The sequence below is a fragment of the Primulina huaijiensis genome, chromosome 6, assembly GCF_012295235.1.
Source record: "Primulina huaijiensis isolate GDHJ02 chromosome 6, ASM1229523v2, whole genome shotgun sequence".
Taxonomy (NCBI): Eukaryota; Viridiplantae; Streptophyta; class Magnoliopsida; order Lamiales; family Gesneriaceae; genus Primulina; species Primulina huaijiensis.
In genome coordinates this window covers 15,996,263-16,068,351 of record NC_133311.1, presented here as the reverse complement: position 1 = coordinate 16,068,351, position 72,089 = coordinate 15,996,263, and the positions used below count along the sequence as shown (strand labels likewise).

Genomic DNA, 72,089 nt, shown 5'->3' with positions numbered 1-72,089 from the left:
GAAATTGGTAATTATGATGGATTGATGAGCAACAGTAGAATTACAAAAGATAAAGCCCCAAGAGAAGGGTAGAAAGAGAGACAGAGAAAGAAAAGGGAGCAAATGTGGAATTGTGTTACTTGTGTGTGACCTGAGGAGATGGCATCTAGAACAAGTCGATCATGTATATAACTCAGAATCGAGAACATCCTTCCGACGGCTCAACCTTACATATCCATCCTCATAATCCTTGCTACTACTGCAAGTTATGCCAGTTAAAGCATTCTTAACTAGTATAGATTTCACCAATGACATCACCTGAATGCCTAAATCAGGCCATGACACGCACAAAGTCCCTGGGATCTTCTTCAACTGACATCGACCCAACAGAGCAGCAGCCAAACCATCCACCACACTTCCTGATGGGTAGTAATCTAAACCTTTTATTAGAGATGAATCTCCCGCCTCAGAATTTTTTCTTTCCAATGATGTTTCCAACTTGAAGGCACATGCCTCATCGAATGAAAGCTTACCTCGGAAGTTAGGGCTTTTAATAGAATCTAAAATCAAAACTCTCTGAGGTATGATTTTTTCACCCATGATCAACTTTGCTACTGTGTGAGATCTCTCTGAAGAAACAGCAAACTGAACCAAGACGATCATAATCAACTTATCATCATCATTGAGGGAATATATGTTGCATGATTTGTCTTTAAGTGAGGGTTCAAGAGAGTTTCCAGCGCAAGGGATCTCAGGGAGAACAAGTGCCCCAATAAGAGTTTTGGAGGACAGGTGGTGTAAAAAGTGAATGGATGGGGAAGATTTGGCGATTATTAGGAGTGAAGGAGAATAGCTACACTTGGAATCGGTAGATGAGAACACCAGAAACGGAGATGGCAATGGAGGTGGCGGTGGTGTGAAGTTGTTGAGATCTTCCAACAAAAATCTCGATGGTGGTGGGATATCTGTTATCACATCATCCATCTCTTCTATCGAATCCTGCAACCAAGATATCATTTAATTTGACATAAGCAAGTTTTATGGTGTGAGCTTTGAGAAACAGTCATATGCCAAAATTAGCTCAGGTGCAAAGGAACCATCAAGTTTTCAGAATCAGAGCCACAGTATAAAATCAAATCATTCAAGGTACAACTAAAAATAAGTGAATAATAAGTTGTAGCACGAGTAAATTGAAGTGCTTTACCTACGTAATCTAGTTTTCAATCAAAATATTCATGAAAAAACTAAAATAATCCAAGCAAAGTCATCTTATTGGTCGCTAAAGGTGCAACATTATCAAAAGTACGGTATTAAGGAGTAACATCACAAAAGCATTTTTCAAGCAGTTCGAAATTCTGGAATATTTGAATCCATGTATACAGTTTGCATAATATTTGACATACGCCAAATTCATAAAGTAAATGTTAACTGATACAAAAATTGTGTAAGTTTACGATTCCACTCAGCATCTGTTTTTGATATAATTATTAGATGCTGAAAACTTAAGTTATTATAACCAAACAACTTCAATACAAACTTCGACTCAGATAAGATTTTTCCTTAATTATGTAAAACCATGCAGCCTAAAGGAGCAACTACTTTTTATGACACTGTCTGTACATGAGAATGGGAATATAAAATAGATATGTTTACAGGAAAGCTTTCTCAAGATTGTAATATTGGCAAAATTGCATCAGTAGGTAATAACTAAGAGTTTATGGAACATTCGGAGGAAAACAAACACATGGAAAACAAATAAGAATGAAAAACAATCGAATTTAGCATATTCAAACAAAATAACCAACATCTCTTCATAATTTTACACTTGAGAAACAGTCAGAACATGTTGATTGAATTAGTAAAAAGCTGAAGCTAATTATCACAGCTTCAAACAAAGTTAGGTTTAGAATTTGGTCAGCAAAATAGCAATACCAATACACCTACAATTGGTATTTGCAAACAAGAAACCGCAAACAAAAGCATATTAGTTCTCCTTAATGCAAAATCACGTTTTTGAGCTGAGACATCATAAATTACTCAAAAATTGTTCTAAATAAAACAATTTGGCCTCATATACTGAAACAGGTAAACATATGCAACGTTCCAATAATTTCAAAGCATGCCACTAACTGTCAACACTACTGAGAGCAAGAATTAGAAGAAAAAAAGAATAAAAGAGCTGAGACTGCATCTCTTAGACATAACAAAAAATATGTTGAGTTAAATAGAGATCAAAAGAAAAAGGAAAACGAGCGCGACTAGCTACCAAAGAAAGAGCGAAGAAGTTATCCGAATGTCAATTAACTGGCGGCCCCGCGGCGGTTCTGTCTGGTTGAGCGGTCGGATCTACAACGGAGAGGGCTGGCGGCGCCGAGGAGAGAAAACAGGACCCCAATATGAAACAAAAATCATGTACCTTTGCTACAAAAGCTTTTGTGGCAAGTTACTCGAACATTTATGCTAAACAAAACCACTTGAACATTTTAATTTTAATAATAAAAAATATAATTTTTTTGATAATCGTTTTCTTTCCATACAGTCCAATTTTAGTGAACAAAATATTTTAGAACATTCTTTAGTACAGTTTTTCAAAAAAGTATAGATTTTTATTTTTATTTATTCCAAACATTATCCATATATTATATCACAAAACTCTTGTTCGACGGATCTTCTATTTAGGTCACTCATAAAAAAAAAAATTATTACCTTTTATGCCAAAAATATTACTTTTTATTGTAAATATAAGCATAGCTAACCTGTCTCATAAATAAATATCTGTAAAATCATCTTATAAGAGACATACTCATATTATATTCCTACTGTTTTATTCGAAAGTTAACTATTATAATATAAAAAAACACATAAACTCATATGAAGACGTCTCACTGTTCAATTTTGTGAGATGAATCTGCGATTTGATTCGATCCGTAAAAAGTATTAATTTTTATGTCGAAAATGTAACTTTTCATTATAAATATAGATCGGATTGACCTATATCACATACATAGATNATTTACTTTCTTAAGTTGAAATCGAATTCAATTTTAAAATTTAATATATATGCAATTATATAATAGTGTTTTTATAATCGAACCGGTCAGTCCTTTAAAAACTGTTAAATCGGCCTGACTAGTTCAGACCAGAAAATTATGTACACACACACATATTGACAAATTATTTAAATAATTAATATATAAAACTTTTAAAATCAAATAAAAATTTTATTTTTTTAAAAAAAATAATTTTTAAAATTTTCATATCGAAAAGGCAAAAATTTTATATCGTACCAAATATTGTGTAAAATAAATTCAGTTGGAAACTTATTCTTCAATTAAAACTTCAGAATTTCTCCTGTAAAAAAAAAAAAGAATAAAACATAATCAGTAAATATAATAAAAATAATAATTTTATTTAAATTTATAATTTACTCATCCAGTTTTTTTAAATTCAAAATGTCAATGTCAAGGCCCATACTATAATAATATGTTGGCCCAAACTAGGAAAAACAGCCTACCACCAATATGGAAGAACCTCAAGGAGGATTAAGGATTAAAGCATTTTGATGAAACTAAAGTTATTTAATATTTTTCTTGATGATTGACACATAATATTTTGTTCTATTTATATCTGGAAATATTATTTTAGTGTATTTATTTATAATAAACATTTTTTAAAATTTAAAATTATATATAAGTTGTTGGATGTAATAATTGTCCATACTGAGTAAAACAATCGAAACGTGTCGTTTGTGATGCTGTATAGTTTAAAAGATTTGATTTGCACCGTTATCAGCAACTATAAATTTTGATAAAACGACAAGCGCTCAGCCCTAAAATTGGTATCAAATACAATGTCACAGGTTCGATTCTCATTGATTGCAAAAATTGTAATTATTAAGAGAAAGATTGTTGGATGCAATAATTGCACTTGATGAATAGAGTAATCGAAACGTGGCGTGTGTATTGTTGTGTGGTTTAAAAAATTTGATTTACATTGTTACTACATACGATTTGATAATTTTTCAAGAAAAACATAGTGGAGGCTGGAGTATCATTTTTACCATAGGAAATCTGATATGAGTTGAAAATTGCCTCTCGGGAGGTGCATTTATTGGAAATCAATTCTCACAGAGTTAGGTGTAACATTACTAGTTCCTCAATGTGAGTTAAATATACTGTGAACATTCTTTCTCTTTTCTTTTTCTTTTTCCCTTTTTCCTAAAATAAAAATAGTAACAAATAATTATAAAAAATAAAATACTAAGTCAGAATACATTTTTTATTACTATCTCAGAGATATCTCAGTTTGATTTATATATTTTTTTTCTAAGTAATTACTAGGACAAAGTAAAATATTTTAATTTATATTTCATATATTCAAAATATAGATAAGAATATTACATGAATACATAATCAACTAATCAATTTTATGTACAACATATTTTAAATATGATTACGAAACTGAACATTCTGGATGTTGGCCAACTTTCTGAGCCCGAGAAGGCAGTTCTAATTGACACATTTAACACACCATCTACTCCTTGATAACAAATTGTACACCACTTACTTTATTTTTTAAAATGTTTTCATATCATCATATGTTTCTATAATAATTAGTATGATAAGAAAGTAATCGAAACGTGACATTTGTGTTGATGTATTGTATAAAAAATTTGAGTTATACCGTTATCATCAATTATAATGTTTGATAAAGCGACAATCACTCGATCCTACAATCTACTAAGAGACATATTTTAGATACAATTAGTACAAAACAAGAAGAAATGAAAGGAAAAAAGAAGAAGAAAGAACACATATAGAAAGACCTTTACCTAGAAGTTGCTACCCAAGCTTGTATTACTAAAGCTAACAAATACAATGCCTAGATAACTCCAGCAGTTGATGTGTACTCTGCTGAAAAATGCATGGATGCACTATACGAGTTGGAAGATGATATTGATGATGAAAACTTATTCGTAAAGGCAATTAAGTCATTCCTTGACCCAACATGGCAATCCCTTTTGTGAAGATGGCTCAAAGACATAAATTAGCTTGGATTAGCAGTTTTTCGATTTTATCGTAGCTCATTAAGTTACGATCTTGTTTGTGTTGTCAGATTTGTAGACTTATAATGTTGTTCTTTGTTGGTTTTTTAATTAAAATTTTGATATATATGATATATTGCTTCTGATTTGTTGAATTTTTATTTATATCTGGATATTAGTGATGATACATGGTTGTATGAATTTCATGTTTGTCAATGTTAATTATTTTGAACTAAATTTGCAGGTAAAATATATTGTGGATTGTTCACACTTAGGTTATATTCTTCCTAGTCTGATGATGAGATTGAGGAATTGAGGCGATATCAACTAGTGCAAGTTCGTAAAAGAAAAATGTTTAGTATTCATAGAACACCATGTAAGACATAAGCTTTAACAAAAATAGTGACTAAACATTGTGCTCGAATTTCGGATCGCAATGGATGCTTTTAGAAGACTTTGAAACGTACTTAGATAAAGACATCATATATCATAGTATTATCAACTCAAATGTGGAATGCATTGAGATCAAATTGATAAAAGTTTATTGATATAAATCATGTCTTTTTTTGCTTTCAACATTAATAATGAGATTTGTATGCTTTAAATTTTGTACATTTTAAAGCACTTGTAAATTATTATTTTTTGCTTTCAACATTTTAAATGATAATTGGTATGTTTTAAATTTTATTCATTTAATTATGCAATAAATGAGAAAAAAATAAAAATAAAATCAAATACAAACATATAGAAAGGAAACTTTTCAATCACAAACAAGAAAAAAAATGAAAAAAAGAAACTTAAAATTGTTCTTCTAAAATAGTTATACAAACACATTTTAAATTATTTTTAACTTTAAAAATATTTTTTTAAATAGTTTCTAAACATTTTTTTAAACTATAAAAACGTTTTAATAAAATAGTTATCCAAACACAAATTTATATCAAAACATCTTTTTAAAAAAATTATAAATTTTTTTAAAATAACACTTTTAAAATGTTTTTAAAATAATTATCCAAACGAGCCCTTGTCACTCGCCAGTTTTAGTAAAATAATTGTTGGCCAACTCAGAGGGGATATTAATTAATATAATTAATACATAGGCATTGGGAGTAGACTTTCACATTGCACAGTAATGACTATTGACACTGATCTTGAAACTCGCAGTTTATCATAAAACCAGACAGCTATCCATTTCCATCCTTTTATCATTATACCTAGTTTGGGTCAATGTAAATACAGAACACTGNGGTGATAAATATTTATTGTTATAAAATCTACATACATACTCTCGATCCAAGTTGTTTTTCTCAGAACAATTCAAAATTTGACATCTACTAGCTAGCTGTATCTGTTCCCAGCATTCGCAGAACATTCAAAGAACTCGTCTAGATGAAATAATCATGAATGGATTTTGAATTCTTTATCATGTTTGTTCCAATCATTTGCGGAACGTTCGAAGAACTCGCCCAGTGCTCATGACAAGGAGCTTAACCTCCGATTAAAGAAACGATGGATTTCGAATTCTTTGTAAGAGATGTTTTATTTTCAATATACAAAAGCTTAAAACATTCTTTTTTGACGAAGAAAAGCACCACATGAGCTCATACTTATCAATCTAATCCCCAACAAGTTAAGGACCATGGCATACGTGCACACGCAATGCATTTAACTGTAACAAGTAAGAAAGGGACTTTATTGTCTTCAAGTTTTTGAACCAAAAAACTCGCACATTTAATTCAGAAGCCTTTGGGTTTTTGGCCGATGTGTCAGAAATCTTGCACAGTTGCACGTGAAGCTGTTTTTATATATAAAATAAGAGTCAGCAAAAGCATTTAAGTGTCAACATCCTCCAAGCAAGGCCTAGCTGCCATAATCAATATCGACCATTAAAACAAAGATCCGACTCCGAGCTAATCCAAGAAATTTAGTTAGCTGACCATTATTCTATATTTCTAGAAAAATTTTGATGTGAAATTTGAATTTTCGGAACAATCCCATGTAGACTTCATAACTAGTTGTGGTCTACATGTAAGCATTCCATCTAATAGGTCATGGAAGGTATGGGCGAAGAAAGAGACGTCCGTTCGCTCGTTATAAATTAGATTAAGGTGCATACTATTTTAGCTTTCGAAATCAAATTAATCGTATCATAGTCTCATATCGGTGTCATGAGTGATTTTGGGCAGATACATAATGAAGAGTCTACACTATTTTGAGGTATGTCCTAATGATTTTGATTTAGGTGTTAGTTTACTCCTAACTGCAACCCAAGAAGCTGTAAAATAAAATATCTATCTAGAGGAATGTTGTCCCCATGGTGTGCAAGAAGTTCCAAAAATTGTCTCAAAGTGGAGCCTAACTCAAAGTTAAAGTCGATATCTAAACTTGAAAAGAGGAAAGACAAATCATCAGACAAGGAAAATTTAAAGGGGCCTCTCGTGTCTAATTCCAAACACATAAAAAGACAGTAGATGGAAATTTTAGTAGGGAACTCTGGCAAAATAAAAACAAGGCAAATGTGCAATCAAACCAACAGCTATCCCTTTTGGAGGCAACATTTTCTATCAACAAAAAAAAGAATCCATTTGGCAAATAGACTACCATCCAAGAATGTGATAATAGATGCAAAAAGGGGCAAAACGACATCGATAACATAATTGTGAAAAAAATTAGTAACAGTTTCGTTTCGTCGTCTTCGTATCGTGTTCGATCAACTGTTAGTCAAATGTGGAGATTTTGTTTATGATTAAACAGAGAACTTAGTGAGTTGCATTATATCAATCAATGTAAATGGTCCACAAAGTGACCAAATTTCTTCAAGATTTTACATCCCAGTAAAAGGATAAATCCTGTCTTTATGAGGGCAGTGACATGAGACACATAGAGAAGATTGCACATAAGGTATTTTGTTACAATAATGGCCATATATGTAACTTACTCACCTAGATCATTTAATTTAACCACATGCAAGAAGCCAAAAACACAGTTGGATTCACTGCAAAATTCACATGAAAGGCTGCCCTCGGCTGATGACAAGACAGAGAATTAAAGGTCTTCATATTAAGAGTGTACTGGAGAGAGTCATTTCAAGCTATTTGAAATCATTGGTCTTATACATTCTTAACCATTTGTAGAGTGGGCCTTATCTGTATCCCCATTAGAGAAGCAGCTTTATATTTATGAAGAAGACAGGAGAGTAAGTAAAGAATGGGTTTTTTCTGAACTTTAATTATCTTCGAATCATGTTGGCCTCCCGTAGGTCCCTTTTAGTCTTTCGAACGACCCAACGATCGATCAAAGCAAAAATAATAACATAAAGAATAGGGAGATTTTCATGTGCTAGGCGACTAAAGTATCTTCAACTTAAAAGGGCTCAAAAAAATCTGATTACAAGCGAGTTTTAGTTCCCCTATAAAGTGCAGTGCCTTCTGTAATAAAGGCCAGAGAAGTTATTGGGCAAAGACAGCTAAGCAGTACTTTCTGTGAAGACTTCTATGCATGTAATTAGAGCCAAGTAGGTATAGTGCATTTGCTTGCATCTATTCAAGAAGATTGCAGATTGCCCAATAACAAATTAAATCGGTACTCTCCAAAAGGGTTCAGCCTTTCTTGGATAAAAGAGTTGTAAATTGCTATTTTTGTACCACTTTCAACAATGGATTCTTCAAAAATCCATGAAGAAACTGAAGAATGTAGCAGCAATGAATCGGGGTGGACGATGTATATCGCATCACCAGACCGAGAACTCGATTACGATGATTATGAAGATGAAGAGGAGTATAGCAACGGTGGACAAACATACACAAAAGATCCCAAAAAAGACGCTCATGAGGATGTCGATAGCGATGACTCGATGGCTTCTGATGCATCCTCTGGCCCAAGTTATCAAGGCCATTTATGCGAAAATGTCGACAGAATTCACGGTTCGGGCCATGCAGGGAGCGAAAGAGGAAACAAACAAGTTGACAAGAAGCATCAACAGCAGGAGAGGAAGAAACAGGTTGAGCAGAAAAAGGAAGCAAAAGATAAGGATGGAAACAAGAAAAGAAGTGCTGCAAAATCAAAGGACAAGTAGCATCCTTTTTTACCTCAGTGAGGAATATGCACAAGCTGGTATATGCATCCACTTTGTAGTTTTCGATTCCCTGTTTTGTGAAATATATCGAGTATCAAAACAGCTTGTGCTAACTGTGGTGGCTTTTGAGTTCTGTAAAATCTTCACTTGTAAAGATGCAAAAAACTCACTTTTGCGGCACTATGCTGAATTTATTCAATTTTTACACATTAAGGTTAGTTGTCTGTCATGCTTACGCATATCTGATTAATAGATTTAGCATATACTTTCTTTTTTAACACAATTAACAAGAGTCGTAGATAGTAAACAAAAACATATATTCGTTAACAAAATTGGTAACTTGGAATTTATACAGTCCGTCCTTGTTTACTATGCTTAAATTCATACTATTCATCACTCATCAGTACAGTGAAATTTAGCAACTACAGTGGAGCAACCTCTGTATCCATTTCTTTATGCTCCAGGCCCTTTGTGTTCGACGTAATTTGTAACAATAAACCAACAAGATGCTGCCTGAATACATATAAAATGGATACACATGTTCCTGTGGGGACATCATGAATCTGAATTAGTGGGATTCATTGTTTGGTGAAAATGACATTATGCTTTGTTATACCATATGACAACGATAACTAAAAAAGGCAATAATGAAACATACCCTTGTAAAGATATTTCACTACAGTACCCATATTTTAACTCCAAATGTAGACTTGCCTTCTGGTGGCATGTGTTTAATGAAATTAGCCGAAACAAAGATCAACAAAAAATTTCCTTTCGGATTAATAAAGAAACTAACCTTAGTTAGAAAACAAGTTCTTTCTGAAAACCAGCAATAGAAATTAGAAACACGTGGATTGCTACAAGCCTACAAGAAGTTAGGGATGAAGGCAAAGACAAACCGATTTGGTTGGATCAAACAAAAACCAACCCCAACCCTTTGAGTGGAGAAATTGCCGCCCAAAAATTCCACTAAAGTTTGGGCTCAAAAGTAAGGATAATGCCTTGCCTGACACATTAATTTGAAAACTGGCCTCTGCTGTAAGGATCAACTTTGAGTATCTTCAGTTATTCATATTTATTCCAGGAATGAGGGAGACTGTTTCCACAACAACCCAAAAGAAAACATACGGATGGATGAAGGCATGCCTCACAACATATACACATACATTGATACATAAACACAGAAAGAGAAATGCTAAACCATCCAAGTTCAAATATTCGAAAATACCCATATTCATGGTTCAAGAAATCATAGACAGTGGGGGTCGTAATAAAACTTATGCTGATAGACGACCATTCCTTCAGATAAAGACTCCGTAAAGAGATGAATTTAGTTTCACTCACAACAGAGGACTTGGCTTAACATTATGACTATCAATGGATTAATGGGCTAAACAAAGAGTCTTAAGCAACAAAGTGATCCCTTTCCCCCTGCACCAAATGAGCTGGCCATCTCTAACTCCTGTATGCTTCAGCATAAGCAAGACTTGAAGGCCAAAAAAGTAATACGGATAGCAGAATTGCTAGCAAGGCAAACGGACTCTTCGCCTACCAAACCGCCTGTCAACGTATCTCCTTTGCTAACTCTGGTGAACCTGCTTTGGCAAGAATGATAACAACACAAAGTTTTGGATAGAACGGACGAAGGACTCGGGATCATGAATTAAAACTATGCACTGGAAGGTGATTTCTTTCCTGTTTAGTCCCTTAAATTAATAGTATCATCAACTTTTGAAGTGGTTCCTTTACATTAGAGACAGAAATGGGGAATCCTTTCTGTACTTGTTTTTAGAGTGAACACGAACATACAGTCGGTCCATAACGCATCAGTTTCTCTGTCTCGGGATTTTCTTTCAACAGCTTGGGTGGCCAATGAATCTGGCTGGCTTCATGTCTGGGGGTTGATTTCATACTAGCATAAGAGTAAATTATGTAAAATCAGTAGTTTAAAATTGATTTGAACATATGACGTTCATAACCCACGTACACAAATTAAAATCGAGCATTTATATTNGTAAAGATATTTCACTACAGTACCCATATTTTAACTCCAAATGTAGACTTGCCTTCTGGTGGCATGTGTTTAATGAAATTAGCCGAAACAAAGATCAACAAAAAATTTCCTTTCGGATTAATAAAGAAACTAACCTTAGTTAGAAAACAAGTTCTTTCTGAAAACCAGCAATAGAAATTAGAAACACGTGGATTGCTACAAGCCTACAAGAAGTTAGGGATGAAGGCAAAGACAAACCGATTTGGTTGGATCAAACAAAAACCAACCCCAACCCTTTGAGTGGAGAAATTGCCGCCCAAAAATTCCACTAAAGTTTGGGCTCAAAAGTAAGGATAATGCCTTGCCTGACACATTAATTTGAAAACTGGCCTCTGCTGTAAGGATCAACTTTGAGTATCTTCAGTTATTCATATTTATTCCAGGAATGAGGGAGACTGTTTCCACAACAACCCAAAAGAAAACATACGGATGGATGAAGGCATGCCTCACAACATATACACATACATTGATACATAAACACAGAAAGAGAAATGCTAAACCATCCAAGTTCAAATATTCGAAAATACCCATATTCATGGTTCAAGAAATCATAGACAGTGGGGGTCGTAATAAAACTTATGCTGATAGACGACCATTCCTTCAGATAAAGACTCCGTAAAGAGATGAATTTAGTTTCACTCACAACAGAGGACTTGGCTTAACATTATGACTATCAATGGATTAATGGGCTAAACAAAGAGTCTTAAGCAACAAAGTGATCCCTTTCCCCCTGCACCAAATGAGCTGGCCATCTCTAACTCCTGTATGCTTCAGCATAAGCAAGACTTGAAGGCCAAAAAAGTAATACGGATAGCAGAATTGCTAGCAAGGCAAACGGACTCTTCGCCTACCAAACCGCCTGTCAACGTATCTCCTTTGCTAACTCTGGTGAACCTGCTTTGGCAAGAATGATAACAACACAAAGTTTTGGATAGAACGGACGAAGGACTCGGGATCATGAATTAAAACTATGCACTGGAAGGTGATTTCTTTCCTGTTTAGTCCCTTAAATTAATAGTATCATCAACTTTTGAAGTGGTTCCTTTACATTAGAGACAGAAATGGGGAATCCTTTCTGTACTTGTTTTTAGAGTGAACACGAACATACAGTCGGTCCATAACGCATCAGTTTCTCTGTCTCGGGATTTTCTTTCAACAGCTTGGGTGGCCAATGAATCTGGCTGGCTTCATGTCTGGGGGTTGATTTCATACTAGCATAAGAGTAAATTATGTAAAATCAGTAGTTTAAAATTGATTTGAACATATGACGTTCATAACCCACGTACACAAATTAAAATCGAGCATTTATATTAGAGAGATTTTCTTAAATAGACTTCGCACAATTACTATAATCAATTTTAGTTTTCAGTTAAATTAATTTACCAAAATAATCTTTTTATCATATCAAATTACATAGATATCCCTTATCATTTAAACTTTATTCATAATCAATTTCTTCATTTCAAATTCTTTATTTGATTTTCGCAATTTCTCGAATAATCTTATGAATTCCATGCATTTGGAAATAGAATGGTGATAATTTGAGATAACTCTTTTGTCGAGTTGCATTTTATGTATTTTATTTTTTTGAAGATTTGTTGTGCATACTCAAAAACTGTTAGCATGTAATAAAGTAGAGACTTAATTGAGACAATCAGATTTTTTGTTTATATTTGTGTAAACTCACATTGATGTATTATTGTGTTTCCTAACCATGGTGATTGGTGATTTTGTTTATATTATTTTGCATGAGCAACAATCATAATTGAAATATTATAACCTTGGTAATTTCGTATGCACTAATTCAAACTAACAATTCATAATTTTATTAAAATATGTTTATTGATATAAGTAAGTAGTATTAAAAATTAATATATTATGAATTAAATAAAACAGAATAAATGTTAAATCAACTCTTAAAGAGAAATAATAGATAATTAAACAAATGAATCACGAAAATGGAACATGTTCATAGAAAAAGGGTATTTTAGGATTTTTTTTAATTAAATAAGACAATGCAAAATGTGTAATAAAGAAGGCCATTTTTGAAATTATGACTTTGAAATGGACTAGAATTATCAATTTCCCTTTATTTTATCCTTTATTTATATAATGTGAGAATACTGTTCTTTATTAAAAAAAAAAAAAAACCCAATTATCAGAAATTGTAATTTTTTTATAAAGAACTATCTGATTAATTTTGGGGAGGACCACTTTTCTACTTTGATTATATATCACAGAGGGCAAAAAGTTAATTATTATTATTATTTAATAATATAATATCTGAAGTAAAATAAATTTAATTTCAAATTATTTTTTGTAATATCATAATTTGAACTTTCGAAAATGAAAATAATAATGGAATGTACTAAGTCGTAATTGACTTGATACGTACTTGAGCCTTTGGGGCCATTTCGCTGCTTCATTAATTTGGTTACTCATATTCTGGGCTTGGGGTGATCTTATTACAAGAGATGATATTTAAATGAATTTAAAAGTCAAGAATTTTCTGTGTCTTGTGAGAAAGTTTCATATATTTATATCTATAAGATGGTTCGATCCAATTTATGCGGTGACATAAAAAATAATATTTTTTATTAGTCGTGTCGAGTAGAAGATAGAAGAGTAGTTCGCAGACTATTGAGTTAGTCCGAAAGTTCACTCTGAACACCCGATAATAGCGGTTGGAGGTTCTTACACCATAAAAGAAAAACACCTATGACGAAAACGTAAAAAAATGAAAATAATATATTCGAACTTAACCGAGTGCACAAAGATGTAGTTACATCATATATATTCAAACTCGAAATCTTGTAATTGTGGATTTTTCTCATTTGCATGATCTTGGTACTTCAGTTTGCATAGTTACGCACACTTGTGAGGGTTTATTGTATTTATTATTTATAATCAGGACACTTGTAAATTTGTCACTATGTTGGTGTGGTCTTTAGTCTTTACCATATTTGGTGAATGAACAGTGGATTGTGGTCAACTGAGTAAAAATTACATGGTGGATATGTCATATGTGTGCTTTTTTTTTTGAGTCTGTCTCTTGTGAGACGGTCTCACGAATTTTTATCTGTGAGACGGGTCAATCCTACCGATATTCACAATAAAAAGTAATACTCTTAGCATAAAAATTAATAATTTTTCATGGATGTCCCAAATAAGAGATTCGTCTCACAAAATACGACCCATGAGACCGTCTCACATAAGTTTTTGTTTTTTTGTTTTTTGTTTTTACAAGAAGATAAATTATGCATTAGATAAGTCAAACGTAGCTTCATAATGGGTACAAAATATCAACCCAATACAAAAGTGAAGGCCGAGACAATGCAAAATGTGCTACGTTATGAGAAACTTTATTGGCATTTCTACTCACATGATTAATACTTCTAAATCTGTCAGAAATAAGGAGATCCAAAATGTTTGAAACTAGGACTCTAAACGAATTGAGCCGATTCATGAATTTTTCGAGCTTGTTCGATAAATATTTGATTCGTATTTAAATTTATTGAAATAGAGCCGAACTCGAACATGTTTGAACATTTTTCGAGCCGAACTCAACCTAAAAGTATTTTGCTCGATAGTTTGTGAACCACTCGTGAGTTTTTTTTTATCAATATAATATAATTATATATATATATATTTCGAGTTTTAGGATTTTTCGAGCTTTCGAACCTTCATTGTCGAACATTACTATCCGAACAATAGTTCGAATAGTTTGTGAATAGGTTCGAAAATTTCGAGTCGAACTTGAATTCGAACTTCCTTTAGTGCCGAATTTGAGCCAAGTTTTTTTAAAAAAACTCAGAGTTTCGAATCGAGCTCGAACTCAAATATAATTAATTCGAACCGAACTTGAACATTAAACTTTTACTAATATTCTACACAGACAAATACTCCTTGATGATTGATGCATTTGGGATGATATGTCACCTCATAGACATCATTAACAGAATCTGATCGAAAAAATCCACACACCACGAAAATCACCTTCTGTTTCCACCAGTGTTGCCTACCCATAACTGAGGCAGCACAAATAGTGTCATGGTGATGAAGTTTATAAAAAATTAATTAACAGAGTAACTTATTATTTGACCATTATATCAAATCGAATCTTATTCTATTTAAAGATAAAGTGTATATATGATTGAATTATTCTATTTCACTCTCTGATTTTGTAAAAATAAATCGAAATTCATTTCAATACTGTTAGCTGCAAGCTATGTCACAAGATCGAGCAACAGTTTTACATGCATTCGGGCTAGAATTCGACTCTAACGCATTCACGTTCAATTTTATTCAGATAGATTAGATGATTTTTGGTGGAATTCAACTCATATAATAGTTCCAAATCAAGTTACACTAGGGATGAAACAACGACGAAACCGGCTTGAGAGATATTGCATACTTTTAACATGCATGTTTCAGTTTAGTTGGAGTTGAAATCCGCACAAGTACAAGTCCAAAAAGAGTGTAATATTTGATATTTGATAGAAAACCCATGGATCACATATATTTTCTTTTGTACAAAAACTTGGTTCATCAAGATTAGTGATTAGATTAACCAAAATTCTTCACAATGATTGCTTCACTGAAAAGACGAAAACAGTAGCAGGACTAATGATAGTGGGGTGCCTTTTCAAGCGTTTCTCTTCTTATGGTAACTTCTCGAATCATGATCCGATCCACTATCGACACCATCTCCACCACCATTTGTCCCATTGCCTTTTGCATGCTGCTCCAAGCAGTACACGGATGATGGGGGCGATGTTTCCAGCACTTGGAGCCTGATTTATCCAGAGCTACTCAATGTGTATCATGTTTCAATTCCTGGTGTTTTTTCCACTGTTCGACCTCGGAGTTGCCGGCGTTTCTCGAGTGAATATTCGATATCGTCACCATATGCACAGCTCGGGTGACTAATGACATTGGATTCTTGCAGAGCGACATGAATGATTGTTGAAAAAAAGTTTAATCTGCAAGAAGAGAAAAGAGACACTTGAGCATATTCAGCAATATTAACCACCACCGAAAACTGAATGCATGTGTCATAAAAGCTAGTTTTCAAGTCATAAAAAGTACTATTATAGCATATTTTGTTTTGATTGATTGATATATAATAGAACTTATTTGTATACTACTAATATGTTTGATTAATTGCATAGTTATTGCCTTGTTATTAAACCAGCAATCAACGACGAATCCGAAGACAAGACCTCAAAGTCGCTATCTTAATCTAACACAACCAAACTGCGGCTTAGCCGCAATCGGAACAAAGGTAAAACAAACTAAGCAAAACTGTCCGACATTAACAAGTTTGTAGCGAACAGCACGCATCATGTGATTTTTCAGTCCGTTATCGAGGGCAGACTAAATAGGTCAGAAATTTTTTCGCAAAAGACCAGAAAACTTTCCTAGTTATCAGAAATCCATTTATTTCAATTCTTTAGATTTGAAATCTTCCCAAAAATCCAAATCTTTATATCAAAACGCAACCTTATAGTAATTAAATAGATGGACTGACACTGACAGTATTGTCCAAAAATTATTGGAACTGGAGTGAGAGCATAAATAGAAGAGAAACATTATTAATAAAATTGCCAAAACCCTCTATTTCCGAATCTTGATTAATTTAAAGAATGATCCTCTAGAGTTTCGGATAGAAATTGATTGAAGATCAGTTGAACACTTGTATATAAATATAACTATATAAGATGATCATATTTGCTTTGTACACAAATGCTAAAAAAGTGTACATATATATATGCATGATCAGTACATGGTTATCCTAATTAAGCTTAGTTTTAGAATAGTATGTTGATGTCTTGGACATAATGCCAAAGAAGAGCGGAAAATTTTCTATCTAATCTAATTATTACCCACACAAATGAGATTTGAACATAAAACTAAAAATGGATATTAGGACATTATGTTTGCCACTAGGTCAAAGGATCCTTGGTAAAAAATGGTTGTATTAGCAATTAGTGCCAGTGGTCTAATCAAGCTGTAAACTTTTAGACAAATAATTAAAATGAGTTTTTGTAAATACCCATGATAAGGTATTGATTGTTAGTCTGCAGGCTCGGNTCATTTTTGAATATTTGTAATTTGTTTTCTGTACTTCCTAGTTTCATTATTTCATTATCATTTATTTTCTCTATCCTACTTATTTTGTCTGAACAACTTAAATATATTTTATCTATAATTTTGTCTGGGACAATCATCACCCTCTTTACATATATTATATTGTTCGAATCTTTTGAATTATCATCAATCAATTACTTGCCACACTGCTTAGTTCTGAAAAAACGAGCTCCGTTTCAGAGATCCTGGTTTTGTATCCAAAAGTGGGGAAAAAGATCTCACACCAATATGGGTCATTATGTTTTTCAACACTTAAGAGTTGGATAATATGCGGCGAGATGAACTAGTTAACTTAGTTTTTTACGTTGATTTCCACTTAAAAAGCTAATACAGTACCCGATACAAATTAAAGAAGGTAAAAATGGCTTAATTAGTACTCCACCCGCGCTCACTCCCCTCTCTCAGTTAATTACTAAAAAAGTTTATTGTCCCAGAATTAATTATTTAGGCGGTGACGGAGTGGTTCGTGAATTCTGCCATGACATGAGCTGTGTTGCATCATGCATGAAACAACTTCCTGATCAAGATCTCTAAATACGTTGTAAGAATTGCTAACCAAAAGTTCTGTCACCATTTCACGAAGATCGGATGCTTCTGTTTTGAGCCTCGCGTTTTCGTGAAGAATTTTTTCGTGGCTCTCGGAAAGGATATTCAGTTTATCGATGAGATTGTGATGCTCGGTCCTCAGATGAATAATATGAGACCGGAGCTCGTCGAGGTGCCTCTGCTTACGCATCCTTGATCGCCGAGCCGATTCCCTGTTCGATATCATCCTCCTCTTCTTCCTCTCGTCGATGATGTTGCTTAGCTGATACTGGTCTTCCGCTTCATCAGAAGTCGAGTTAGTGCTCATGCACAAACTAGAGTTCCGGGTGACGAATTCTTCGACGGGAAGGGAAGTTTGATTATTCGGGAAGTTGAATTTGTTGAGATCAAGAAACGATCTTGAACTGGTTTGATCCAAGTTTAAGTGGGAGGGGATCGAAGGGTTCTCATGAGGAAAATAGTTCATTCCTTGGATTTTAATTTGATTGAATGTTGGTATATTTTACAAGAAGTGTTGTACTGATGTAGGCTTGTTTTTTTGTGTGGATGATTTTGTGGTGGTAGGGGACAATGCATGAAGAAGGCAAGGGATTTATAGGAGAAGTTTTAGACATTCGAGTGAGCTCATTGGATGTAAGATTTGTTTTTCGACCAATAAAATAACGAGTAATTACAATCTATGGATAGATATAATTGTTTATTTTTATGTAGACATAGTTAGAAATTCAACTAAAGTTTCATATTAGAAGATTAAGAGGAAAATCATGAGTCAATAAGATGGAATAATATCTTCATTGGTATGACGTTTTTTAAGTAAAGTCCAAAAACAAAGCTACGAGGGCTTATGCCCAAAGTGAACAATATCATATCATTATAGAGAGATGCGTGTTTCATGATAAAACAAGTGGTATCAGAGCCATGGTCGAGCTTGAGTCATGTGAGGAGAATCATCGGATATTTAAACAAAAAAGACGAGAGTTCTCAATTAAATCCGTGATGAGCTCTCAAAATAAGTGAGTCACAACATAGTGAAAAAGAGTAACCCGATTGGAGGACATACATATTTGAGGGGACTTTCATTACACATTTTCAACATACATTTATATTTTATATATTATACATATGAAATTAGAATTTTCACCACATATGTCACAAGAAAATTTTAAAATTTTGCATTCGAGTCTTGTATATCATATATATTTATGTGAACACTTTGGTGTACTTAATAAGATAATCATTGCAATGATTCAACTTAATTATATTTAACCTACACACCAACACCATATACTTAAATTAGCTATATTCAACCAATTTTTTTTTTTTACTTCTTATAAAAAATCATTCAAATATTTCAATGATCATCTCATATCAAGTACCAGACCGAACAAATATTTAGTAGGAAAAATTTAAGAAGGCTTACATAAGCAGCAAAGAGACATCAGTTTTGAAAAACAGATAAAATGGGTGATGTATGTCATTGCATGTAATGATTGGGGCCATTTTCTTATGCAATAATTATTTGGTTCATTAATGGTTCTTCTGTAGATGTAACGTCATTACCATGGATGGAACAAACTTAGGTGAGGTTAATGTCATGCAACAGCGGAATCAATGCATCTAAAAATTCATAAATTTAATCTGGCATTTATCATCTATATGTATATCTCATATTTTATCCAACAAATTTATATTTGTTCAAATATCTTCTTAATTATTTTTAAATATAAAAATATTTTTATGGAATAGTTGTCCAAACACCTTGTTAATTGTTTTTAAATGTAAAAACGTCTTTATGGAATAGTTGTCCAACCACATATTTATTATTAAAACCAATTTTAAACCTTTTTATAATTTTTTTGTAAGAAACACTTTCATAAAAATTTCCTAGTGATCGTGGGATTTAAATGGATTAAATTTGAGAATAAAAAAAAGAGTTTAATTAATTTGAAATAATAAACATTCAATTTGAGAATACAAAAAAAGAGTTTGCGATCGTGGGATGTAATTATTTAGCCATAGAATTTGTGAAAGAGAGAAAATTGTTTAGAAGTCAATATCAACGAGCCCTCTTTTTAAAAGCATGAAATTCTCGAAATTATATTAAAACTCTCAATATTGACAATGAGGTACTTGTGATTGATGACGAAATCTATTTTTTATTCTGAGATAAATCTTTTTTTAAAGAAAATGAAAACAACATATCTATTTTAATAAATATTTGATGACTCGAAGGGCACTTGGATTTGGGATAGATGGCCCCCATATTAATTTTTATGCTTTATGATGCTCACATCTGCTACCTAAATTTCCATGACGATTGTAAACTTTAATACACCATCTGATTCGGGAGACGAGATGATAAATAATGTGTTATATATAAATGATAAATCAATATATTTGGATGACATGATGACTTATAACTCTAATATTTTGTTGAAATCGAGTCAAACGTTGAATGAAATAAATATATATAATCAACTAATATATCATCATTCGATTCAAATAAAATCTAATACTTTAGTGTTAAGTTCTTGCCAGCATAACAATAATATCTTATTGTTAGATTTTAATTGTTCAAATTTGATCTAAGTATGTTGAGTCCACGTTAAAAAAATATATGAATAGACATAGCCAAATTAAAATTAAGCTATTGGATATTGTAGCATGAGGATATTATAATATATATATATATATTATATAAATTCGAAATTTGTTTATATATATGTGGCTGTAACATGTGGATACACTATGAGGGTAATATGGTATTTTCCAGAATATAAATGGCCTTAACATAAAGTGTGTATGTATTCCTTGATGCTTCCACTTCTTTGTGTTTTTGCCAACTAAATTATGAAGTGTCTCTTTATGGACGTTAATGACAAGTGGGAAATTATAATGTTGAATCATTAACTTTTAAGATAAAATCTTAAAATGTTGATTATTTTTTAAGATAATTAAGCTCGAACTTATCCATCTCTACTAGTCAGGTTAAATTTAAACAGAGGCAGAGTTAGACTTTTTATTTGTGAGACGAATTTTCTCTCCAAAATATTGTCTTATGATTATAAAAAATTTAAAATACAAGTATAATGTTTAATATTTACTCATTATATAATAGAAATAATAATATTCACTATATTTGTCATATATTAAGATATGATGTAACTCTTTTACCTCTAAACTAGCCAACTAGATCAAGAGGTACTACGCCAGCAGTTTGAAGTACGAGAACTTTCCAGGAGGTCACCAATACCAATACTATTCTTATTCATGCACGCTTAACCAAACACAATGTCATTATGTCGAGAGTTAGTACAAATGATCGTTGAAAATTTTTCCAACCGTTGGAGCTTTTCAAGTGTAAATATGCAATTTTATAAGACAAAAAAACAACCAAAAGCAAATATCCAATTAACAAGACTCAAGCTTTCAATATGCAAGACTTACGATCACACTTATTCTTTCAACATTTAGCACACACGTATCAGTTTATAACAGATTTTCTAAAGATTATATTGTGTTATCCTACTAACTCTAGTCATCAAAGCTACCGTTGGTTTTTATATTGGTTTTTAATGAACCGAGAGTTTTTGACCATTCAGAGTTTGTGTTGAGATATAACTAAGAGTTTCGATTTGTCCGGTGATAAGTATCAATCGAAAAGAATTGTTGCAAAGCGTTGTAAAACCAAATTCTTTTAGTATATATTCCTTCGTAAATTGAAGAAGAAGTCACGTAAGGTTATTTATGTCTGAACATCTATAAATCTTGTCGCATTTACTTACGCACTTTATTGTGTTTGTTTCTTATTTCTAATTGTCTAGTTAAATGTTACTTGTATTGAATATATAATCTATCATTATGTCTAACATAATCGTTTTCCGCACTCAAAATCATTTCAGTGATCCTCCAGTTAAACTTATTCGTTTGAGAAAAGGTTTAAATGTTAAAACTAACTCAAGTTTTAAATAAATTTTTTAAAGAATTCCATTCGCCAACTTTAAACTCTTTTCCGATCCTAACATTATTTGTAACAATGAGTGACGTATAATAATAAACATGGAAAATATGAATAACAAAATAAAAATATGGAACCTAAATCACAAATGGAAAATTGTTTATTTACTCTATATATTTATATACACAATGACGACTTAAATAAGTATTGATTAATTAACTTGCATGGTCAATAAAAAAAGGTTGCTCAAAAACACAATAAATTTAATAAAAATGATGATGATGATGATGATGATGATGATGATGATCACTTACTACATTATTCTTAGAATTGGTCATATCAAATTCCTGTAATCTGTAGAAATAAGCAAATAAATAAAATGAAAATGAAATCACGTATAGAACAAATTTGGAATTCATGACTTGGGAAATGGAAAAAATATGGAATTTAGAATTTGGGGAGAAAAGAATGAAAAATTGGGTATATATGAGGTTAAATGAAGATTTATTTTTACCTGATAGAGATTTATTTTTATGTCCTACAGTCATACTTTTCATATAAAATCCGCTGTCATATATATAGAAAAAAATTGGAGGAAAAAGATGAGGGGCAGCTTAAAAATTAGAGGGGAGCCCCTGAATTTTATTACTCTCCTGTTCTAATTATATAGATTTCTTTTCCTTTTTCGGTTGAAAACTGTACGTAGTTGTGTAAACTCGATCAGTGCATTTTCATCCCTTTCCTTTTTCCTGAATTCTCTTGTTTGGAGAGAACTTTCCAAGAAATTTGACATAAAGTTTATTCTTTATTTAATTACATCAAGATTTATGTATCTGGTATATATATATCATGGTAGAAAAAATCACCACAAAGCATTTGCAATGATGCCCCTCTTCCCCTTTTAGTTTCTTGAAAATTCCCCTCTATAAACCTAGAAGAATATATTTTAGCGATAATATCTGTATATATATTTATTTAACAGGACTTATGATGCTCTTTTGACAATTATATGTAAATTTTTTTCCATTTCTTTTTTTGAAATTATGGTATACAATTGTTGGGTAGCTTCAATGATATTTAGGGTAATACTCAAGGTATATATATTGGTCCACGTGAAAATACACATGCGATATATTTTAGGTCATCCGATCTTCACTTGAGATGCACCATGTTAGTTGTCCCGCATCGGTTAGAGAAAATCCTTGAGGGTTGTATATATAGATTTGGACAATCTTCACCGCTTGAGCTAGCATTTGTGGTTGAGTTAAGTCCAAGTTTCAAATTTAACATAGTATCAGAGTACATGTTTCACCGTTATGTATTGGATTGTCCATAGTTGGGCCACTCGTTCTGTCCATGTTTGGGTTATTTGTAAACTTCACGCTCCAGATGTTCATTCCTTGGCGTGGAGGTGTGTTAGTTGTCTCACATCGGTTAGATAAAATCACTGAGAGTTGTATATATGGACTTGAACAATCTTCCTCTTTTGAGCTAGTTTTTGGGGTTGAATTAGGTCCAATTCTCAAATTTAACACACCCCAACCATGTACTCGCACACGAACAAGATTTTATTCATTAACAATTCCGACTTTAATTTGTGAATGACATTGTTTTATAAAAATGATTAAAATGCTATATTTTTATTTCAGTTTTATTTGTTTGATTAAAATATGATTTCTTAGTTCATAGAACTACTTGTGACGAAATGGATAGAATATCCTTAACAAAGTTAAAGCTCTCCTTTTCTTTACACCTTGGAATCGGAATTTAGAATAGAGAAACATATTCTATCAGTGTTGAACTGTGCCTAATTTCAATTTGTAGTGGAGCAATACTAAAAGAAAAATATCTTGGAACAAACTCTCCAAGTCTATAAAAAAATTATATGAATTATACAAGAAGTCAAGTTTAAATTAAATGCTAAATGGTTTCAATTAAATTTGAAAATTTTTAGAACTAACGAAATAATTAAGATAAAATTTAAAATTTTTGTGGATGTGTCGAACGAAAAAGTATGGCCACATCCGAGCAGTGGCAACTTGGAACCGTGAATAATTTAATTTCTTTATATAAAAAAATCGTAAAAAGTTTCGATATTCGGGTAGTGATGACCATATTTAACCTTTTATGTGTGTTTTTGTTTGGGTTATTCTCCACTTATCCATATTTCTTAGCATATATAAATTTAAATCTTCAAAAGTTAAGATGGGAATTACATTCGGACATCCAATCGTTGCAGAAAGAGGAATTTACGAGGAACGATCTCAAAGGTGTCCAAATTGTTAGAGTAGGTGAACGTTTGACTAATTATCAAGAGTCGGATTTTTCATGTCAACACCTTCTCAAACGAGCTTGCTACACAGAGCTTGTCCAATACGGTTTACTTAACTATCATGGTTTGCATCCTGTTGCATTAAATTTTTATTACTTTTCGGGAAAAAAATGCTTGATCGTGTAATATAAAACAGAAAAAAATTATTATATATTCCCTTTTCGTTATTTCAACAACCAAAAATTGTTTTTAAAAATTTCTTCGAAGATGCATTTATGTGTTTTCTCATTCAAAACATCTTTCACTCCCAAATATATTTACATAAAATAAACCAAAGAAACTATTTCTCCAAGAAAAATAGAAATAAGACCCAAAAAGAATAAAAAAATTCACACACTCACACAAATTGACTTCCACGTCCAATGTTATCTCCATTTCTTTTAAGAAAATTGACACTAATATTTTTTTTTTAAATACAATTACTCTAACAAATTATGTAAGTATTTTTAAAACATTATCGTAGAATGAGTGCTAGAAGCAACACGATGAGCTTCAATATCCTTATATCATTTCGTATTTGACTCAAATTTTATAATAATTAGAGTCTAAAAATAATTATAATTAAATTATAACTAAAAAATAACATTTAAAAAAATTTAGCAACATAATCATACTTTAACAAAATTACCGGGAAATTTAAGGTGTGATCTTTTCTGAAGCGGATTGGTCTGGACCATATACGTTCTAGGAGGCTCAAATACATAAATGAAACAATATATATTATTTCAATAATTAAAAATTTTAAATGGCTATTAAATGTATATATAAATAAATATGGAAATACAACAAATAAATAATATTGTCCAAACTAGGAAGATTAGGGGTGGGCATAAAACTCGAAAAGCCGAAAAAACCTACCGAAACGAATAATTCGGTTTAACTGGTTCGAAAAACTTCTCACCTTCTCTTCCCACTATATCATTATCTTAAATTTTAATTACCACTATCCCAATACCCTTACATGAGTGTGAAATTATAAATTAATTCAAATTAACAAAAATATATTTTATGTACATATAACGCATGTGTTCAGTGCATTAAGAGAACATACATTGGATATGTGATTTTGTTTTCTATTTATAAATTTTTTTTAGGGATTGTGGGCTTGGGTCCAATTTAGCGAGCTAATAATAAATTGGATTATAACCCATAAAAGGGATTAATTATATTTTGCTCTTACAAGTTACATGATAAATCTTGTGTTAAAGTGTATAGTCTTGGATGAAAAGGACAGACAAGTCGAGATTTGTCATGAACTTAATTCATAAAATGAGATTTAGGAGTGTTTACAAAATATTATGTTCTTTGAAGAAGTGATTAAATTTACATATTGTGAAGATGTGAGAAAAATTCAAAAGTGAACAGTGGCGGAAATTTTTTTAAGATAGTATTTGGTAAATAAATTATTCTAATATCATCTTTATAAAAAAAATATAACATCATTGAAGTTTTTGCAAAGATGTAGAGTTTGATGGTGTATTGTGATCTCTAAATAAATGTAAAAAATAATTTTGGATTAGACAAAAAAATCGAGGGTAAGAATGTTTAGAAAAATTTTCATTTATTACCAAAATATAGTTCACTTTTGAAAATAGAATCAACATGGGATCATATTTTGAATTTGAATTAAATTGAGCAAAATTTTGGTTTAAGAAACAAAAAAAAAAACTAATTTTTAAGAGTGTGAAAATATATTTAAGGTATTTTAAGTTTTGGTGATTTTCCCTAAGCCAACTTAAATATCGGAAGAAATAAAATTAAGCAAGCAAACAATTTTAGTAGTTCATTATCAGCATACCTCTCGCATGTTTCAGAAGAACTGATTAAGGTCTACCGAATTCGAAAAGACAAACTGCATTGAGTATTTAGAAGTCTTCTACCGTCTACTGAATTGTATTATCGACCACTTAACTATATCATATTTGTTTCTTTAAAAAATGAAGACATTTTATTAGCAAATCCGATAATCAGAGAATTTTAAGAGAATTCAAACAAAAACATTCTTTGTACTCATTGAATGTCGGTGTTATAGACATTTATTTATTGTCGCTTGCTATTTTTGGAATACGATGAATAGCATGTGACATTTAATACTATTTTTGTTATAGTCTATGTACGACTAAATTATAGTCGTTTGAATCTGAACGTTGGAAATAATCTATAAAAGAACATTTCAAGATTTAACAAGTACTCTAGACTCTTGATAAATTTGCAATTTATTATTCTTTCAGATATTCAAAGTTTTGCTGAAAAGAAGTCATTAAGAGATACATAAGATCTTTTCAGAGATCAATTGTACTCAACTTACTCTCAAAATTGTTTCAAGTTTACATCGTATATTGATGTGATTTTTTTAACTGACAGAAATAGTCTTTATGCTCAGAAATCTTGTAAATTTGGTTTGAAATTGTTACTAAGAGTTTTACCCAACAGTATTTAAAAATTAATATTTAAACGTGTAACGTTTAGTGGAGTGACACACACACACATATATAATTTTAATATCTTGTACACTTATTCTGAACATGTATGAAGTAACGTCCACCTGTTAAATACGATAAATATATCAAAATTATATATACAATAAGAAGGAATGCAACACACGGCTTCATCATTTTCATCCAAAATTCATTATTTTGAGACCCATCGAATTATGTAATGAAAAAAATATATAAATTCTCACAAATAAATTGAAAAATGGTTGTAAACTTTTTACTTTTTTTTAAAACAATTTTGGAAATTTGTCAATAAAGAAATTAGGTAGGTGGTTGGAGCACAATGTTTCCATCTGATTGCACTACTCGTCAATTATATTCATGCCTAAGCAAATATATATAGTGGAAGCTGATGAAATTAAAGATTGGATCCAAATGATCAATTAGTAGGGAAAAATAATAATGAATTAGTGTTTCCACCTCAAAAAATAAGAGATCTGTGAAGGGAAAAATTAACACTCGCTTTTATTTAGAAGTTGTAAACAGTAATACAAATTTTTTAATTTTTTATATATTATTTTTAAATGTTTAATTATTGATTATAGTCTTCTTTCTTAAAACTTGATGTGTTGCCACAAGTATTTTAATTTGGCACGAGGATCATCTTAAATCCTAATGAATCAATTATTCGATTCTGTGATCTTCTTTGATATTGGATTTGGAGCAAAAAAAATTGTGTTCATGGGCGGAGTTGGGGCAGCATACAATAATACATGCACAGTATTCAGATGAAAATATTTCGAATTTTTTTCTTATTTTCTGAATTTGTTTTGACAATTTAATGTGAATGGACAGACTCGTCCGAGAAAATGTTGGTATAGAGAATCAAACACATGATCATTGATCAAACATCTACCTACTCTACAAACTCGAACACTAAGGAATCTCACCACCAATAAATATATATCGGGGTGTCAATATATACATAAATATACTAGGGAAAAATATTTTTATATGACAATAATGTTTAAAAAAAAATTCAAGGGTCGCGAAGATCCATCGTTACTAGCGAAATCAAATTTTAACTTAATAAAAATTTAATATCTTTTTAGTATCACTTTAAACTTTATTTTAGAATTTTAGTTTAAATTCCAATAAATTATTATTTTTACCAATTTTGTAGATCTTTTTCAATACGAAATAAATGAGTGCAAATAAAATTAAAAAGTTAAGTTTTGATTTCATGAAAGATGTTCACGCTTAACATCAATAGCATGGAANTATGAGTAAGAGGGGTGAATTTTTGGAAAAACACTTAGCAAGTAGGGACTACGTTTTACTGACACGTCTCTAACCGTTAATTGTATAATGGACGTGACCATATAATGATTATTATATCACATTGTGTGAGGATCATATCATATTTCAAAATTCTTATCCATGTCAAGTCGAATCATAACAGTGCTTGAAACATAATTTTTAAAACAAAACATAAAATGAAGAAAGCACGCTGGACTGAAAATTTAAAATAGAACGTAGAACGAAGATTTATGCGTACATAGTTTTTAAAACATAAGCCCAAAAACATTTATTGATAAAAAACGCGAAGAAAACTTGCTAGAACTTGGACATAATGTAGCTCAAACTTGGACAAAACTTGTGCTCGATCTTGGACAACACATCTGCTAGAGAGTTTGTTCTTTGTTTTTTGTGTGTTTTTCCGAAAGAATTTAAGGATTGCAGCTTGGAAACTACACAAATAAAAATTCTCAGTGTATTGCTATTAGATCAGCTCGATGGACATTTGTGTAGGCTTTTGAAGTTGGCTTTGAATGCACTTGAATACTCTTGATCATCAACAGAATCTTGTTAAGCACTACAACAATAAATGCTTATATTGACATTCATAAATGTCATCATATTCAATATTTAGTGACATTTAAGTTTTAGTGACACCTCCAACAAATGTCGTCTATTCCAATGTCGTCTTAAACTTCCTGACATTTTTTAATGTCATTATAAGATGTTAATGACAACTTCATACGTGTTACTAATTATTCATATAATGACAATTTTAAATGTCAGGAAAACTCATGTTTTAAAGACATTTATACATTCCTGGTTATTATAGTAATAATGACAAATTTATATGTCATTTAAAATCATTTATAATGACAACTATAAGTGTCGTGTATGTTATTTATAGTGACAATAAAAAATGTCACTGATGATAGGTTATAAAGTTAATTTAAAATGTCTCATTATGTAGTCTGTAATGACACTTACAAATGTCTTCTATACTAATATATAAAGACATTGAAAATTGTCGTTAATAGTTGTTTAAATGACTTTTTGAAATGTCTCCATATGAGTTTTACGACATTTTTTATGTACATGATTTAATGTTCTATTGTGACATAAAAAAATGTCATATTTTATGAAATGTCATCGATTTCAATATTTTCATGATATAATATTCAAGAATATAACAAATTAACATAAATACAAATACAAAATTTTAAAATAGAAATTAAATTGCTAATCAATAATTGTCATTAATTTTGCAATCATTAATGTATAAGACTGACAAATTTGTTACCTCGAAAAACATCTATACCCCAACAAATGTACCAAATGTATTTTGTTTAAGAACTAGCAAACAATTAAGTCTTGTAAAGCAAAACATAAGCAAACTTGTGACGCATCTTCATTCTTCAACCATCTCATCTTAATCAAAATCCAATATTCTTGTCACCTACAATAAAAATTCATATATTTGTATGAATGAAATAAAATTAAAGAAGCACAAAATAAAGAGATTAAAGGGAAATTCCAGAAATGAGACAAGTATAATGCAAGAGATGATATGTTAGAGAAATAAAAGATGACCTACTTAAATGTTCGAGCAGAAATTTTTGGCAAAGGACCACTTAAATTATTGAAAGAAAGGTCCCTGAAAGAGTTCATAAATAATGTTAAGTCTTTAATTATTCAAGAATGCATGGAACTAATTGGTTTACTTACACAATCAACATTGATTGGGAAAATGAAAATCGAAAGGTGTAACATACACAAGGGTAAGGCTTTCGACTTTGGCAAGAGAGTTGGGTACCATTCCCCTGAGGCTGTTGTTGTTAAGACGCCTGTCTTGCTCGAAGAACCAAAACAAATGAATCAATCTAAAGAACATGCAAAGACCCAAATTTTATGGCAAAAGTCCTAAAAACTCACAGATAATTCAAGTTCTTCAGATTGCCAACAGAATCGGGTATTTCACCAAACAGCTTGTTGTTGGACAAATCAAGTGTTTGAAGCTTTTCTAATTTTCCAATGACATCCAGGACCTGTGATATTATTATTTTGCAGCAACCTACATATGCCCAAATGGAAGAAATATTCAGCTTGTTAGTTACAATGGTTCTAAGAATAATTCAGTGTGTTGAATAATTTGTATTTAAGGAAAAATTAGAATAAACAAGAACATGGTGGATAGCAATAACTTACACAGACTGCAGATTAGTAAGATTTCCAATCCTAGATGACAGGGTTCCAGACAAGCTCAGGCTAGGTAGCCCTCTGATAACAAGCAAAAATTACTATCATCAAGGATCAGTGACAGACATTATTACTTCATATGACCTCGTCATCACATTTCAGAGTACATCCCATTTTAGCTTATAGAGAAGTATGATGGAAAGCAGATTCTTCCCGTCAACTTTAGTGAAAGAGATCCGTAAAAGCAAGAAGTAAAACAACACTAATTACTACTGATACTCATTTTGATAAATCTCACTCCCAAGTGCAGAGCGGATCTAGCAGGCTATAAGATGAAAAAGTTCCAAATTATATAATTAATTGTCTGAAAATTACGTCTCCCTCCAAAAAAAAAAATAATATTACGGGAAAAACCACCAAGCTAGAAAAATTTCTCCAGTTTCCAGCAAGAAGAGTGGTGCTAGAAACTTACAGAGGAGAAACATAGCCATCCTGGGAACAGGTGACCATCCTCCAGCTACAAGGATCTACAGAAGTCGCATCCCAATTCTCCATCACATTATACGGATCATGTAAATCACTCTTTATAGCTATCAAAGCTACAACTGCATCCAGTTAAAGAAACCAAATAATTTGTTAAAAACAAGTCACAGCCAAGAACTATGAATACGTATTCATCCTTTGTTTCTTTCTCATAAGCAGAGCACAGTAGTTATCCATTCATTTTCAACAATAAAGATAAATGGTACTAATATGTGCATTTGCAACATAAAATGACTACTCTAAAGTATGAGAATTGAAGTGATATCCAAGAAGAAAAAAGACCGAATCTGGTTAAAAAATTTGCAGAAATAACAATTATAGTAAATACACATGGGTTAGCTTTCAAAGAAATAAGTTTTAGGTAACCATCAATCATATATAAGTTGAATAGGATCAAACTTTCACCATTTTGTGAAAAGGAAAAAATGAAATTTCAGAAGCACCTTCATAATTTACTCCAGAAGGAGATAGAATTGATCCACCAACATAAAAAACACCAAGCTCGATAACAGATAAATCAACCTTTCCATTCCCTGAAAATCTCCACTTATTTAACCTTCTCGGAAAACTTTTGATTTGGCTTCAAGAATAAGCCATTCTCACAATGATACACATCCTCCACTCATTGAATTATTATTATCCAAACACCTCAGCCAAAAAGGTGCCCACCAGAATCAGAACCTCATAAAGCAAGCCTACCATAACCGTGTAGAGAAATGCTAACTTTTCCCACTTTTACCTCCAAACAACCTCAACTCAAATTGCCAGCTTTGATTTTGAACATGGTGAAATAAACGAAAGCCCGGATGAAAAAACGTGAACTCCTGAACCAAAAAAAAAAGAGTCTCAAATTAAAAAATTGGTGGAGTAAAACCAAGAAAATGAAGGGAATTTCTTGAAGCTGCAAAAACAAATAATAGACCTGAAATTTCAGGAGCCTTGAGATTTGGGAATCTTAGCTTGCGAATTCCACGTTGTATCAAATTTTGAACCAAGCAACAGAAAATTTCATTAGCCGTAGAAGAATATATCCAGAAATCAGCTTCAATTACGTGATTGTTATTCACAAATCACAAAATATCCACTCAAGATTAGCATCTTCCACTCTATTAGAAATTCACACACGACACATATGATATTTGGCAGAAAGATACAAATCCTGCTAGAGTCCAAAGCATCATAGACACAGATGGGGACAGCGTAAGATAAAATGAAACTTGATATTTACTATTTAGGTACTTTAAATTATTAAGTTAAGATTTGGGTTTATAAAAATAAGGAGGAAAAGCTAGTTCTATATTTTTGGGGGGAATCAAAAAACTTACTTTATAGATTCAATCATCCAGAAGCCTATAGTACATTCAATCATCCAGAGGTAGAAAACCCTTTCACAGCACAATTAACTCCGCAGTACCTGCCGGTTTGCTTCAGCATGTCAAGCATATTGGTCTGGAAAACGTGATCCATGGCCTCAACACTGACCCCAGTTCCACTCTGAGGCATGACCGTGATCGACCGTTCGATCAATAATTGACTTGAATTCAAAACAAACTGTGACCAAAATCTCTTACAAAATCAATGAAAAAGTCGCATACCGAATAAAATAATTAAACATTCTCCCCCTTTTCCAATGGTTTTCAGGTAAAAGTGAATACAGACAATACCTCGGTATGTTATTATTATTATATCTTCAAAACAAAGGATTTGTTACAGATTATTATTTTAGTACCACGAATTTGAGAAAAAAGGGATAGATTTGGAACTTACCGGCCGGAGATGAGAAGCGTCTGGACAAATCTGAAACCCTGAGACTTGGCTATAGCGGCTGGACAAAGATAAGAAGGAAGGATTCTGTAGATGGAAATAAATCTATAGCGGCTGAATGAGGGAAAAGAGAAGAGCGCGAGAGATTTGGCTATAGCGGCTGAATGAGGGAAAAAAAGAAGGGCGCGAGAGATTTGGGAGGAGCGTACACACTGTTATAATTAATCCATCTTTATTAACAGCGTTGATCGTGTGCCGTACAAAATAATTTTCTACTATTAAAAAAAATTTATTATAAGATTATTAACCGCGTGTGATGCACGCCGTAAATATTAAATTTTAATAGCATACATATAGCTCGCCGTTGAAATAACTATTTACGACATGTATTTTTTGCACGCCGTTGTTTGTATAAGCTAAAATAATATTAAAAGCGCGTATGAATGGATGTGTCGTACTAAATAAAAAAAATTTATCATACGACTATTAACAGGTGAAGATTTTGGAGAGAAAAATAGATACAACAAAGGTGAGAATATTTGGGTTGGATAAATATTGGAAGGAGGAAAATAATTGTTTCCCTCCATATAAAAAATGACATCGATTAAAAATGTCACGATAACTAATCTAATATGTTTTTTTATTTTACACATTATTTATTTTTTACAAGTGTCATTATTAAGTATTTGTAACAACATTTAATTAAAAGTGTCACAATAGCCATTTATTGTTGTAGTGAAGTGATGTAATTTCATGAATGATCCAATGATGGGTATTTATAGCCTTAGGTCTCAACGATCATTGATATTCTCGAGATTCAAATTTGTTTTAGAGTACATAATTTTTTGTTATGGTGATGGTGGTACAAAAGATTTTTCAGTCAACCCCAACTGATCTTCTAATTAAGTCATTTGTTCACACAATTTCAGTAATCCTACTTCTGCACAATGTATACTGATTGTTTTACTGAGAGCTCAACTGACAAAAACAAGATTTCAGTGTAGCTATTCCAACCGAAATTATCGATTGAAAAAAATTTATTTTCTCCCTCTAAATTTAGACTCGATCTTAACATATATAATAAAATGGAAAGTTATCAATAAACAACAAGATATGAGCAGTTAGATAAAATGTGTGTAATGTAAAAAGACAAGTATTTTATGGATGTTTGGAGATAAATACTCATACATCATTTTTTTTCTACTTAGAAAGAATTTTATTAAAAGACTTTGATTGATACAATTCTTTGTGTCTTTTAATAAAATTCTTTGTAACAACCCACTTCAATTATGACTTATCACTACTTAAATTGAAACTCTTAGTATACACTTCGACAAGTTCTAAATATTTAAGAATATTCGGTTCACCAGAAAATACAATATAACCCAACTGTTGGCTTGAACGACCTGAGTTGGTTGGGGTAGCACAAAGTAATCCTTGAAAATCTGATGTAATCTGAAAGGTATGTGCTTAAGTTGAACATATTGAACTATGATAGCTTTAAGTGTGCTGGAAGATCTTTGAAGATTGAATAAATGTGTATAGGCTTTTAATCGTTCGGTTTAGTAGTCTTTGTGCGTTTTCAGATCTGTATATTTATAGTTGAAAAGCTCCAACAATTGGAATTAATTTTCAACGATCATCTGCACTGTTACTCGACAGAATGGACATGTTGCTTTCAGTCGACGTACTTATCATTAAATGCTCGTTTAATGTTCCTTTTGCTTTTGCGCCCTCAAGTTCCTAGCTTCTGAAAAGCTAATAGACCATAGAAGAAATAGACAACTTTATGTCATTCGGGAGTTGATAAGATACTATGTAATCATTCTATATATGGAAGTTGTTGAACTGCTAGACTTGCAGTGTCTTTTTTGAATTACTCACATCTGACCCGTTGAGGTTCGGTTAGAGTTTAACAGTTTAAACATGTGTACTGCATTTAAGACTTGTTCTGACCTGCTTGACAGATTATTTTTTGTAGCTAAAGTTTAGATACTCTGTGGCTTGAACTCTTGAAGTTTTGTCTAAACGGCTTGGGTTGATCCAGTGGTCTGAAAATTTGAAATACAATTGATAAACAATTGGATCCTGAAATAGCTCGATGATGTATTTGTCAGTTACAAAAACTTAGGGTAATAGAAATATTTTTGCAGATATGTTAAAATTATCCAATGGCAAGCACAAGTCTAATGGTCCATCATTGAGATGGAGAATCACATCCAAGATATGAAGGAGATTGACTATAAGATTTATCTGAAATTTGGAAGGTGTTACCAGTAGTGTCGTGCACGACGGTGGTAGAAAAAAATATAATGGAGGAACTAGGCCAAATAAGTGGTACGTCGAGGAAGTTAAGACATCATGGATGATTGTGGAATATGGGCCAAACAGTTGAAGTAATGTGAACAAAATCAGATAGAATCATCAAAAGAAAGGTCTACACACAACTTATCAATCAACAACTCAAGAACAAAAATGCTCGGCAAATTTCGTAAATTCTAGTTTACTTATTTCAAGTTTCTATGATTTTAATTTTCCTTTGCTTTAGCATAATCCTTCAGCTTTTATGTTCAATTTTCGGTAGTGAAAAATGTCGATTCATAATAGCATAATTTATTTTGTTGTTGTTTATTGATAATCCTTTGTTTTTCTAAATTAATTTTCGGTTCTTGATGCTTACCGAGAGAGTTAAAACTAACGATCGATTCAGAATTCACATCGCTTGTTTTTTTTTTTTTTTTAAAGTCAGATTTCACAACTTTAGCACGATTTTGTATCTGACATGCCTACGCAATTTTATGTGCAAATAATAACAAATTCAATGATTTGTTGGGGCAAATTCACTAGGAAATAGATTGCAAATCCCAAATAATTATTTTTTTAGTCATTTCAGTGGGTTTCAAATTCATTTAAACATAGAGTCATTTCAAATTTTACAATCAAATAGTTTCTCAAATACAAATCATTCAATCTAAACACAATCTTAAAGAGGGATTTGAAATGACATCTAAGATGAGAGTCTTTATAATCTATGCATATTCACAATTATCATTGCAGTGACGTAAATTAACAAATAAATGGATTCAAAATCCATCCAAAATAAATTCATCCAAACAATTAAATTGCTTGAGAGCCATGGATTTGATAAAACTCTCATTTCAAATAAAGAAGATCTACAAATGTAGATAACTCCGATTAATTTGATACAAATTGTTTATATGATTGTGATGTTGATAAGTTCATAATTAATTACCTCAAATGAAGTATTGAATAATCGCAATACTTGGAATTAAATATTAATTATATATGCTGCCAAAAGATATTTAAGAGTTTACTTTTGTTTGTTTAATTTGTTTTTAAAGTTGCTTGTGCTAAAAGATTGATACAGTATCGAGGGGCAGGCTGGGGATTAAGAATTGATAGACGAGAGCAGATGAATCTCATGTACCACCACATGGAATTTTTATATTATTTAATAAAATAGTGGAATTTTTATTTCAAAAAAATGAGTGAAAATCTTATAAATATTAAGAGTTGTATTATAATAATAATAATAATAATAATAATAATAATAAGAAACATACATTTAAAATGAAGATAGACCGTTTTCTTTCCTTTTTTGTCTTTTTTTACAAATGTATATTTATATCTTATTCTCATTAAAAAAACTTTTAAATTTATATAAATTTTATTTATATATATCAATAAATTTTTAAATATCATTTATAATTAAAAAAAATATAAAAAACAGTGATAATTATTTTAAATATATACACGTGTACCGCGATATTAGTATTTATATAAATTTTAAATATATGACATAAAATACAACTTTTTCACGCGCAAAGAAATCAAAAGATGATGAAGACTGAAGAGTCTCTTTGAACAGCTGTCAACTTCATAAATAGCATGTCTTTTCTGACATGAAAATATTTATTTGTAATATATCTTAATTAAATTCATATTTACAATAAAAAATAATATTTTATAAATAAAAAATAATATTTTTTCACAAATGATCTAAACAAAATATTCGTCTCACAAAATTAATATGTGATATCATTTCACAAAAGTTTTTTTATTTCATAAATCATTTACTAACTTTCTTATATTTTCGAAATTATTTTATTAGTCGACTACAAAAGTGTATATTGACTCAACATTAATATAATTGATTATTGTGGAAAAATTCAAAAAAAGTCAATGCAAATTTCTTCCGACTTCCTCTCTTTTAAGAATAATGTAATCTTCTAGTATATGCATGTAATTCGACTACAATATACACAAATATAGGAATTTCTTTGGAAATTCTTGATATGAAATTATTGTGTCAATTAATTTCATTCCTCCAAAACTTTGACTTCCTTCTATTTCAAGGAGACGACCAATATATAAAATTGTATATATTTGTGTTTAGATTGATAAATTTTAAATATGTGTATTTCAGAAATATTTTTGTAATTTCAGATATGAAAGACAATAAAATTCAATCCCATCATTTCTATGTTTATATAATAACTCATGTAATTAGTATTGATTTCAAGTTCATCCAACAATGAAGTTATTTGAGTTAATCAATCATACTTTGTGTAACGAATGTGTAAATATAGATTTAAGATTTCATCTATTGTTATACTATAACAATAAAAATATAATCGAAATCTATATATTTCAAATCCATCCAAATGCAATGAATTTGATTTCGGGAAGAATTGAAAGCATGAATTTTAACGATACAATTGAATATAAATATTACTATAAAATATTAATGAACATGGATTAAATTTGAAATTTCTTATACGATAATAAAAACTATGTACACAAGGAAAAAATATTTAATAATTATTTATTTCAAGTTATCCGCTTCAAATACACCTGGATATATATTTTTTAACCATCTCTTTCATGTAAAAACATTTCACATGACACGATGACGGATATATTTCTTTATTCTAGAACAATTTTCCAGCTCGAGTTTCTTTAATTTATTAACCAAATGCCCCCGAGAGATTCTGAGATTCCGATTGATTTTTTTTTCTTTTTTTCTTTTTTGATTTCTTATCTATAAATCCCCGTTAATCACTCGCTTAAAAATTGACTATATAAATTCAAGAACAGGGTTTCAGTTCACCGCCGCCGGCGCTACCACCACCGACCACTGCAGGCGAAATGATCTGGAAGTCCGCGGCTGTTCTTGTACTCCTGACGGTTATGTTATGTTTCTCAGGCAACAAAGAATTCTCCTTCTCTCGTTTCACCGTAGTATCCATCGTCATTCTACTTCCATTCGACGATATTATCTTCCCGCCGATTGAACCCGCGAATTTCATGGATCGAAGCATCATCACGGTCATCGTATTTCTATTCAACGGCTTGCTGGCTTCCCTGCTCCCTGAATACCTCCTGTGGATTCCCTGTCTCTGTACCATTTTATACTTGACGTCCCTTCTCTTTTGACGGATTGCCTGAACCTGAATCAAATCCGATTTGTTGACTTCCGGTCTTCTCCCGAGGCCGATCGGCGGCCGAGAAGGCCTCAATTTTTTATTTTTAAATTTTAATTGACTTTTAGCGTTAATAACGGCAGCCGAAGGTGAAATACGGGCTAAGTTGCATAGGATATTGTCCGATATCTATTCAATATTTTTTTTTTGTTTACGAGGATCTATGATTTTTTTTCTTTATAGGTTTTGTTCATGATTGATGGGTAGTAGTACATTTATTCATTTACGATATGATATGTGTTACAATAGATGATAAATCATGAATACTAATTCGATTATGATGTATGGATTCATCATTCAGTACATATATCAGATGTTGAGTAGATCATGACATTACTTGTATAGATAACATCTACCAAACCATTTTATGCATCTTTTCTTATGAATAAAAATTTGTTATACGTTTTGTAAATGTCAATTTGCAATATCTTATCCAACCTGCTGGATTAACAATATCAACCAAAGCTTAATAATGAAGTAACAATAATATTTAACTTTCATTTGATCAATATTTTGATATATGAGATCGTAATTATTTTAAATATTTTTCAAATTCTTAGAACAATATGTTTATACAATTGTAAATGACATACGAGATAGTAGATTAATATTAAAATTCGATATCATAGATTACCAAAATCACGAGACAAATATGAATGAACAAAAAAAAAAACAATTTTAATATTTATTTTTGAGTAAGTCTCTTGTGACATGGTCTCACGAATCTTTATCTGTGAGATAGGTCAATCCTACCGATATTCACAATAAAAATAATGTTCTTATCATAAAAAGTAATAATTTTTCATGGATGACCCAAATCAGATATCCGTCTCACAAAATACGACCCGTGAGACCGTCTCACACAACTTTTTGTCTTTATTTTTTATGTTTGTTATGACCTTAACTGTAAAAACTGACCGAATCCAACCAAAACCGCGCATGAAGTTTTACCTTAATAACCATAATTTTAAAAATATTTTAAATCGAACGTACAAGGAAATTCAGTCTGAATTTATTGAAAAAAAATATCAAAAAGCATTGTGATCACTACTAGATTCCATCTCGTAATTTCGAAAAAATAATTGACATACAAAAAATTAATATTTGGCGTCATATGTCAACAATATTTACTATCTGTAATATGATTGTAATATTATTGAAGCATGAAGATACGAAAAAATTAAAGTCCAAAGGTAAATTTGTCTTTTAATAAAAATATTATTTCGCCTATTTATTGTGTAGAATCTTAAAATAATAATTATTAAACATTTTAAAGGGTAAATATTAAATATCACTTATCCTTGATGCTTTTGTAACATATTAAAATTTACAATTTTGGTTCTAGATATTTGTATTTTTGCAATTTTATCCTTTATATTGTCAACTTTAAATATCAGTCAATTATTTTACATTTTTGTAATTTTGGTTCCTTTTCAGTGTAGCGCCGATATGGCAGTAATGTGACATGAATATGCTGCTAACATGTGCAACATCACAACATCTCTATGCGAAATAAGGACTAAAATTGAAAATAAATGGAAAATAAATTAACAAAAATTGAAAAAAAACATGATTGAGTTTAAATTTTGACAACTTAAAAAAAAATCGTGAAGAGACAAACATACATTAACAAAATTATAATTTTATTTAGGTGTTTTTTCTCTTGATACTAGGGATGACAACAGGTGGTTTTGGGACGGGTTTGGACAATCTTAAGATCCCCTGCCGTGGAAATGGTTTACTCAGACCCGAACACACCTCACCTCGCCTTATTTTTAGGTCCAAGTCTGTGTTGGACCCACAAACACGTTAAATTAAACACTTTTTTAATTATAGTAAGTACACAATAAAAAGTCAAAAAATTAACATATTCGTAAAAATTAAATGTAAAACATAACATTCCAATATAATATTAATGAAAGAGACAAAAATATTATAAATAAGATTAAGAAAACGGGTCTATTAAAACCCCATTACCCACTTCGAACTCGTTTCTAGACCCATTGACCAGGTATTAGCCAGCTCCAAACGGGATGGGTCTAATGAGGGCGGGGTATTGCCATCCGTACTCCATACTCAAATAGGAAAATCGCAAAAATTATTGTATATATAATAATAGGTCTCTTGTGAGAGGGTCTCACGAATCTTTATCTGTGAGACGGATCAACCCTATCGATATTCACAATAAAAAATAATACTCTTAGCATAAAAAGTAATACTTTTTCATGGATGACCAAAATAAGAGAATACTCTTAGCATAAAAAGTAATAATTTTTCATGGATAACCCAAATAAGAGATCCATATCACAAAATAAGACTCGTTACACCGTCTCACACAAGTTTTTGTCGTATATACAAATTGTCTTTCTTTGGTTTTTCGTTACTTGTAAAATTTGTTATAAGTGCCATAATTTTTTTTTTTACAAAAATTTGTAGTTATTTATTGCCCGAACATTGATATGACACGTAATTATTTGTAACATCCAAAGCTATGTTACCAATTGAAAATTAAATGAATTTTTTTTATAAAAAATATATTGCACTAATTAATATCAAATTTGGACAATTTACAATACCCAAAGCCAAAACTTGAAAAGTTACATGACAATTTTGCTATTTTTTTATGCCCAAAGATTTTCAAAGCTAACAGGATATAATCAAATCACGTGGAAAATCGAGTTATGTAGTATCCAACACCACAAGCAAAAAAAAGGGATACAAGTTTTAAAAAAAGAGGCCCGATTAACTAAGACCAAAATTTAACTAACAAAATGATGAAATCTAGTAAAATGTCAAATCACATACATATATTATGCTTGAGATTTTTTTTTTCTTACAATATATTCATATGCCAATGCCAGCTTCTCATTTTATTCTTGTAATAGCCCGAGGCCAGGGCTGTCCGAGTTTCCATTCATGTACTAATCCACAAAGTCATATATCACGATAATAACAGAATCAATGAAAATTATATGCTGATAATGACATCCTAACAACACAATTGACAAAACACCAATCTTCCTGACTTAGTCTCAACATATTTAGAGGATGTGAGGTCCGGGCCATGGGGTGATCGTCGATGCCATGAAGTTGCACGGACAATGAGCGGCTCCTGCCAAATTTCTAAGCGAAGAGAACGTGAATGAATCGGTCTTACACCGAAAGGAGAGGAATTCTAAAACTGTTCAGGTATGAGAATGTGCAGTTGAAGAGGATTTAAAAGATTTGATAGGTACTACTCATATCAAGAAGATGCGTCTTATTTTCTGTAGCTCGTCACATAAGCACTCCAAAGTTAAGCGTCATAAGCACCCTGGAAAGATTCGTCTTTATACAGTGAGGACAATCGTCGAATCTGGAGCGTTAAGAGAGGACATTAATTTTTTTTTTCTAGAATTCTCCACCTCGGTTGAGTTCATGCTAACATAAGAATAGTACCGTAATGATAAATCCAATTATCCAACAAAATTACCAATTGTCATCGACTATTAATCTAATTAATTACGACAAATAATATGAAAATTTCCCCATTGTTATCATATATGTATATTATATTAGTCTAACAAATCAGAGCCCAATTTTTGGAAGAAAAAAAAATCCTCAATAAAATTCATTACAAACTATCATGAAATAAATTACACTACCAATTTGACCATACACTGCTGCGATGTAAAAATAAAAAAAATAAATAAATAAACAAAGGAGTGTGTTCAGGACATGTACAAAGGTTTGCTCATCTTACATGAAAATACGTGACAGATCCCAGAGGTAATAACTAATCATACATTATCACAACTTGAAAAAGAAAACAGATTACCACGCGTAAACACTTGGGAAATCAGAGATAGGAAATAAGAGGCCAAAGCTGCTCAAGAGACACAACAAACAACGGCCAAGTTATGGCAGATCGAAGCAATGGACGTGTTCTTGCTGCGCAAAGACATGGTCATTGACAGCAGCGGTGAACCCTAAATTAAACGCCAGCAGAAACCCGTGAAATAAAGTAGGATGATACTTGAATATTACAACTGGGGTTTGGTTGCCACCTATTTCCTCATAGCGTACTGTCAAGATTGCGAAGGCCACAAATATCCCGGACATGAAAATGATTTCTTCGGGTGGGACGAGTGAACCATAATGGTTCTGTTTAATCAGGAGGCTAACCGATTATCCCATTTGACAATTTTCGAATTCATGAATGAAGTATGAAGAGTGAAGACTGAAATACAGATAATTAATACGTTTATCTGCTTTTAATGTGACGTGAAACACATGATCTTAAAAAACTCAAGACCTCTTGTCGCTGATATATCATTGAACTGAGGAAATTTCCAAGAAGTTTGGTTCGTGCTTCGCAGTTCATATCATAAATCTATCACTTCGTCTATATCTAACTTTAATTTGGCAATATTTTTATCAAAAATTTAAAAATATATTTGAAGTTATAAATTCGGAGTTTTAAAAAACAGAAAAGAAAAAAGGAAGCCGTGTGTAATTACTGTGTTGACAAAGTCGGAGATCAACAAAAACAAATCGCCATATAAAAATAATTAGTCCGTGCATATGTCACAATGGATACGTAATCCTGCACTCGAAGGATTGCTCAATGTTTCGGTCCTTGCCTTTTTTTCCTTTTTATATATATAGAAGAAATCAAATTTGAAACTCCCACTCTGACTTTGCTTCTTCACTATTACCACTTATATTTTACTTAGTCAATTTCTTCGATAATAAAAACCCTTGCGTGAGTTGTGAAAAATCCATTTCTTACGTTAGAAAAATCCCTTCCCCTTATATGGCTGGAATACAAGTTGGTGCCGTCGGTGATATAAGACAGGAGATCGCAGCCCCGGAAGCTCGTTGGAGTCTGAATAGAACGTTAGCAAAGATCCGTTCCCTCCGGCCAAATTTCAACAATGGCTATCTTACACACGCTATATGCGAAAACTTGAGAAAACAGGAAATAGGAAAGCTCTTTCTCAACATGATAGTGCCTGCTTTGGGTATAACAGTATTTATATGGTTCAAAAACGATAACCCGAACAAGACATTTTTCGGGATTATTCTTCTCCTTCTCTTCGCAGGAGGATTGACTATATTCTACGGGCTTCTGCTTAGGGACACGTACCCTCTGCTGGCATGTATTCTTGAACAACTAGGTATTGCTTTAGTTTGTTTTTCGATCACTTCTTTGGTTGCTACCCTTCTCTCAGGACCAGCTCTAATCATCCCAGCTTTTTGCGTTGGTTTAGTGCTGCTACCTTTCATAATTCCGACTCTACCTCGTGATGAACATGTGATGTAAATGAAGAACTAATGATTCAAATCGAACGAGTTGATCAATACCCAGTTTTTCCCTGCTGGTAAATATGTATTTTCTAAAGTAAAATAACATCCTTATGTTTTATATACTCGTGTGATCATGCAATAATGGTTGTTAATGAAGCATTACAAATTAAATGGCTAGATGATTTGGATTTCAAGATTAAATCTGTTCAGTCCAATTTCATATCAAAATATCGGGTTCCTTGAGGCTTTTGGAGTCCAAAATTTAGGACCGTGGACTTACAAAGTCTTTTTATATACGCTGAATTTGGTAGTTACGTATGTTTGGACTTTGGAGCACGTCCTGCGCTTATGCAAAAGTAAACCGTTTGATATTTAAATCAGTTAGCTAGTCTTGAATTTGATGGGGAGTTTTTTGTCAGTAACTCACATGTTTTTCATTTTGTTCTTGTTATCGGCCAATACACATTCTTAGCAAGTACACTTATTTGCATTTTTTGTTCAACAATTTTAGTTTTCTTGTCAAAATTTCAGACACCATGTCAAGAATTTCTATGACTCATCGTCATTTTCTAATTTCAAGTTAACATTCTGGTGAAAAAGAACTAAAAGTTAAGACAAATACCAACTTCTGGCAGATGCGCATATTTTTCATATATTTAATTGCTGGTTTTGTGACTCGATCTAGTCATCCTAATTAATTTTCTTGGTTACCCAAGAGGAGTCACCAAATTTTCAAAGGAATCGGTTGAATAGATAAAGAAGTGAAACAATAGCAATCAATGAGCTAAACTAGCTGGTTACCAATAGATGTATATTAAGCTCTCATTTAAAAAAGCGATTAACTCAAGTTATTAGTATAAGTTCTATATCATATAGGAGCCACAAAAATGAGATTGTGCACAGAAAAATCTGCCATATTCATTGTTGTCGCTCTGTAATATAATCAACAGAAATTGCAAGAAGAATCTACTGATACTCTAATTAATTGATTAGTATTAATATTGCACTCGATATTATGATTTAGGACAGAATATTGTATCAAATATCAGCATTAATCACATAAGTTACACGAATGGGGATATGGTATATATTTCAAGAAATGACATGATACTGAGATGTAGGAGTAACAATATGGTTCTTGTTTCTTACTTTACGAATCCCAAGCATATTCAAATCTTTCGGTTTTTACAGACACTTGTTGGTCGTCAAAAAGGGACAATGATTTGCATATATATGCAAGACTCGTGAAGAAAATGGAATCATTAGTTTTCGATCTAGTGCTCTTTATCGATGATGGCATTACATAGTTCTGACGTGATAGCTCATATGTTTATAATTAGGCAAACGGTGAGTGAACACTGTACATTTTGCGCCTACAGCTTTCTCTACCACCAGAAGGAGATGCTATGTGACCGAGTTAGTATGGATGCTGACGTCAACGTCGTCTTCAGAAACAAGCACCATTTCTTCGAGAAGACTACTCTAAATGTTGGATCGGAGCGGCGAGTGGTATTTCTAGCTATATGGTCCGCACAGACCGGGGTAAAGAAAGTTTATGCTGTTCGTTTGTAGCATTGTCGAATGTTGTTGAAGTGATTGAAGATGTTAATCTTCCGGAAAAAGTTGATATGATTATTTCAAAGTTGATTTTAAGGTTCTCACTGAGAGAACTTGAATTTCCAGCAGTAGTTAGTATTTTTGCAGCAGTTAGCAAAATTCAGCAGCAAGTAAAAAAGTTCAGCAGAAGTTAATAATTCCAGCAGTAACTAATATTTCAGAAGCTGGTATTTTTCTAACAGATAGAATCCAGCAGCAGACAACAGATAGAATCCAGCAGCAGAAGAGTTCAGTAGCGCGAGATTCCAGCAGACAGTTACTGATTCAGTTTATAACTTGTAACTGAAGCATTTTAACAAGGAATAAAGGCTGTTAATGTCAGATTATGGTCATTAATGGGGAGGCTAACAATCAGAATTTTTGCCTATAAATAGCACCTCAGATCTCTGAAATGGTGTTACACACCTCTTGAGATTATTACTTGAATTTTCGAGCTAAGAGAGTGCTGATTTTCGAGCCGTAGAAACCAGTAGCAAGAACAACCAGATTTCCAGTAGACTTCAACCGAAACTCTAGCAAATTACGGTAAGTGGGCTTATGTATAAATATCTTGAAATCAGTTTTATAATTTCTGTTTTAAAGCACAGTTTCTGAATCTTTGATTTCTGATATATGATTTTGAAGCACTGAAACTCCCTAGTGAACTAATGGTAGGAATATATGTTCTGAACATCTCTGAATTCTGATTTCTGATTCTGGCCTCACCCCTTAGAGGATAGAACATATAGGGGACTGATATCAGTTTAGCCATGAAATTCAGTAATGTGCTCAGTGCTTACTAATTCTGATTTCTGTTCTGAAACCTGTGATTTCTGAATTCTGATTCCTGTTCTGAAAATAAGAGTTTTCTGTATGTTATTGTATTACTGTTTTTGTAAAAATGGGGTTTGAAAACTGGGAGTTATTCCCGCCCCTACTTACTGAGTGACAACCATATCACTCACCCATCAAACTCATCTCAGATAAGAATACTGAAGAAATGTTAGAAGAAGAGGAGCAGATCCAGTTCTGGGGCTGGTGATAAAGATCGTTGTTCTCAGTTCTGATTTATATTTTATATTCCGCGGCATCTGTTCAGACATTGTATTTTCTGGTTTTACATTTCTGCTGTAAAACATTATTATTTGAGTTGTATCAGACAATGAATATTCAGTATTATGAATAAAAGACTGGTTCCTGAAATTCTGTACTTCTGAGGCTTGTTGTTGTCGGATGTAAATTTGAGAGCAACGCCGGTGTCGACCAACCCCTTGTCGGGGCGTGACACTCAGTTATTTGGATTCTTTTAAATTTTATGTACTTTACATCCCTTAAGTGATTTTTCATTTTAACTTTGTTCACTAGTTAGGACTATAAACGTCGGTTCGCGAAGTTTTCGAGTCGGCTTGATAAATATTAATTTATCAAAATTCGAATATTAATTTATCGAAATTTAATATGTTCTAATTTTTTTCGAGCCAAACTTAAGCCAAATTATTTTGTTCCATAGTTGTTCGCGAGCATTAATATTTTATCAATATAATATTAATTATATATTTCGAGTTTTCGGACGTTTTGAGTTTTCATTCTCGAATTTTATCATCAGAATAATAGTTTAAACATATTCAATAATGTTGGACCCTGGAAAAATGGAAGATATACAAATACCTTCCTGAAATAAAATGAACATGAGACCGGAATTAGCTTTTCCAAGAGGTCATTAAGAATTAATTAGTTTACACTGGGAAGGATTTGATTTGTATAAATGAATTCGACTTCGCAAAGGGATTTAAATAATATTGAAATTGATTTGAAATTCATTCAAAATAAATCTTGTTTGTGCTTACAGAGTTAAAAAAGGAGTGAATATTTTTATTATATTATAATAGCTCAGCACTTCAAATAACTATTCGTGATCATCGTATAATTTTGGACTTATCTAAAATATCTTTAATCCAATGTACTTGATTATTCACATAAATAAACACTTCATTTTAATTAATAAAATTAAATATTTTTATTATATTATAATAGCTCTGACTTTCCGACCAAGTCTTATTAATTGATCATAACGATACCAAGTCAGCTCTGGCGGTCCTGGAGTAGATCATAAAGAGCAAGCATCACTAAGAATAAGAAACTTTAAAATGAATTATTTTGGATTAATTGCTGGAATTTCGGGTTGTTTTACTCTTTTTCAAACAGTAGATTTTATGCTTATAAACTTTTTTTTTGAAATTTGTCTATGAGGTTTTGAATTATTTTTATTTATATTAAAATATAGTTAGAAGATAGATAACCAAAACCCATGGAGGAAAAAATAAAGGACGTAGAACTTCGAATGATTTATTTATTTTGTTTAATATTTGTTTAATAGATACTGACCCACTGTGCTTTAATATTGATCACAATCATGAAAAATACAATTGATTGATAAAATAATAATAATAATAATAAAAATAATGACATATATTTCTTTTGTACTAACAATCATGGCACACTCGATATGTATGTTATAAAGTTATTAAATTTTTTTCCCCCCTAAAATAACTTTTGTTTTAAATCCTTTACTCCTATTATTTTGAAATTATATTTCAAAATGATTAACTATTTAATAATATTTATTAANTATAGCAACCCTTTTCTATCAACGAATGGCCTGAATCAAGTCCTTGTACGAGCTGAGAAATTTGATCTGAGATCGACGCTGACTTTTGATTTTTTCCGAAAGTTTTGCGGGAATCAGTGCCGGCCGATGAATTTGTAAGTATTTTATTTTGACTTTTTAGTAGAAATATTTATTAATTTGGATGTATTAATTATTCAGATGTGGCGGGTCGTACGGCACGATAACTTAAAGGCGAAGGAAGGCATATCAAGTATTTTTAATTTCTATGTAAAAAAAAAATTTAGTTGGAAAAATAGAAGTAAAGTACGTCAGAGATCAAGAAAATAGAAGAAAGAAATCAAAGTAAATCTTGTATCCTTTAATTTGTAATTTTCATCCTAGATTAGAATTTTCATTCCGCCATTTATATCACATTCTAAATATTTTATTGTACAAATGTGTTCCATTTTCACAAACACACACACACAAATATATATATATATATATATATATAGCGGCCGAGACACATGCGCTGTGTATTGAAGTAACATTTTTTTAGTCCAACTTTAGCACCAGAAGAAATAAATTTGACATTTCACACTATTTATATGTGACAGCACCATATGCAGGAATGATTCCGGAAAAATTATCATCTGCGTCTGCATACTCCATCAAATAACCTATAAATTGTCCCAATAAATCATGAAAAATTACAATATCGATAAATTATCAAAAAATAGGTGTTAATAAATCATAGTTCATCTTTGCATTCAGATTGTCATTATAATGATATATCATCTATAAAATTGGAATTCTAATGATTTTAATCCTCCCATAAAACTAAAAAAAATCTATAAAATTGGCATTGTACATCTCCTATGAGACGATCTTCGCGGATCTTTATCTATGAGACGAATCAACCTGGTCTATAATTGCAATGAAAGATAATATTTTTGACATAAAAAATAATATTTTTTTACGGATTGAGTCGTGTTAGAGATACATATCATAAAATTGATATGTAAGACGATCTAATGAGAGTTTGTGTGTGTGTACATGTATATGTGTTTTTCATTAAAAGATGGTGTTTGTTTAATTCAAATCCAATTCAACTATAATAAAGTAAAGTTAATTGATCTGAATCAACTCCAATTCAATTCAAAACATAAAGTATATGTTNATGATATAGGGGAAATAACACCAACAGCAACATGTAAGAACTTTAATTTGGCAAGTAGATTCTCATTATCCACAATCATATAATTGAATGTATATATAATATATTATTCACCTCATTTTCACCTCGGAAAACAAAAATATGAGGCGAAATGTCAGCTACCTAATTACCCATTTCAGGAAAATGTACTCCTACGAATCATATTTTACAATGATCATATATAAGCTTGAGCTGGTCCATTTATGGAGTCATCATCATAATTTAGATTTACACCATAACTATAATCATCGAACAAACCCGTCGACGGAAGAACGACATCTGACCTCTCAGGATCCACTCCGCAATCTTGACTTGTAAGATTCTGAACGAATGAAACTGAAACGAAGCCTTTCTCTTCATGAACATATCCCGCCTCAGGAATACTGCCTGGGAACATGCTACATGAGATGGTTCTTCGAGACAGAGAATTGGCTGGATACAAAGACTGGAAGACTGAAGAGAAAGGAACAGTATCCACATAATCCGCGGTGCTAAAAGAGTCACTGGTGCTCTCTGTAGTGAAGGATGAGTCGTCTGAACTGGTGAAGAGGGGCGAATTACATGATGCAGCATCTGAGAATTCGGAATTGTTTTTAGGAATTGGTGGTATGCTTCTAATTTGTCTCAGAAGGTTTTTTCTGGGATTGTTACCAAGGCCTGTATCTCTTCCGATAAAGTCATCATCAGATTTTGAAGATTTTTCGGTTTTTGATCGGGACTTCTTTGGGAAGAGATAAGATTGATTGGGGGGATCTTTTTTCGGACGTGGATGAGACCTGGATAAATCAGAAACTATAATCAAAAGTTCAAGAAAAATAAATTTACTATCGGTGAAGTTGCAAGGCATGTAAAGATTTCGAGTGTGAAAGACGACTTCACCTCGAGTAGAACAGAATATATGCTCCTTCTGACATCACTTGGCTCAGCTCAACTGGTTGCACCTGTCAGCAAGCCGAAAATGAAACAGCCAGTGGAGTGAAAAACCAGAATGAATTATGGTGTTCCGTTTAGGAATGCAAGTAGCTTTACATCAGTTCGTCAATCAATAGGCAGAAACTTACCTCAGTGTCGTCAATCTTAAACCAATTGCCTTGCAAATCTCTCACATACGAGATATAATGACCAGAAAAAGATGCATTCGACGTATCCAAGTGGACAACAACAGCATAAAGCGTATAAAGCGGTGGTATGTCGTCTGTACCAGTCATAAATGGGATCATATCCAGCATTTCAGGAAAAGTGACGCATTTGTTTATCTTCCCATAATTTCCCTCCTGATATTTCAAGCATGGTATCTAAAATAAATTAAATAACAATCGTAATACGAAAATTTACTGAAGCAGAGTTGATGAACATAAAGAAATACACGAAATCGCTTCAGGACGATAGTCAGAATATTTGGGGCCTCTTGGATTCTCAGTTCCTTCCGTGCTCGAACATATGAAGCACACCTTTTCATTCATAGGAAAGAACCAAATAAAAATCTGGATAATGATCTTTAGAAATGCATTTGAAATAAAGAAATGCCAGATTGACTCACCTTCCACATCTATACATGTTTTCCCCATCAAGATCTTCCGAGCTAGTGAACTGTGTCAAAGCATCCTCCAATGACTCGACCCAGCCAAATATCTCCAGCGTAAGATCCATTATATTCTCATACCGCTCTGACTCTTGGTGACACCTTAAACATTTCACCTGGTATTGATTTAGTCATTTCAGTTAATCTTGCAGCTAAGTTTACAATAGCGAAAGCTTATTTTAGGAATTATTTTTCGAGGAATTTGTTAGAAATCAAAGAATTAATTTCTCAGTCAGATTTGACATTATTATGATTGTCAAACATCTTTCATATAATTCTGAATTGAAGCATGGATCTCGGCCTTCATGGTCGAGCCCATAAATCCCACGTTTTGTTGCATACTTGCATTCACTGTGGTTCAAGTTTCAACTATTTAGTAAAAAAATATGCTAGAAGCACTCAATTGGGTGAAATTTTTTAATTATGATAGAACACCTTTGATCTAAGCTGACCCCCAAATGTATGTTGTATAAAAGTTGTCTCCTGCAGTATGGGGTCGACAACATTTTCTCCGCCCAAACGTTCGAGGCATATTGACTGCATGGACGCCACAATAAGCCTAAAAATGGAAGAAATTTCATGATAGTAAGGTACGCTACTTGATACAGCAGAAAAGATGCATGAGTGTTTGAGATGTCAAAGATGAGGGTCCATCTAGGGGTTGGGTGAAAGATGATGAGTGGATTCTATGGTCCACTAACAAACCTTAAAATTTCATGAGCGTCTTCTTGACTTCCAGTGCCGATCTGGGAATTAAGACTTCGGATATGCATAAGAATGTTCCTAGCAGACAAAGGATGTCCACTTCCACTCAGGGCCATTACATGGCGTTCAAGTTCACACATTAGGCACCAATTTTTGGCACAACCTAACACGTAAGGAAGCGTGTATATAAACATGTTGATATCATGAAAAAAGGTCGAGCAGAAACTTTCCAATGAATATCAGGAAAAATAATTACCAGCCCTGGAATGTGACCGGCGATGATGATAAATGATGAGAGGCTTTGTCCACGTCAGGCATTGCAACACAGCATTGGCATAGCAACTGCACAAGCATTTAGAAATAATTCTAAACTAAAAGTCATTAAAAAAAAATTCAATCTTTGTTGAATTGTTTTATTCCTGTAAGATCAAATCCTTCCTTAAGGAGAAGCACAAAGTAAAATTCTACCTATTTCCACAGTTCACGAGTCCTCTGGGTGACACATTGAGAACTTCAAACTGAAAGCACTTCACGAATTCTTCATAGGGAAAAAGCATCTGGCAAGTAGCAGGAGTTCAAAAAGGTGTTTTCCAATCAAGGGCCAAAACGATTACAGATTTCACCAATCAAAAAAAATCCACTGGTAAAATAAAAAAAAAAGTCTGTACTTCAAAAAAAACAAAGAAATGTAAAAAGAAGCACATCAATTTTATAGCACTTTAGCTTGGACCATGTCTGTAAATCAGTCTAAGACTGTTTCTGAGGTCTTGCCTTAACCTTTTTTTCCTTCATTGCGCAATCTTCTGAATGTCTCTCGTGGTCATTTTTCATGGACCTTGTCACACCAATCATTCTAAGGTTTGCAATTCTGCTGCTTTCTGGCAATAGAATGTTATCCTTCACCATAACAACACCTACATAAAAATAATTTTGTGAGAGAAGAACAAATAGATCAATGCAAAGCATAACCCTTTCATGAACCTACTTGACTTGTCTGTGCTATTTTTGGACCTTTTCACCCCTGATTTTTTAGATTTTTGCGGTTCATCCCAACAAGGAAGCAATTTGTTTCTCGCCTTATTGCCATTTTCCAACAAAGTCCTTCTCGTCTTCCCGCCATTTCCTTTCTGAGACAGGTGTTCTCCGCTGGTTAAGTCCATTTGAATGTCACATGCATTTACGTCGCCAATTGTTGTAGCCTTTGAGTTCAAAATCCCATTGCAACATACATTACTGAAAGCATTTGCAAGTTGCCTTTCAACCATGTTGTTTTCATGCAATGTGCTTTTCTGATCAGAATTTCCATTCATGCTGGCATTGATTTTCTCAAGACTCGGCTCCTTCACATGGCATTCAAGCGGATTTGGATCCATAGTTTCATCATATGAGATGCTTGCTTGAGAGTCCTCAAGTGAGATACATTTTGGTGACAATACATGGCATTTGTTTGCTAGTTGATGGCACTCAAACTTGTGAACTTGCCTCCAGTGAATAATCTGACAATTTCCAGAACTGTATATGAGAGTACAACATGTCAGTACACATGTAATCCTCTCATTATTCAAAAGTTCATTGACACAATTACGACACAGTTCCAAGAAATGGTAAAGACAGATCACACTCTTTTATATAAAGACTAAGAAAATATGGAACATAGGGATCGTTATTGTAGAACATGGTATAACCTTTGTCACCAAACACGAGAAACAGAAAGACAATTACAAATTTTTACCAATGTCATTCTGCTTTCATAAGTCTTTGCGGAAAAAATTGAGGTTCCACAAATAGCCTAAAATGAAGGCCACCTCCAAGCATAATATTGTTTCAATGTCCAACTTATTACCTTATTTAAGAATCCATTTTTCTTGTGCTTCTAACTCAATCTTGGACTAGACCCACTAATTTCACAAGCAACATTACCATTGCGAGAAAAACTCGCGACTCAAAAATTGCACGCAGATACGTTGGGAGATGAAATAAAAGAACTAGTCGTACCAATACCAAACTGATTTGCATTGGGAGCAACGAGTTGTAGCGGGTCCAGAGCACCTTCCACACAGACGACGGCCACCATTTGGAACACTCGAGAGAGGGATAACACTACCGACAGCCATATCTTCGACTCGAAGGGCTTCCTCTGCTGCCTGTTTGGCAATCAAATTAATCCGCTCTTTCCTTCTTGAAGCCTCACTCCATTTTCCCAGTAAAACATACGTAACCAGGGGAAGCACTATGAAGACAAAAAATGAAGTCGATATATCGGTACGCCTTAGCTCAAGCATATCCCAACTATCATACTCATGTCCAGTAACCTTGCCCAAAAACCTCTTCTAAATATTAAACTTCCTTGAGCTAGACCATAATACTGTAAAAATGTCAAGAACTAGCAAATATGCCACACCATGGGTCATTTGCTGCATTTTTAGCGCTGCTCCACCTTAATTGACCAAACAAAAACAAAAATTGGAAACAAGAAAAATCCACCTTAAAAACTAAACTCCTAAAGCTCCCCGAGATGAACAAGAAACAGAAAGCACTAGAATAATTTCTGTTTCAGTGATTCTTTTTCACTCAAAAAGATTCACTAGTTTTGCTAGTCTTCAAAAGGTTTTGCTGCATTACTGTATGCATACAAAACTAAAAAAATAGTCTAATTGTTTTCTAAAGTGCATCACTTCATGAATGCTCCAGGTTCAAAGGTTGCAAAAGTTTATTATAATGGAATTGGAACCTTTTATCATCGATTCAGAAGATCGCATAAATTATTCATAAATTCCTCGTACATAATGGTGTCTGTTTCTTAAAAAAATTACATGAAATCATAGATAGTAGTATTTCACACTTCTATTTGATAATTTTCAGAGTGAATCAATATGAGACATCAAGTGCCTCTCGCCAGTCAAGCAAGAGACTTTATGTGTAGGCAAAACGGAGGATTTACATTCTGTTGGCTACAAGAAGACCGTTCCAAGGCTAGTTCGTGCAATGACAAATGGCTTACCAACTAACCCAGAGTCAGTTTGGGCAAGAAAGATTTGTAAGCATCACAGACAACGAAAGTAAAAGACTTTGAAGTTTAAAATCTCAAAAACCCTTTCGGGCCATTAAAGAAAATATACACAACAATTTTTTCTATTTTAGCTTCATGCTAACATAGTTTCCCCTTTAAAATGCAACGTTTGTAGACATAAACCACCATAATGATAAAAGCAAAAGAAATACTTCAAACAGCGCTACTTCGAAAACCAAATAAGCAGTGATGACAGATCACACAAATCTCAAATACGACATCATGATACATATATAAAGAAATAACAGTCCAAACTCTGCAATTCCACGAATTGGATCAAAATTTGACATAGAATCATAAATATTGGAAATTTCCTTCGAATTGAAACAGACCATTACAAAATCAAGAAGTTGAAACCCCCAGAATCCATCTTTGCTTCTAGGGTAAGTTTCTAAATTTAATTTACCACTCCATAAAGATTCATTTTTTCCCAAAACCATGATATAAAAAATCCAATCTTTGCGCAGAATTGAAGAAAATGTGTAAAACCCACATCAGGGAAACGTTTATTTCCAAGATTTTGCAACCGCTGAACAACACAGACACAACGCAGTTAGAGCGCCAACAAGATGCGCCGACATATACATGTAAATAATCTGAGACACATCAAAATAAACATACAGAGAGGCAAACAACCTAATAAGTGAAATATTTATCCGATCTCACTGCACCTTTTTGATTCAATGATGGTAATTCCTTCCAAAACTCACTGTTTCTCACTTAAGCTTGTTGCTCGTTTCATCTTTAAAGCACAGAGCACCACTCACACGCAAATCCGCCTCTGGACATCTCGAATATACACGTGTCGTGTTATGATGGGTGTAGATGTTGAAAGTCTTGGACGCCTTGCGAACAAATGACCCTGTCTAATAAAAACTATTAATTTTATTTTTAAAATATCTTATATTTTTTTATTCATATAAATAAATATATATAATTTGTTTTTCCAAAAACTGTGAGTTAACGTAATAGTCTAAAAATCATATTGATTAAGTATATATAATTTGTCTTTTCGATGATGAAATTCACAAATATAATTATTTGATGTATATCGAATAAATTTCTGAGCTGACGTAGTAGTCTAACATGCTAAATATATATGATTTGTTTTTTTTTATTTAATTAATAGTCATGAATCCCAACTTTCATTAGATAATTATTATTGTTAAATTAAAACATTTTAGTCTCTAAGATTTTAGGTTTTAAATATTTAATAACTTAGTCATGACTTTTCACTATCATTTTTGGCCAAAGACAATTTATTTTCTGGAAGAACAAAACGTACGCTCAGAACGAGTCTTTAATATATTCTATTGTTCGAAAATTGTTTGCAAAATATTTCACTAATTAATGTAACTCAAATAGATAGAAAATATATATTGAATATTATAATATCAAATTTTGATATTTATTTTGTTTTTCCATTATTTAGTAAAATAATTATATAATATTGAGAACAAATCAAATAAATGAATAAAAAAACACTTTCCAATTTTAATTTTATTTGATGAGTGTTTATATAAATGGTTCGTTAATTGTTATCTTTCCGATAGTTATGTAATTACAAGACCCCAAATTAAATAGAGTAATTTTCTTATAAACAGTCTCATATATCTATATTCGTGTGACGGATTGATCCGATCTATATTTACTATAAAAATTAATATTTTGAAATAAAAATTAATATTTTTCATTAACCAGAAATTAAGCCGTGAAAGGGCATCATACAATTTTTATGAATTAAATAGGGATATATTAATTAAAAAATAGAAAAAATATTATTTACGACACAATAATGGACAGAGGGAGGGAGTAGGTAAGAAAACGAATTTTCAAGACAAACTAAAATGCCTCTTCATGGGGTATATTCAGTACTTTAATTCTTATTCATTATTTCGAAAGATCGAAAATTATTTTATGAAATCTTTGTCTACTTGTATGGTTAATGCACACAAGAATGCTGGTTGAGATGGTCATGTCCATTTGCCATTGCCAAATCTATCTTTTTAGGTAGAAAGTTGCTTGGACCACAGAGCAAATTTAATTTTTAACTTTTTTCCCTCTAATTTATGCCTACATAAAAATTAATGAAAATTGTTTATTCCACATTTCTTCTATTTTTAATTCATACAACATGAAATAAATTATTTCTAGAATGATTAATTTTCATAGTCTTAAGAATAGTTGAGAATAAAGGAGTGATTGCTAATTATTTCAAAGAATTAGTCCACTAAAAGTGAGAAAGACAGTTGAACAACCAATATTTATTATAACTATGCTGGTATATTTACTGAATATAATAATTATTATTATTATTATTTTTATTTTATTTTTTAAAATTAAGCTTTATTTCTATGAAAATAGCCATAGACTCTTCAGTCTTCGGTAGGAATCTAATCGGTATATATGTATTTGGATTACTGTTTAAATCAACTTTACATTTAAGTTAAGCAATGTAAACAGTAACTCTGGTAAATTTCTTGAAATCTGACGCATTTTTGTCCATATCAAACAAAACTAAGATTTCATTATTGGGGCGGCATTTGCATGAACATGCTTGTGATTTTGTCAAATTATATGACATTCATATGTCAAGGAATTTAGAATTTGTTTTTAATTTTGGCCGGCAAAGAATGACACCGCAAGAAAACATAATATTGAACCCCCGAGTTATAGTGCAGGCGACAAATGTTATATTTGAGGTAGTATTATAATCATATTATACATCAACATTAACTCCAGTTTTGCAACTTACAATAATCAAACAAAAAATATCTGAGATTTTCGACTCGAAAGGCGATGGCTTCTTTTTCGGTAGAGGAATTTGTTGGGAATGGATCGCTCAAGCAAGTGTCACCGAAGCTGTTGGAAGAAGGGTGGGATGATGTGCCTACTTTGAAGGTTATGAATTCTGAAGACATGGATCATATTGGCATGACTGGACAACATAAGGTTGGTTCACTTATTGATTGAGTCGTCGTCGAATTATTCGAGCTCAAAAAAATATTTAACAAAAGGAAGATAATTAAACTCGAGTGTAACAATTGATTGTTTGATCAAATTCGGTCGGAGTACTCAAGTAGTAGCATCGCCTGAGCTTGAACTCGATTCGGCTTGTTTACGTGCATAGCGGAAATTAACATGTTGAATCAGATTTTTCGATGGAGGCCTTTTTTAAGGTTATTACCTTTTATCAGAATGTTTCAAATTAAACTCACAAACTTTTACCAAAATTATGTCGAGATTTGTGGTGTTAAGGCAAATTATACCTGATTGTCCTTTCTTTATCTGAAAAATAAACAATTTTATGATCTATCATGTACTAATCTCTCAACAATTTAACTTTTCAAGGATGCTCTAGAGATCAGATCCTACCTGCATGATCGTGCGCTGATGCAGTATGGGGACAAGCTCGAAGCCTCGGGGAAATGTCTGCCTGAGCTTCTTGGCATGAGCAACACAGATCTATCGTCCCAGTTTGGATTGAAACGAGGCCATGTTGCTCGTTTCATGGACCGAACCGTAGCTTGCGGCGTAAACCCTCTACCAGCACAATATTCCCTTCCAGCAAGAAACAGAAGCACATTGTCGTCCAGAAACAACATCACTCAAAAAAGCGAGTTCTCTTCTGCTAACTCCAAGAAACTTCATGGTGTTTCAAAATTATCGAGTAAAGAATTTTCCTTAGAACAATCATTGGCAAGTTTCAAGATCAAAGATGGATATGTTTTCAAGGGAGTTGTAGCAGCAATGCCTGCTGAATCTAGAGCTTGTGGCTGCATTCAACCTCCCCCAGTAGTCGAAAACGTGGCTCCATATTCGTCTATTGAGAATATATCCGTTCAGAAGCTGACTCCTGAATACAAGATTGGGATGGAGCCTTTGATCAAATCGAAGACGCCCCCCATGAAGGCATCCGAACTGTGGCGTGAAAGACCAGCTATACTTGTCTGCATTCGTCGCCCTGGGTATGATTGTAGATAAAATTTAGGGTTTGATGAGGTTATGTTATTGAAAGATCGCATACAAGTTATTAGACGTAATTAAGCAGTGCCATCTCAAGGAAGTCAAAATTTTTTGGTCACTTCACATGAGCTCAAACTTCTTGCAATATCTAATATGGTACTTAGGATTATGGGACAAACAAGATAATTCGCTGACAAGAAAATGCTTTATTGTTATTCTATTCTTTAGGTGCATCATGTGCAGAGCTGAAGCACATCAACTATATTCGAAGAAACCGATGTTCGATGCTCTAGGAGTCCAACTATTTGCAGTTCTTCATGAGCACATAGAATCAGAAGTACGTTTTTCTGAGTTTTTATGGTAATCTAGATATATCTAATTCCTTAGTGACACAATAAATGCTAATTTCAGGTCAAAAACTTCTGGCCACGATACTGGGGCGGTGCGGTACTATTTGACAGGGGGCAAGAGTTTTTCAAGGCCCTTGGTGGGGGTAAGCTGATGAAAGAAAAGTTCATATCCGGGTTTTTACTTAATCCCCGAGCTATCGCAAACTACAAGCGAGCGAAGGCTATTGGGGTGGAACAGAATTTCAAAGGCGAAGGCGAGATTAAAGGTGGTCTCTTCATAGTTGGCAAAGGGAAGAGTGGGCTTGCTTACCAGTTCATTGAAAGAAACTTTGGCGATTGGGCGCCACTTTCTGAAGTCGTGGAAATCTGTAGTCGAATCCAGGTAGTTAGTTGTCTTTAAGCGACATGATTTACGTTCAAGCCGATCGAGGATTCAATGTACTGAAATTGGCTTGATTTCTTCTATGCAGAATCAACAGAATAGCCAGTCAGAGGCGATGAAATCGATCAAACAAGAAGAGTAACGATATCGTGGCCTATTCTGAATATTTTGTGTGTTGCGCTGTTTTCAAACTTTTGTCTGTACCACCAGGAAACATTGTCTTACTGCAGACCGAGTCAATACTTCTCCCACGAAATTATCTATTTTTTCTATCTTTTTGCATCGTGAAATTTCATTATTGTCCAAATTTTATTAAAATCAAGAAACAAAACAAAAAGGTAGTATGATTAATTTAGTGTATGTAGAGATTATGAGGTCCTTTGATTTTAGACAAAATATAAGAATATAATTTTGAAGAGTATATAAAACTCGCATGTAAATTTTTTTTAAAAAAAATAAAAATCGAAAGATGTAATTTAAATTTTAATTTTAACATATTATATTATTATTTTAAAATTTACAAACTCTGATCAACCTTAACTGGGCCGTCCTAAATGGGTTAATAATTATCCGACATAATTCCTTCGGATAGCCCAACCCAACTTGGCCCACTGAAAGCTACAATTATAGTACCCTAATCCGAAACTTAGTTCCACCATTATGATCTTGAATCCTAGTTCAAAAGTACATAAATTCATAGGTGGTAATTTCTTTTTTCTTTCATTTTTTCCCAAGATTCAGAATTCATTATGATTGTGTTAATACTTTTGGTCCCAAATAAATTTTTTGATTTACTTATTATTATTATTTCGTTTCAAATGCTCCTCCTCCGGCCATTTCTTTTCTACCGAGAACTCATATATTTTTAAACCATATAATAGTTTCAAACTCAATGCTATGGTTGATTTCATATCCAAAACAAATATTGTCTTCAAAAAATCTCATTACCAATAACTACACTATATTGAGGCTTTGGAAAATCAAAAATAAGATTTTTATTCTAACAAACTCCTCCCCTAACTCAAAAAAATATTGAATTTCAAACTCAATGTTATGGTTGATTTACATTACTAGCATGATTTTCAGGTTATTGCATTAGTTTGCTTGTTTACCCAATGTATACCGAAATATAACAACGGCATATTTTTCACATCATAAAAAATGAATTTAAAATTTCTTTATGATATTAGATCCCCTCTCCTCTAAATATTCCACCCAATATAGAACAACCAAGTTGAGTCAATTCCTAGTCATCACTAATACAATATTTAAACAAGTTGTGAGCTCCAAACCCCACAAATGTACATGTTTTCATTTGTTCTTCTTTCGTTGCAACTTAAATTGCAATCCATACTTCACATGAAAGCAACAACTTGCATTCTAATACAAAAAGGCCATCGAATTGATTTGACTGCCACGTCCATTGCCATCCAAATTTGTCAAATTTGTGTTTTTAATCACATAACTTTGTTTATGTTGGGTTTTAGACTTATTTCGATATAGAATTGAAGCGAAGATGTATACATTACCAATTTTTCAATGTTATATGAGAATTTTTCGTTGTCACGTCAGCGTTATCATTATAACACAAGTTACACGACTAAAACACAATTTTAATAAGATAAATGACAAAAAAATAAGATTACCGACTAAATTGATTATTTTTCCTTAAAAATATTAGACATATAATATAATAATTTTTTATCTACATTTTTCTTTTTCTTTTTTTAATTATTATGTGTGAAATAAATTTGGTTTATTGTCAAGAAAAAATTAAAAGGTCCCGCAATTCACGCAGGTACCATATTTCTTTGATATTTCCAGGTGATTGAAAGTGAGTTTTCGTTTTCCTCAGGAATGGACAGCTCGCTTACGATGGAGACTTCTACCAAACTTTACATTCTTATCCCATTTTCTGCGCCATCATCGATTTGTTCGTTGAATTTTCTGTTTCTGTCTTATTTGGCGTATTTTTTTTTTTTAATTTTTAGACTAAACACAAATTTCCATTAGCATAATAAGAAAAAATTAGTAAATCGGTCTTTTTTTTGTTTTAGTTTCGTAACTTTTAATTGCTTGGTTTCATTCAATAACTAAAATTTTTTATTTTGGTTTTTTCTCGCCTGAAATCACTAAAACTATCCAATATTATTTATTTGAAACCGATACTATATTACATAGCTCATATAACAAAAATAAAATTTATATTATACACATTAAAATCTATCTAAGAAAAAATAAATAGAAACGATAAGTTGTTTTCCTCTCATTTTGAAATAATTTGTGTATTTTTTCTTTATCTTTCTCATTTAGATTTTATTTTGATATGTGTAATATGGATTTATTATCATTACATGAGCTACGTAGAAGAGTATCGATGTCAGATAAACAATATTTGAAATATTTAATGACTTTTGACTAAAATATATATAAGTTAGTAGATAAAAATCAATCGTTCATAAGTCACATGATTAAAACTCAAAACATACTAAATTACGTGAATGAAATCATGCACGATAACGCACCGTATTTCTCAGCTTTTGACAAAAACAAAGAGACTGCATCACGGAACTCAATATCACTCGTAGATCGCAAACAACTTCGAGCCAATATATGCGCAAATAAGGCCATAAACAAATTTTGCCTTATTTGGGACAAGAAACAAATTAAAGTAAACACTATTTCTGACAATAATCCAATTGGTTTATGAACAATGTTGGGATTAATATATATGACTTTTCTGATATTAAATGACGAAAATCTCGAATTTGAGACTTAATTGTAACAATCACCTCAATATAAAAATATAGATTTATTAAAATTGTTTTGATTTCGATCATGATGATATCTTAATCTTTTGAAGTTGGATTAAACTAATTAAATCATATTCAATCTCTCCGATCGTTATGGAAGGAATCAATAAATTAACTTGAATCTTTAAATTTTTTAAATTTAGCCAGCTGATGTGATATTCATGACCAAGTTTGCGATATAGTAAATAAAATGTATTTAAAAATTTCCTTTATCTAATAGTGAAACAAAATTAGTGTTTCTAATTTCATTTTTGGGCTAAATTTTGTTTCACTCATGGTACACATAATAAAGATTTATTTTTATAATAAATTCTTTTTTCAAAGATAACATATTATTTTTGAGTTCATTCACTATTTTAATTTTTCATTAATGATTTATCTTGATTTCAATATTAATGTGAAACTATTAATATTTAAAATTTTTACTCATTCTTAAATTCATTTCAATCATGATATTAATTTCTCCTATTACATAGTGATTATGATATTATTCTTGCACTAAAGAAAGTGAAAACTTTAAATTTACATCTTAATTCATCTTCTTCTAAATTACGGGAAAAATTATATTATCTCTTGGGAAAATATATATTGATTTCTCATGCATGTGTTAAAATTAGAGATTAGTCTTTAAATAAATCTTTAAAGCTTAATTACTATTTAGTCATAAATTACCGTTACCTACCAAATTCCTAGTCCCTCCCACAAACCCACGTTCTAGACACATTTTTATTCATTCGATATTAAATAAATTACAATCTTCATTCTTTCTTCTTATCTTATAAAGAAAGCATGTCTACAAATTGGTTTCTTTCTATTTAATATGAAATTATTATTATTTAAAAGTTGTAACTCATTTTCATAAATTCATTTGAATGTGATAATAATTTATCTTAATTAAATTGTCAACATTTCATGTTCTCTTTTGTGTAGATATAAATCTTTCCAACCCATTTTCACTTTTCTTACAAGAGTAGGTCTCTTGTGAGACGGTCTCACGAGTCTTTATCTGTGAGACGGGTCAATCCTACCGATATTCAATATAAAAAGTAATATTCTTAGCATAAAAAGTAATATTTTTTCATGAATAACCCAAATAAGATATCTGTCTCACAAAATAAGACCTGTAAGACCGTCTCACACAAGTTTTTGCCTTCTTACAAAGTGAATAGAGAGACAAGTTATAAACCTTATGGTTTATTATCACCGAATTTACTTAATACTATTCCAATTCATTTCAATTTGTCAAATTGCCAACGCCAACTTATTATGTTCCATACTAGTATCTTTTCATTCTTTTTATTAAATTAGAATACTGGTATAAGGATCGAAAGACACTAAAAATCATTGTCTTTCAAGTTGATACATTGGGTATTGTGTATTTGGGGATATTTAAGGATTTCTTTATGATATATAATTTTTAAGTTATGTTATGAAGTTGATGACAGAAGATGATCCATAATAATTTTCATCATATGAATATGAGATCGAGGTAAGTGGGCTTATATATGTGTTTTAAAATAATGATGTTTCTGCTTTTGAAATCTCGCTCGTACACTACTCGTTTCATGTATTTTGATTCTATATATGTTCGTTCCGCATGATTCCTCTATTATTTCATGGAATCTTAAAAATGCACTGTTATGATTCGAATTAAAAGTGGTAAGGAAGTTTCCGAAACATGATAAGATAATATAAGGTCTTGATGCGGTGAGTTATAATAACCGATATATGGCATCGTTCCCTTAGAGGAGTAACAATTAGGGACTGATCAGTATACTATGAATAAAGATATGAATAACAGTGTCTTGTTTTGATGTCTTGTTTCGAGTTTTGTTTGTCTCATGTCTTGATTCATGTTGCGATATGATACCCCATGGATGAGCCCATCAAGATCCGGCCCATATCTAGGGCCCACAGGTAAAGGGCCCATGACAATCCCAGGCATCCCCCTATAAATACCAGGTTTGAGCGTTCAGTTAAATCATTCACTATATTGTTTTCAGCAGCATCCTTAGCTGCTCCCCCCATATATCCTCAGTCTCTGACTTGAGCGTCGGGGGGGCTACGCCAGGACACCCTCCTGGCCCCCTTCTAACGGTCTTATTCTTGATTTCAGGCTCAGGGTGATCTTAAAGCCCACGTCTGAACTAGTGACGCTCGTTGGGATCGGACTCGAAATTTCCCGTGAGTATCACTTGGCGCCGTCTGTGGGAACACTTGAGTTGAGACGTAGAGATGGTAGACAAGAAAGGAAGTAGAAGGGCTACCTCAGCATCATCGCGTCCTCAGAAGGGACCCGAACAGTCTCATGTTGAGACAAGACATGAACAACCGCGTCTTGAGACGAGACAGGAACAAATGCGTCAAGAGACAAGAACCGAGCAGCCCCTTCACGAGACAAGGGTTGAGCAAACCCGTCCCAATGAGAACGTGGGGAACTTGATCCTGGAGCAGTTGGGCCAATTTATCACCCAGACAGTGGATGAGGCCATGAAAAAAAATCAAGAGTTTGTGTTTGTAGAGGAACAGACCGCCCGTCAAGAACGTGAGGAAAATGTTGAAGTCCACCAGAGCAGGGTGGAGGAGACGCAACCCCTCCCAACTGGGGAGATTAGTGAGATGGGGGAGATGTGGAAGGAGATACGGAGGTTGAGGGAGCAGGTAGGAAGCAGAGCGCCGGTACCCAAGAGAGGAAGCCCTTATTCACTAGTCATCTTGGAGGAAGGGCTTCCTCCGAATTTCCGACAATCTAACATTGGTGAGTATGACGGACATACTGACCCCTAGGAACACTTGGGGAGATTTGAAAATGCGGCTTTGTTGCACCGATATTCAGATGGAGTCAGATGCAGGGTGTTTCTAGGCACATTGGTGAGGTCAGCCCAGCAGTGGTTTAACACCCTGCAGCCCAACTCCATACGTTCTTTTGAAGACTTTTCAAATGCCTTCTTGCACCGATTCGCTAGCAGCAAGAGGCACCAGAAAAATTATTTGAGCCTGTTCGTGATGAAACAACAGGAGTCTGAGACTTTGCGAGAATTTGTCCAGCGTTTTAACAATGCAGCGCTGGAGATACCATCTGCTACCCCGGACATCATGATAAGTGCCTTCACCCAAGGCTTGAGAGGAAGGGAGTTTTTTAAATCATTAGTCAAGAAACCTCCGTCGACCTATGATGACTTGCTGGCTCGGGCGGAGAAGTATGTAAATCTAGAGGATGCCCAACGGTATACAAGGATGGAGCAGCGACCCGGGGGAAGTAGGATGGAGGGGGGAGAGAGAGGAGGTAGGAAGAGAGGTTCAGGGGAGAAGGAGGAGGACATAAATAGAAGTAGAGGACAATTCTCATCACATGTTCCTCTGAACAGGAATCGCGATAAGGTAATGGAGGTGAGGGAGCCAGAGGGAAGGTGGGAGAAGTCGCAGAGAGAGGAGGGCGGTGTTAGGATGCCTCCGGCGAACAAACGAGAGGCATCCTCATCTGAGGACCGACCGAAACCTCGCCCGTCTCCTAGGCGAGGTCGAGGTCCTCCTTGGATCAACCAGAGAGTCGGAGAGCCGAGAAGAGAAGGGCGGGGTCAGAATGTTCCTCGGGAACCTGTCGAGCCGAGGAGGAGAGCAGATGAAGATAACCACCCCACGAGAGGAATGATTCACATGATCTCGGGGGGTGCTACTGATGGAGACTCTGGGCGAGCTCGAAAAGCACACGGGAGGAGGTTGGAGAATGTTGAGATATCCAGGGGTGCAGACTTACCCCAAGATCCTGTCATCAGCTTCGGGCCGGAAGACCTTCGAGGTATCGTGGCTCCTCATAACGATACCTTGGTGGTGACAGCCACTATTGCCAACTACGATGTGGAAAGGATCTTCATTGATAATGGGAGCTCTGTAAATATATTGTTCAAGAGCACGTTGGATCAGATTAAGGTGGAAGGGTTCGAGTTTGATCCGATCTCCACTCCTCTGTATGGGTTCGCGGGACATGCCATTCCGCCGCTGGGTCAAATTACTCTTCCCCTATCTTTGGGGCGCGACCCTCGGCGGGTAACAAAGATGATAACATTTACCGTGGTGGATACCCCCTCATCATATAATGGAATCCTGGGGCGGCCAGCCTTAAAGGATTTCAGAGCCGTAGCCTCCACGTATCATCAGAAGTTGAAGTTTCCTGTGGGGAAGGAAGTGGGAGTCTTGTGCGGGGACCAGAAGGGCGCGCGTCGGTGTTATGAAGGGACGGTGAAGGAGGAGGGGAAGAGGGCGCGGGTGGAAGTTAATATGATTAGAAGGGGGAGGAGTGGGTTGCTCGTAGCTAGGAAGGAGGTTTGGGAGGTTATGGAGGAAGAACCAGAGGTCATAGTGCTGGGACCCGAAAAGAAAATGCTCAGAATAGCCCGTGACCTTGACCTAAGGGTTAGGGAGGAACTCATTGCTTTCTTACAGGCCAATCTCAGCGTGTTCGCATGGTCAGCTCAAGAGCTCACTGGGACGGCCCCGGATGTGGCGGAGCATCAGTTGAACATCTTGCCGAATGCTCGCCCAGTAAAACAGAAGAAAAGACATTTCGGGCCTGAGAAAGATAAAGTTATACAGAAAGAATTCGGTGAATTGCTTGAGGCTGGGCACATTCGAGAAGTGCAATTCCCTACTTGGCTATCGAATGTTGTCCTAGTCCCGAAGAGTTCAGGGAAGTGGAGGATGTGTGTGGACTTCAGAGATCTCAACAAGGCATGTCCTAAAGATTGTTATCCTTTGCCTCGGATAGATCAGTTGGTGGACTCCACAGCTGGACATCAGTATTTGTGCATGCTGGACGCTTATCAAGGGTACCATCAAATCCCTTTGGCTGTGGAGGATCAGGATAAAGTGAGTTTCATCACCTCTGAAGGAACTTTCTGTTACGTGGTCATGCCCTTTGGACTCAAAAATGCCGGAGCCACGTATCAGCGATTGATGGATAGAGTCTTTTCTGAGCAGGTGGGAAGGAATGTCGAAGTGTATGTGGACGACATCATGGTAAAGTCTAAGGATTCAACCCAGCTCATACCTGACTTAGTGGAGACCTTTTCCACCCTCAGGTCCTATAGGCTGAAGTTGAATCCTCAGAAGTGTATTTTTGGGGTGAGAAGTGGGAAGTTCCTGGGTTATATGGTGACAGAAAGGGGGATCGAGGCCAACCCCGAGAAAGTTCAAGCTATCCAAGATATGGTCTCTCCCCAGGGACCCAAAGATGTTCAGCAGCTGACAGGTAGGATTGCTGCGCTGGCACGCTTTATCTCGAGGTCCGCCCACCGAAGCTTACCATTCTTCCGGACCTTGAGTAAAGCGAGAAAATTTGAGTGGGGTCCGGATTGAGAGAAAGCTTTCACAGAATTGAAGGAATACCTTGCCGAGCTTCCTGTCCTGGCCAAACCGGCGGCGGGTGAGCCTTTGTGGGTATATTTATCTGCCATTGAAGGGGTTATAAGTTCAGTCCTTGTTAAGCTAGATGGGTCGGTTCAGCAGCCGGTGTACTATGTTTCGCATGCACTCAAAGGGGCAGAGATCCGATACTCGGGGTTGAAAAAATTGGCTTTGGCTTTGGTAGTGACAGCAAGACGCTTGAGGCCCTACTTCCTATCTCATCCGATTGTGGTGTTCACTAACAGTCCATTGGGCAGAATCCTAACTCATTCGGATATGTCTGGCCGTTTGATCAAGTGGACTACTGAGCTAGGAGAGTATGACATGCAGTATGAGCCAAGAACATCTATCAAAGCACAAGCCTTAGCCAATTTTCTGGCTGAGACCGTGCATCAAGAAAATGAGGACCCTTGGAAAGTATATGTGGATGGTCCCTCTTCGAAGGAGGGAAGCGGGGTGGGGGTGGTACTGATTTCACCAGCTGGGGAGGAGGTGAAATTAGCGGTTAGGTTGGGTTTTCGAGCATCCAACAATGAGGCAGAATATGAGGCTGTGTTGGCAAGACTTCGAGCAGCCATGAATGTGGGAGCTACCCGGGTACTTATTTTTTCTGACTATCAGCTGGTGGCACAACAGATGAAGGGAGCGTATGATGTGAAAGATGAGAAACTTATTGAGTATGCTCGAGAAGTGGACAGAGTCAGAGAGAAGTTCACAGAGATTACATTTGTACAGATTCCCCGGAAAGAAAATGAAAAGGCAGACACTCTGGCCAAAATGACTGGGACAATGGGAAGTTGGAAGAATAGAGATGTGGTTTTTCAGGTCGAACTCACACCTCATATGAGTTCACCTGCAGTTGAGCAAGAGGAAGAGGATTGGAGAACCGCTATAACTGATTACTTGAAGGAGGGAAAGCTTCCTGATGACCCTCGCGAGGCTCATAAGTTGAAGACGAAATGTTCACGTTATGTGATAGTCGGAGAAGTGTTGTTTAGGACGTCTTTTGCAGGGCCGCTTCTTCGGTGTTTGAGTTATCAAGAGGCTGATTATGTGCTCCGAGAAGTTCACGAGGGATGTTGTGGAAATCAGCTAGGGGCTTATGCATTGGCGAGGAAAGTGCTGCTCGCCGGTTATTCTTGACCCTCAGTACTGCATGATGCTCAAGAGTTAGTGATGTCTTGTGATAGTTGTCAACGTCATGCCCGGTTGCAGCACCGACCGGCCGCGATGATGAAGGCTGTCACAGCCGCTTGTCCTTTTGACCAGTGGGGAATGGATATTATGGGACCTTTTCCTATAGCTCCTGCTCAGAAGAAATTCCTTTTGGTAGCAGTTGACTATTTCTCAAAATGGGTGGAAGCAGAGCCTTTGGCCAGAATCACTGAGAATGACGTCCTGAAGTTCCTGTGGAAGAGTATAGTATGCAGATACGGGATACCTAGGAGACTGATATCCGATAATGGGAGACAGTTCCAAGGGGCCAAGATCCAAGCTTGGTGTAAAGAGATGAAGATCCAACAAGTCTTTACCTCTGTAGCTTACCCGCAGAGTAATGGTCAGGTGGAGGTGATTAATCGGACGCTGGTGCAGGGACTAAAGGTTCGACTTGGCAGAGCTAAGGGTAATTGGGTGGATGAGCTACCAAGTGTCGTATGGGCATACCGAACCACTCCGAGAGAAGGAACCAAAGAAACTCCTTCAGTTTGGTCTACGGTAATGAGGCAGTGCTCCCGGCTGAGATTGGGTTGGAATCGGCAAGAGTAGTGTTTTATGACGAGGACAATGATGCGAGACGCGCTACTGACCTTGATCTTTTGGAAGAAAAGAGAGAGGCTGCCAGCATTCACATGGAAGCTTATAAGAACCGCATTGCACAGTCTTATAATCGAAGAGTCATTCAGAGAAACTTTCAGGGAGGTGACTTGGTTCTGAGGAAGGTGCAAGAGGAGCAGAGAGGAAAGTTGGACCCAAAATGGGAGGGCCCCTTCAAAGTGATCGAGAGGCTGAGCTCTGGAGCCTATTACTTGGAGGATGTGCAAGGCAAGGCTTTGAAGAGGCCTTGAAACGCTTATCACCTTAGAAAATATTATTTTTGATTCCATCATTGATGTATTTTATTTTCTGAATTTCCTTATGTAATCCGTTGGAATTCAATAAAATCAAGCTCTTTTTTTTTTTAGTTCATGAATGTTGTTGTATTGTGAATGTGATAAAAATTTCATTTTTCTACTAAGGCATCGCCTAGTAGAGGAGCAAAGTGCAGGAGAAAATTTTCATTTTCCTACTAAAGCATCGCTTAGTAGAGGAGCAGAGTGCAGGAGAAAATTTTAATTTTCCTACTAAGACATCGCCTAGTAGAGGAGCAGAGCGCAAGAGAAAAATTTAATTTTCCTACTAAGGCATCGCCTAGTAGAGGAGCACAGGGCAGAAGAAAAATTTCATTTTTCTACTAAGGCATCGCCTATTAGAGGAGTAGAGTGCAGGAGAAAAAATTAAATTTCCTACTAAGACATCGCCTAGTAGAGGAGCAGGGTGCAGGAGAAAAATTTCATTTTCCTAATAAGGCATCGCATAGTAGAGGAGCAGAGGGCATGAGAAAAATTTAATTTTCCTACTAAGGCATCGCCTAGTAGAGGAATAGAGGGCAGAAAAAAAATTTTCAATTTTCCTACTAAGGCGTCGCCTAGTAGAGGAGTAGCGTGCAGGAGAAAAATTTTATTTTCCTACTATGGCATCGCCTAGTAGAGGAGCAGGGGACATGAGAAAAATTTTAATTTCCTACTAAGACATCGCCTAGTAGAGGAGTTAGAGGGTGGGGTATTGAATTTTCAATTTCCAGCTAAGATATCACCTAACAGAAGAGTTCATACCCTGTCGATTTTATTCACCCTAGTGATTTAAAGGCAACAGAGATAAATTAAGAAGAAGCAGTGAATGCAAACGCAAAATACTCAATACGACAGAAAACGAGTTCGTACATGCCAAAAGTGCGCAAAAAGAAATAACCAAATGTAAACCTCAAAAATTTGCATAATACTACGGAAAGTAAAGCAGTGCAGAAAGTAACAGAATATGGCACGAAGGCCTACAATGTCTGCATAAATGAGAAAATAACACAAGTTTTTTTTAAAAGAAAAAATGGTCTAGAGATCAGGAGGGAGACTCGCTACAAAGTCCTCAAGGCTGATAAAATCAGTGGGAGCGCCGGCCGGAGGGTAGCCTTGAGCCTTGAAAAGGTCAACTGCACCCTCAAAACCCACCTCCAAGTAGTGAAAAGCTCTCGGGCCGCAGATCTCAACGAATTCTTCAGATTTGAGAAAGTCTTCTTTGAAGGAGGAGGCTTCTGCAGCATGTCGCGCCTTGGCATCTTTAAGTTCAGCTCGCGAATTCTTTAACTCCTCCTTCAGCTTCTGGTTCTCTTTGGCGTGGTCCTCTATCAGTCGCTAAAACTCCTGTTTCTCCTTCAATAGCTCGTCACATTGAGCTTGGGACTCCGAAAGCTCCTTAACGTGTGTCACTTTCGCTTCATCTAGGGTCGCCTGGAGTTGGTCGCAAAGAGCCTTACTTTCGCGTAAGTCATGGCAAGCGCTAGACCGGGTAGCATTGGCACGCTCCACCAACTCCCCTAAGTACATCATGCCCTGAGTAAGATAGATAAGAGTGAAAAGACGACAAGAAAAGCAAGCATATATTGAATATCAGGCTAGAATCTGGAATGAGAAGTATACCTCAGCGATACTGCTGCATGTCCGGCGGGTAAGATCAGACCATCCCAATGAACTCAAGAACGTCGCATCTGCGTGGGAAGGAAGCTGATACAATATCTTCTGAGCTAAATGAGAAGGACCTCGACCAACGATGACCGACTCCGGCTTGTATAAGGGGTGTATACTCGGCCCGGTGATAGGCCCATCATCCGACTCGGGTGCTTCCGGAGAGGAGACCGTTGTGGCCGAGATCTCAGAAATCTTGCGCTTGCTCTTCTGTGGAATGGACGGGCTAGGGTCGGCAGATGTCTTTTCTTTGCCAGATGGAGGATGTGATTCAACCTGAGGAGGTGGGGAGGAGGCTCGCTCCTGAGTGGAAGAGGAGGAGCCTGCTTTCTTCTTCTTTGCCGGGGTGGGCAGGCCAGCAGGTTTTGTCGCGGTGGTAGAGCATGTTCCCTTCATCCCCGTCTTGAGTGCTGAGGCAACTTACTTCTGAGGTACTGACGATGAACCCTCAGTCTTCTTCTTTGCAATTTCACGGAGAAATAGAGCATTCATAACTCTAGTACCTGTAAGCAAAGACAATGAACCAGATGAGAGTGTTATCAAGTAACGTAATAAGTAAAAGGAAAAACGAGAAACATAAAAAGTGAGAGTATCTACCAGCATTCTCCTTCAGCTTAATTTTGACGGGACTTAACCCGGCGTGGCACAGAAGATCTTCAGACAGGAGTTGGGGAATACTAAAATATCGATCTCCTAACACACTCATTATCTGCAGATACTCGTTATCTTTCTTATAACCCTTGGAAAGGTCAGGCTTAATGAAAGTAGGGTACCAATCCGTAAAGCAAGTTAATTCCTTAGGAAGCTGGATAAAGAAATAATATTTTTTCCAGTCCTTCACGTGACTGGGGGCCCCGTTGAAAAGTTTGTGGCTGGACCGGGAGCTCACATAGAAAGGTCCCTCTTTTGATCTGGACAGAACTAAGAAGTAGGAAAAAGTGGTGCAGCTCAAAGGGAGGTCTAGGGCCCGAAGTAACACATCGAAACAACTTATTAGGCGGAAAGCATTGGGCGTGAGTAAACCTAGATGCACCTGATAGTACTTGCTCAATTCTTGGAAAAAATCGCACAGGGAGAAACGAAGACCGGCATCAAACTGATGCTGAAAGAAGGTATAATAGCCCTTGGGGGCTAAATAAGGCCGGTCCTCCGGACTAGGAATGATGATCTGGTGAGAAGAAGGAATGTGCCACAAAGTCCTAAGTTTTGACTCACTACCAGGAGGGATGTGGGATGACAAGTGACCGTACCATAAGTTATCTGCGTCAGATATGTTCTTCTGTTGGGTCACGTGACGAACTTTCTTACCAGGACGACTGTGGGTGTTGACTTCCTCCTCATGGGAATCGAGGGTAAAATCAGGATCAGCTATGGAAACTCTACTCTGGCTAGATTCACTAGACCCGCTGGACCTCTCAGAACCACTCGAGGAACTAGACTCGGAATTGGAAGAAT

General features: G+C 33.9%; 4 protein-coding genes, 2 long non-coding RNA genes and 1 pseudogene across 12 annotated transcripts; 3 read left to right on the top strand and 4 right to left on the bottom strand.

Moving 5' to 3' along the window:
* Positions 1–157: 157 nt before the first annotated feature.
* On the bottom strand, positions 158–2,417 carry LOC140978667 (uncharacterized). The gene is made up of 2 exons (XM_073443862.1): positions 2,246–2,417; positions 158–978 (listed from the first exon to the last, which is right to left on the bottom strand). Exon 2 carries the CDS (start codon positions 961–963, stop codon positions 160–162), a length of 804 nt encoding a protein of 267 aa, XP_073299963.1. The 5' UTR covers positions 964–978; positions 2,246–2,417; the 3' UTR covers positions 158–159.
* Positions 2,418–8,468: 6,051 nt separating this feature from the next.
* On the top strand, positions 8,469–9,280 carry LOC140978639 (uncharacterized). Its single transcript, XM_073443838.1, has one exon. The coding sequence runs from the start codon at positions 8,679–8,681 to the stop codon at positions 9,096–9,098; it is 420 nt and encodes a 139-aa protein (XP_073299939.1). The 5' UTR covers positions 8,469–8,678; the 3' UTR covers positions 9,099–9,280.
* An 8,465-nt stretch (positions 9,281–17,745) lies between these two features.
* On the bottom strand, positions 17,746–18,346 carry LOC140979128 (basic leucine zipper 43-like; annotated as a pseudogene).
* Positions 18,347–29,081: 10,735 nt separating this feature from the next.
* LOC140978641 (uncharacterized) lies at positions 29,082–32,572 on the bottom strand. 4 transcript variants are annotated; one of them, XR_012175590.1, is made up of 9 exons: positions 32,378–32,572; positions 31,533–32,161; positions 31,054–31,434; positions 30,540–30,672; positions 30,077–30,148; positions 29,804–29,942; positions 29,644–29,719; positions 29,466–29,525; positions 29,082–29,327 (listed from the first exon to the last, which is right to left on the bottom strand). It is a non-coding gene; the product is annotated as an uncharacterized lncRNA (long non-coding RNA). The 4 variants fall into 4 exon arrangements; XR_012175589.1 differs by having other exon boundaries at positions 29,644–29,715; XR_012175592.1 differs by lacking the exon at positions 29,466–29,525 and having other exon boundaries at positions 29,644–29,715.
* A 9,998-nt stretch (positions 32,573–42,570) lies between these two features.
* On the top strand, positions 42,571–45,894 carry LOC140979451 (uncharacterized). The gene is made up of 3 exons (XR_012175740.1): positions 42,571–43,241; positions 44,547–45,309; positions 45,747–45,894. It is a non-coding gene; the product is annotated as an uncharacterized lncRNA (long non-coding RNA).
* Positions 45,895–48,585: 2,691 nt separating this feature from the next.
* On the bottom strand, positions 48,586–54,795 carry LOC140979711 (ubiquitin carboxyl-terminal hydrolase 15-like). Of its 4 annotated transcripts, none has more exons than XM_073445257.1 (13): positions 54,616–54,795; positions 52,870–53,311; positions 51,860–52,386; positions 51,646–51,788; positions 51,343–51,431; positions 51,131–51,216; positions 50,875–51,037; positions 50,605–50,728; positions 50,128–50,285; positions 49,954–50,038; positions 49,649–49,861; positions 49,467–49,528; positions 48,586–49,363 (listed from the first exon to the last, which is right to left on the bottom strand). In XM_073445257.1, exons 2-13 carry the CDS (start codon positions 53,154–53,156, stop codon positions 48,763–48,765), a joined length of 2,538 nt encoding a protein of 845 aa, XP_073301358.1. In that variant the 5' UTR covers positions 53,157–53,311; positions 54,616–54,795; the 3' UTR covers positions 48,586–48,762. The 4 variants fall into 4 exon arrangements, with proteins under 4 accessions (XP_073301358.1, XP_073301357.1, XP_073301359.1 ...); XM_073445256.1 differs by having other exon boundaries at positions 53,816–54,730; XM_073445258.1 differs by having other exon boundaries at positions 54,581–54,729.
* Positions 54,796–56,553: 1,758 nt separating this feature from the next.
* On the top strand, positions 56,554–58,890 carry LOC140979457 (uncharacterized). The gene is made up of 5 exons (XM_073444859.1): positions 56,554–56,896; positions 57,296–57,912; positions 58,139–58,247; positions 58,322–58,642; positions 58,731–58,890. The coding sequence occupies exons 1-5, from the start codon at positions 56,744–56,746 to the stop codon at positions 58,782–58,784; spliced, it is 1,254 nt and encodes a 417-aa protein (XP_073300960.1). The 5' UTR covers positions 56,554–56,743; the 3' UTR covers positions 58,785–58,890.
* Positions 58,891–72,089: the final 13,199 nt, after the last annotated feature.

Coding starts and splice junctions, on each gene's coding strand:
- LOC140978667 (XM_073443862.1), bottom strand. CDS start 963: ATGGATGATGTGATAACAGATATCCCACCACCATCGAGATTTTTGTTG.
- LOC140978639 (XM_073443838.1), top strand. CDS start 8,679: ATGGATTCTTCAAAAATCCATGAAGAAACTGAAGAATGTAGCAGCAAT.
- LOC140979711 (XM_073445257.1), bottom strand. CDS start 53,156: ATGCTTGAGCTAAGGCGTACCGATATATCGACTTCATTTTTTGTCTTC. Junction 50,286..50,604: donor GGGGTCAGCTTAGATCAAAG/GTGTTCTATCAT, acceptor AATCAATACCAG/GTGAAATGTTTAAGGTGTCA. Junction 49,862..49,953: donor TCGTCCTGAAGCGATTTCGT/GTATTTCTTTAT, acceptor TTGAAATATCAG/GAGGGAAATTATGGGAAGAT.
- LOC140979457 (XM_073444859.1), top strand. CDS start 56,744: ATGGCTTCTTTTTCGGTAGAGGAATTTGTTGGGAATGGATCGCTCAAG. Junction 57,913..58,138: donor GTCTGCATTCGTCGCCCTGG/GTATGATTGTAG, acceptor TCTATTCTTTAG/GTGCATCATGTGCAGAGCTG. Junction 58,248..58,321: donor ATGAGCACATAGAATCAGAA/GTACGTTTTTCT, acceptor TGCTAATTTCAG/GTCAAAAACTTCTGGCCACG.